Source organism: Ostrinia furnacalis, unplaced genomic scaffold, assembly GCF_004193835.3.
Source record: "Ostrinia furnacalis isolate ACB-3 unplaced genomic scaffold, ASM419383v2 OfSCF2810, whole genome shotgun sequence".
Taxonomy (NCBI): domain Eukaryota; kingdom Metazoa; phylum Arthropoda; class Insecta; order Lepidoptera; family Crambidae; genus Ostrinia; species Ostrinia furnacalis.
Genome location: NW_021133049.1, coordinates 207,092 through 268,039, shown reverse-complemented (window position 1 = coordinate 268,039; position 60,948 = coordinate 207,092). Strand labels below are relative to the sequence as shown.

At 36.3% G+C, this 60,948-nt stretch overlaps 1 protein-coding gene and 2 non-coding genes across 3 annotated transcripts; 2 read left to right on the top strand and 1 right to left on the bottom strand.

The window, feature by feature from the left end:
* Nucleotides 1–6,520: 6,520 nt before the first annotated feature.
* On the bottom strand, nucleotides 6,521–11,676 carry LOC114356479 (facilitated trehalose transporter Tret1-like). Its single transcript, XM_028309690.1, has 2 exons — nucleotides 11,484–11,676; nucleotides 6,521–6,694 (listed from the first exon to the last, which is right to left on the bottom strand). The coding sequence occupies exons 1-2, from the start codon at nucleotides 11,583–11,585 to the stop codon at nucleotides 6,521–6,523; spliced, it is 276 nt and encodes a 91-aa protein (XP_028165491.1). The 5' UTR covers nucleotides 11,586–11,676.
* A 17,853-nt stretch (nucleotides 11,677–29,529) lies between these two features.
* On the top strand, nucleotides 29,530–29,601 carry TRNAG-UCC (transfer RNA glycine (anticodon UCC)). The gene has a single exon. It is a non-coding gene; the product is annotated as a tRNA-Gly (tRNA).
* Nucleotides 29,602–36,920: 7,319 nt separating this feature from the next.
* TRNAG-UCC (transfer RNA glycine (anticodon UCC)) lies at nucleotides 36,921–36,992 on the top strand. The gene has a single exon. It is a non-coding gene; the product is annotated as a tRNA-Gly (tRNA).
* Nucleotides 36,993–60,948: the final 23,956 nt, after the last annotated feature.

The following is a 60,948-nucleotide window of genomic DNA, read 5'->3' as shown; positions in this document are numbered from 1 at the left end:
TAGGCCTATAGTTCGCCACATTTTCACGATCGCCATTTTTGAAAATCGGCACTATTCTAGTCTCCTTCCATGCCGACGGGAAGATGCCTTGAGATAAAGATGTATTAAATATCTTCATCAATGGGTATGATATGCGACCTGCAACTTTGTAGAGAAAAATGGGAGGCAAATCATCAGGGCCCGATCCCTTACACAGATCGAGTCTCTTTAAGGCGTCAGTAATCTTAGTCTGAGACAGTGTTATGTGACTTAGAATTGTGTTGCTTAGACAATCACTCGTATCGCGTGCCATGTCATATTTATCCGTATCTTTAGCATAGACGCTGGAGAAGAGAGAGGAAAAATATTCACAGATATCATTTAAGTTCTCCGAACTATTTACCCCGTCCGTCATTTCACCTGGATAATTACTGGCTCCTCCTCTCTTCATCTTTAAGTAATTCCAAAAGTATTTTGGGTTAGAAGAAATTTTAGCCTCAATGTCTGATATGTATGCATTGTAACACGAGACTGTCATACTATCGCATCTCTTCTTAGCCAAATTCAAGGCTATTGAATCCATTGGATTGTTGTATTTCTTTACCTTTAATCTCAAACGGTTTTTTTCATTCAGTCTCTTAATAAGGTCTTTGGAAAACCAGCATGGATATTTTGTCTTTTTAACTGTTACTTTAGGGACGTGCTGGTGTATCAATTCACGGAGAACGACATAGAACTTTGACAACATATCATCCACCGTGGCATCCGCTCTCAGTTTATCCTCCCAATCTACTGCTCTTAATGCCGCATTAATAGCATCATAATCTGCCTTGAAATAATTAAGCTTCGCTCTACTTTCCGACTTTTGTTTATTTATGGGCTGTGGAAAAGAAACCTCAACCAGCAAAGGTGGATGATGTGGGTCAACCTTAGAAATAATGTCCAATGGCGCGCTCACAGTGATGCTTTCCATAGTGGTCAAAACTAAGTCCAGGATTCTCTGATTATGATTAAGAATGAAATTGTGTTGCAGCATACCGTTAAGTAAGATAAAGTCCCAAAGAGTCTGTTCCAGTCTAGAATTAGTTCGTTGTGGAGTTCTGATAACCTCTCCCCCATCATCCAACCAATTTATAGTATTAAGATTAAAATCACCAATTATTACACAATTGTCGACCTGATCCATAANAATATTTTGATTAAGGTATAGAGTTAGGGCTTGTAGAGCTTAGAAGCTTGGCTTTATATGACACTTGATAACTTTTTCACATTGTAAGCAACTAAAGGTTGGCATTGGCAAAATTTTACATGAAAAAAAATTTTTTTTTCATAGTGACTGCTAACAATCTTTGCTCCTATGTTTTAGCTAGTAAAATAAATGTTAATTTCACATGAGTGACAACCCTGATCTTAGAAGTAGGTAAGCAAACCAGTCTCTCGTCACGGTGACAATACATCTCAAGGGTGACAAAAGTGAAATTGCACAATTCTTTGGAAATTAACAATAAAGCGGCCATATTCTTTGAATATCTGTGCCAATTGAAAGAGTTTTGTTTGAAGACTCTATGGCTATGCCAAAATTCATCAATAAAAAGCCTTGAAGAACGTTCGTTCGTTCGTTTCAGCCGAATAACGTCCACTGCTGGACAAAGGCCTCCCCCAAGGATTTCCACAACTACCGGTCCTGCGCCACCCGCATCCAGGTGCTTCCCGCGACCTTCACCAGATCTATACAGGGTGGAAAAGATAAGTGATCTCACTCAATCATTTCTAACTATACTTAAAAGATATCGATAAATTGGTTAGGTACTAATTATTGTGCTGACGAACTTTATCCGAAAATTCAATGTTTCCATCTTCCATACATTTAGTACAGCCACATATTATGGCTCTCATCTCTTGATGATAATACTCGTACCATAACATGTAATGCCTAAAACTTGTTTTCTATAAATAATTTTGGCGACGTCGCATAGCTTAGTTTTTTTAAAAATATTTTTTAAATTATAAGCCTTTTTGTATTGACCTGACTAGGTACCGAACCTCAGACAAAAGTCTTCGTTCTAACTTCAATACTTCCGACAGCCGTCAAAGCATGTGTTTATATTACCAAGTGTCGCGATATCCATTGTGCGATACTTTAACGCGCAGTGCGTTTGCAACTGCACAGAAAACAAATTAGTTTCTGCGGAAACCTCGTAAAACTGGGCTTATTGAAAACTGAATGGGTTTTGTTACATAACTCAATTGGAAAGTCAAGATCAAGAGTTATGATTGGATTAGTACACTGAGAATAAATAGAGAGTTTAAAAAATTATGTAGGTATCAGGTTAAACGATTAAATAGGCCTCCAAAACTGCATTAGTATACATAGGTGCCCCTTTTAAAACGGACTTTCTTACTTAAATTCTGATGTTCCCATTGTTTGAGCGCCCAAAAATGAGCTGATAGAGCCCATTTCTAATGCGGTCATCACGATAAACCTTTCTTAGGCCTGTTTAGTTATTTTCTGACGTCTGTTTCAAATATGCACCATATCACTTATGCAGATAAAACAAATCCATGGATCATTATGTTAAAACTCATCAAACATTAAGATTAGAGCGCCGAAAACGTACCAGCGTCGTTTTGCGTCTACGTTTAATAAAAAAATACACAAAGAGAAAAGCTTTATTCTTTCTCATATAGATACGTATGTAATAATCGTACACTGCGAGTATTACATAATCTAAATATATACAGCTCAAACCATTAGACGGATCGGGCTGTGGCATGCAGGTAGATGTTATGACGTAGGCATCCGCTAAGAAAGGAAACGAAACTCAGAAGGATAGTGGTAGAGATCACGAAACTCCACCCCTAAGGGGGTAAAACGGGATCCACGATTTATTAGAATTTTATGAATTTTTAATTTTATGTATTCGCGGGCGGCCGCTAGTTACATAATAAATCTATGAAACACAAAAATCGCTTCATCTGCAATCATAATAAAATCTAGACTCACCCAACAAACTGAGGCTAGCCACCCAGCTGGCTTGCTGGTCGCTGACCGGGAACCCGTCCGTCCGAGGCTCCTGCATGGAGGAGATGGCTGGCGACATGTACCCCTTGCTGAGTCCCGCTGAAAACGGCCCGAGGGACACCGCGAGAGCTGCCAGGATCTGAAAGAGATGAAGGTAGTAAGAAAGGACTCTTAGACTCAGTAGATTGCACTGAGAAGGGTATGAGGGACTGAGACCGCCAGACCTGCCAAAATTTATGTGAGAGATGAAGATAGTTTAGGGCGGACTCAGAAGAGACACTGCCTAGAACGTCCCGAGGGACACCACGAGAGCTGCGAATAGTTGAGAGAGATGGGAATAGTTAGGGGAGTGTATCGTCAATTAATTACTGAAAATAGAAGCCAGGATCTGTGCGAGAGACAGGAGAATAGTTAGATACTGCTGATAAGGACCCAAAGGAGACCGCGATCTGCCAGGAACTGTGAGAGAGATGAAGGAGTCTGTCGTTTACTATACAAAGCTCAGTTAGCTTCTTTTAGAACTTCTTCTACAGGTGTTAGGTAATTGGGTTTAAAAGCCAAAATAAAATTTATAAAATCAGATCTGTATGAAAATTAAAATGATTAGATAAATCAATTTTCTGACTTCACCATACCATTTATATTTATATGTTAATATGAGCTAGTGTCGGTTTATAAACCCATTTACCTAACACCCTGTATGATAAAAAAAACTTTAATTTTCAGTCACAACTTCACAACTCGCAAAACTCTTATTGAACAATTCCGGGCAGAAGTTAGAATTTCGGACTGTCTCAAAAAGGTTCATTTCAAATAAAAGAGGCCCACTGATGGACCTTTCTCCCCAAGGATTTCCACAGCGACAATATATACGCATCCCGGTAAAAAAAAAAAAACAATTTGTTTATTAATTAACTCTGTTTAAACAGAATTTAATAATGTGTATAATTTTTTGACTTATAATTTTATTGTAATCGATATTGTGGTGACTAAACATGTAAGCGCTTTAGGTTTTCTGTAAGCTTATTATGTTGCTCATTAAATAAATAAATAAATAAGTAACCGAAACAAATCGCGTTTAATGCAATGCAAAATTAAACTGAATGAAACAGGGAATGGAGTATGGAAAAACTTAGGTCGGCAAGGCAAAGCCTTTTTTCTGACCGACTGAATGGATGCGGGCGAAGCCATAAGCAAAGCTAGTCTATAAATAAGTGATGTTCAACGATGTATCTTGTATGCAGCCCACATACATGCGCTGCTACAAGATATATAGGGTGTTTCGAATCCACTACACGGAATGCACGAATCGATCAATGTTCCAAACACCATGTGCTAGTGTGAATGGACGCGTAGGGATGTGATAGAAGGGAAAACTGTCGATATCGATAAAAAAATACCACGTTTCCGGGTTCAAATCCCGCAGAACGATATGAAATGATAGTGTGATTAGAACGAGCATTTTACTATTTTACCTGCATTTTTTACTTATAATAGTTACATTGCCAAAATTAAAATTATTATATCCGATAAAATCTTATTTATCCAATAAATCTACTTCGTAATTTTTGTTGTTAATGGTTGCGACTTACGAAACAAACAAAATAACACTCTATTAAATTGTTACATCTTATTTAGAATAATGAAAATTAATATTAAAGCGTTAGTATACANTTTGCTATAACTCTTGTTTTATTTAAACATTTTATGTAGGTATGTTCCCGTTCCTGAGTGTATGTATTACGTTGCACTATACTTAAGTAAGTTGCGTACCTACTTAAACTCTAGGTAGACTGAATAGTAGGTAATGACTGTCCAAAGTCGGTCTTTATCTATTGACCAAGTTTTTGCGTCATTTGCGAATTTTAGCGAAGTGAAAGTAATACATTAGGGTTGCCAACTAAAAGCACAGGTCATTAAATTGTCTTTAAAAAATTTCCTGTTCTTCCAAAAATTAAAAAAAAACTTAATATGTACAGTGTAGTGTAGGTTAATTGCAATTATACCTTAAAAAAACAAACGCATTATTTTGACATCCATGATATACTTATTTTTAAAGATAAAGAAAATCTTTATAAATTATAAATAAAGACTGAAACTGAAACCAGTGGTTTCAGTTTTAGACGCTTATTCTTTTTTTTTAAGTTAAATGCGTTTTACTAATTCTGCCAGATTCTGATGCAAACAGATTTAAAGAGTAACTGCTCCTTAATTTGTTTTGGCTAGTAAAATATTGAAATGTTAATTACACATGAGTGACAACCCTGATCTTAGGAGTGGGTAAGCAAACCAGTCTCTCGTCACGGTGACAATACATCTCAAGGGTGACAAAAGTGAAATTGCACAATTCTTTGGAAATTAACAATAAAACGGCCATCTTCTTTGAATATGTGTGCCAAATTGCGAAATTAAAGAACTTTGTTTGTTTATGGTATAGAGTAGACTCTACAGCTATGCCAAAATTCAGCAACAAAAAAGCCTTGAAGAACTATACAGGGTGGTGGAAAAGATAAGTGATCTCACTCGATTATTTCTAAACTATACAAGATATCGATAAACTGGTTACTAATTCTGAAAGTGCTGACGAACTCTATCAGAAAATTCAATATTTCCAGCTTCCATACATATAATATAGTCACATTGCTCTCATCTCTTGATGATAATACTCGTACCATAATAATAACAAGTAAAGCCTAAAACTAATGTTTTCTATAATGTCGTTTCGTTTAGTATTTTCTGTTAAGATTTTTTTAAAATTACCTTTTTATTATTGACCTTACTAGGTACCAAACCTTAGACAAAAGTCTTCATTCTAACTTCAGTACTTCCGACAGCCTTCAAAGCATGTGTTTATATTACCAACTGTCGCGATATCCATTGTGCGATACTTTACCGCGCAGTGCGTTTGCAACTGCACAGAAAACAAATTAGTTTCTGCGGAAACCTCGTAAAATTCTTCCTCGGCTTATTGAAAACTGAATGGGTTTTGTTACATAACTCAATTGGAAAGTCAAGATCAAGTGCTATGACTGCTATGAGATTGAATGTTAGTACACTCGGTTCAGATTGAGAGGTAAAAATGAGTTTAAGAGATGAATATAGATCCCCAATTAATCGGTTTCCAGTCACTACTGATCCTGACTTTTTTGGATGGTTTTTTTATTAAGATAATTCAATAGGGCACCCTTGCAATCTGAGCTTCCTTGACTCTACGTTACACCTGTGGTTACATATTGTTTCCAAAGCGATAGTCAGACATTTTATTCTAATTTTAATGATAAAACGCGGACGCCTTTTTAAAATATGCATTAAAATATCACGCAGTAAAAACTAATATATGCATAATAATAATGTTAAAAAAAAGTACCCACGTACCAATATTTCTTCTGTGTCTACGTTAAAAAACAACAGAAACTTTTAGACATTCTTTATCACATACTATGTACAAAAATCCTACTCTACTTTGGTTCTACATTTAATAAATCTATGAAGCACAAACATCACCCGCACTGCAGTTATTCAAAATCTAGACTCACCCAACAAACTGAGGCTAGCCACCCAGCTGGCCTGCTGGTCGCTGACCGGGAACCCGTCCGTCCGAGGCTCCTGCATGGAGGAGATGGCTGGCGACATGTACCCCTTGCTGAGTCCCGCTGAAAACGGCCCGAGGGACACCGCGAGAGCTGCCAGGATCTGAAAGAGATGAAGGTAGTAAGAAAGGACTCTTAGACTCAGTAGATTGCACTGAGAAGGGTATGAGGGACTGAGACCGCCAGACCTGCCAAAATTTATGTGAGAGATGAAGATAGTTTAGGGCGGACTCAGAAGAGACACTGCCGAGAACGTCCCGAGGGACACCACGAGAGCTGCGAATAGTTGAGAGAGATGGGAATAGTTAGGGGAGTGTATCGTCAATTAATTACTGAAAATAGAAGCCAGGATCTGTGCGAGAGACAGGAGAATAGTTAGATACTGCTGATAAGGACCCAAGGGAGACCGCGATCTGCCAGGAACTGTGAGAGAGATGAAGGAGTCTGTCGTTTACTATACAAAGCTCAGTTAGCTTCTTTTAGAACTTCTTCTACAGGTGTTAGGTAATTGGGTTTAAAAGCCAAAATAAATAAAATCAGATCTGTATGAAAATTAAAATGATTAGATAAATCAATTTTCTGACTTCACCATACCATTTATATTTATATGTTAATATGAGCTAGTGTCGGTTTATAAACCCATTTACCTAACACCCTGTATAATAAAAAATGACTTTAATTTTCAGTCACAACTCGCAAAACTCTTATTGAACAATTCCGGGCAGAAGTTAGAATTTCGGACTGTCTCAAAAAGGTTCATTTCAAATAAAATGCCCACTGATGCCTTTTTCCCCTAGGATTTCCACAGCGACGATGTACGCATCCCGGTAAAAAAACATTATAAAACTCATTTATTTTCTCTAGGTAGAGTCTTACAGCGCGTGTTGCCAATGGTATGTGCGTGCTATGCTCGGAGTTTACTACGTCGTGATTGAATCATAACTGAGGAGATCTGTAGAACCAAAGAAACCGAAACAAATCGCGGTTAATGCAATGCAAAATTAAACTGAATGAAACAGGGAATGGAGTATGGAAAAACTTAGGTCGGCAAGGCAAAGCCTTTTTTCTGACCGACTGAAATGGATGCGGGCGAAGCCATAAGCAAATCAAATGCTACTTTCAAACGTAATTTAAAGAAATTTCTATTAGACGAACAAATGTCTATTGCCTGAGTAGTTGTTCTGCATCTCTTCCCTTTATTACACAAACATAACTTTTTGACACATCTAGCACTTTCTGTTGACACACACACAAGCCACATACACCCAACACACACACCTAACACATACACCTAACACACACACCTAACACATACAGCTAGCACACACACCTACAAATTTATGTAATTGTTGAAGCTTTGTATAAGCTTATATAATTTTAAAATAAAAATGCCAATGTTTATGGCGTCCAATGTGACGCTCTTTTAAAAAAGTGGCCTCCGCAGAACAACAGCGTCCTGTTCTGGGTCTACCTCAGAGCAGGACACAATGCTGAGCGGATGCCATTTTGGTCCACAAATGTGCAAGTACTGTAAACTGTTTACTGTAATAATTTAATATGTTGGGCCAAATAAAATATTTTTCTTTCTTCTTCTTCTTTCTTCAAAGCTAGTCTATAAATAAATGATGTTCAGAACGATGTATCTTGTATGCAACCCACATACATGCGCTGCTACAAGATATATAGGGTGTTTCGAATCCACAACACGGAATGCACGAATCGATCAATGTTCCAAACACCATGTGCTAGTGTGAATGGACGCATAGGGATGTGTTAGAAGGGAAAACTGTCGATATCGATAAAAAAAATCACGTTTCCGGGTTCAATTCTCTCAAAACGAAAAATGTTAGTGTGATTAGTACGAGAATAAGATTATTTTACCAGCATATGATTTTAATGTCGAATAGTTAGTGAAAACCTTCTTATCTATGTATATCTACATTGCCAAAATAATTTTATTCTCAATATTTTCATCTAATAAAATCTTAACTAATAAATCTACTCTGTAACTTTTCTTGTTAATGTTTACGACTTACGTAATATGTACAAATAAATGAACACTATTTTGTATTGTTCAGTCGTCTTGGAACAATGAAAATTAAGTTTAAAGTGTTTCTATANAGTATACATAACAGTCGGAAAGAATCAATCACTTTTACTAAGATAAGTTATCCCGCTTATACAAACAAGGCACCGAGTCACTTATTAATCGATATTTACACTTTCTCATATTAAATTAAACATCGATTAATCATTGGCCAGTTCCGATTCATAACAAGTTCTCGTAACGACTGGAACCCTTTAAGTTCTAATTTACAATGGATCGATTACAGTCCGGCCCTTACAAGACCGGTTACAATAAATCTAAATCGACTTTCACTATCTGGATGACTAAATCGATACTATCCAATTATGTTATGTAACTGTAACATACTTTTCGAATTAAAAACAATTGCAGCTGTCAAAAACACTGACATTTCCTCTGTTAAATGATTGGCTTGTCGCTACTACCGCTTAACGAAAATTGAGTGTTACCGCGACAATCAACCTTTAATTCGAAATAGTCGAGATTTATTCGTCTACATTCTCTTAACACGCCGCACTATGATTATTATCTGAGAGCTACGATTAAGGAAACTACTTATCGTAATCAGAATCTAATTATAATAATTCGATACAGACATTTCTTGGCAGTGCGCTTAGTTAGTAATGGACATTTAATAGAAATGAGCCTGGAGCAAAATCTGTCTCGAATCGATTTCATTTTAACATTTAGTTCCGATTATCGAATGTAAATCCTTGGAAAATGAATTAATCGATGGCAATCAAAAGAAATCTTGAACTTGCTGTTATGCATAGCATAGCAGATAATCATTTGGGGAAAATACGTCTAAGAGATTGCGTAGGTTGATCCTATGATACGTAATGTCAGATATAGTAAAATAACATCTAGCTGTGATGTATTCGTGCGATTAGAATAAGTCACTGTTACATTAACATAATAAATCAACTCAGAAGTCTACCTGCACTTTATAAATGGGATATTAAAGGGGGTTCTGTCTTCTATACATAACTAAGTTTAAAAAAAAATAGTGTGAAGTTTTTAGAGAAGTTTTACGGGCAGGGTAAAATTAAGTACGCTCTGCTTTTTGCTTCTCTATCCAAAAATATTTTCATCGATATCGATTAACAAACAAACGAATTACAAACAACACTATGCACTTTATCTGAAAGCGTTCGCTAGATTGTACAGCATTTCGTGGGGTCAACGACCGGCACACTGCCATACATTCTGTCCCTTTCCGCGCCCAATTAAATCGTTTATTGCACGATAATTTAGACCTTATGGCCTTAAAAATAGATGCTAGTGCGATAGTAAGGTGTTGGTTGGGAAAGAGATAGTGGTAGAGATTATTATGTCACTAGGAAAATGGACGGCTGGGTACGCCATAATTGTTTTAATAAGTGTTATTAAACAATGAAGCTATTTGAGCGGCCCGTTATTGGATCTCTATGGTATTTGTACAGTAAATAAACTAGGATGTATTTTATTGCAATGCCGAATAATATGCCACAGTGTAAAAATGAAAATAAAAAATTCTGGATTTTAAAGAGTGCTGCTGAAATTTTCTTTTTCCTGTTGAATTATGGTTCAACTTCTTTTAGTTAAAAATGTTGTGTATTAGTTTTATCATTGCTTATGTGTAATGCCCCAGACCTTACCTGCATGCAGGTGCCTACTTCTTACAGAACAAACGTAAATATATGAATTTTCATTAATTCATTTTCAGGAAACTAACAAGGATAGTTATGAATGTCTTAATCAAATGTTATTTTCTTTGTCATATTTATAAACTATGTAATGATGTGTATAGCGCTAAAACTGATTAGGTTCCTCTGATAGTGAGAGGTAAAATTATGATATGTGACAGAGCTGTCTGAAATCTTAGCAAAACTCACTCCATCCGCACTGTTCTACTTCCTCAGGAACCTATCAGCTATGCGTTATGCCATTATTACAGACATTAAAAGAAAACTATTTATAAAATGTTGATCAATATTTCGGCTGAAACGAACGAACGAACGATCAATATTTGGCACTTATAATGCTTCAACCACACCAACGCGTGCAGATCATAGGGAAATGACAGGCCACGTGATCTGTCATGGGTCGCGCGACCTGTCATTGGCCTTTGATCGCGCCGGCGATGGCGATCAGAGCCCCGATTACGGTAACTTTTAACGTTTCCAATCCAGACGCGCTTCATCGATTCTGCGATACGATTGGTCAAAACAGCTGACGTACGCTGTTGAACGACCAATCGTATCGCAGAATCGAGAAGCGTGTCTGGATTGGAGACGATAAAAAATTATAATAAAAATAAACTTTTTTAAAAACAAGCTTTTATTCTGAATTTCGAAAGCTTGTATCGCGCATGGAATTTATCCCTCTTTTTCTCTGTTTGCGCTACAAGCTTTCGATATTCAGAATAAAAGCTTGTTTTTAAAAAAGTTTATTTTTATTATAATTTTATTTTACACTTTTTAGTTATATCTTAATCTCAGGACCCTGGACATTATCTAACACTAAAGTGCTCGAAAACACAAATCCAACGAACCCAAACTCGATGAGTTTCCGCCGTTTTGTTTAGGAGTTCCTATGGCCACCTCCCGACTCCATCATCAGACCAGCTCAATGGTGCCATAATATTGCATTGTCATCGTACTTACATAAGTATACCAAATTTCAGCTCAATCGGTGGAGAAGAAGTGGTCTTAAATTCAGTTGCAAGATTTGTCCCACACATACTCAAGTGAAGTCAATATAAAGCTTGTAAAAATTACCGTAATCGGGGCTCTGCACGCGTTGGTGTGGTTGAAGCTTTACATACCTGTCTCCTATAGCTGCTCCTGCCATCCACAGACCGCATCATCATGATCCGGGTCTCCGGCGTGATGTTGGTCATCTTCTCCTTAACCCCCTTCTCACACATGTGTGAACTAATTTAATTTAACTTCTCACAAAAACTTTGAATTTACACTTGTCACTTATTTCGCGTTGTCACTCGCGGAAGTCATCGTGGGGTTATCTGTAACAAAAATACAAATTTTAGGACAAAGTTTTATGGTATTACTAGCGGCTGCCCGCGACTTTGTACGCGTGTCTCGTTTTACCCTCTTAGGGGTTGATTTTTGTAAAATCCCGTCTTAGAGAGCACCTACGTTCTAAAAGGAACCCCCATGCAAAATTTGAGACTCCTAGCACTTGTGGTTTCTGAGATTTCATGATGAGTGAGTGAGTTAATCAGTGAGTGAGTCATGCTGGCTGCAATGCTTAAGCCTTCTTAAAATACTCTATACAGGGTGTTAGGTAAATGGGTATATGAGCCGACACTAGCCCATGTTAACATGGGCATATAAATGGTATGGTGAAGTCAGAAAATTGATATCTTCATTTTAATTATTTTAATTTTCATACAAATCGGATTTAATAAAATTATTTTGTATGAAAATTTAAAAAAATAAAATGATGATATCAAATTTCTGACTTTACCATACCATTTATATGCCCATGCTAACATGGGCTAGTGTCGGCTCATATACCCATTTACCTAACACCCTGTATATTGATGAAAACCGCATTAAAATCCACAGTTTTAAAGATCTAAGCGTACAAACAGATAGATCGACTTTGTCTAAACCATGTAGAGTCAAAAACATATAAGCTTAAATTAGTAGGGTCACCACAATAGTCCAGCATCAGGTATCGAACCAGCGACGGTATTCGATGTGCATTTCGAGGTCATAACCCAAAGTCATAGGGCACGGACCCTATAATTTATCCTTGTAGAGCCGCCTACTATTATTATCTGCTTAGCATATTTGATGGTAGAGCATGGTTTATGAAGATCACGATAGTTATTTTGAAATATTTATAGAAACTTAGAAACTATCCTAGATTTTTCTCGAGGTATGAACCTCATCTAATAGTTCAGTAGTGCATGAAAGGTTACAGACGGACATTGATGGATCGTTCGTTCGTTCGTTCGTTTCAGCCGAAAGACGTCCACTGCTGGACAAAGGCCTCCCCCAAAGACTTCCACAAAGACCGGTCGTGCGCCGCTCGCATCCAGGCACCTCCCGCGACCTTCACCAGATCGTCGGTCCACCTAGTGGGAGGCCCGCCCACGCTGTCTTCCGGCTCGTGGTCGCCACTCAAGAACTTTCCTGCCCCATTGATAGATATGGATGGATAAATATGTAATTTATCGTTTTCTAACCTTGATTTTTCGAGTTTCGAGCTATTTCTGCCTGATATCATAAAAAGCTCTGTCTTCTAGCAGAGATTTGGTCACCAATGTAAATAGGCCCTGAACTTTTTTAAATTACTGGAATGCCATGTCACATGACACATGCATGACTTTATTTTAAAATCTGTAATTTAAATTCAGGAGTAACCAAAAAAATAGATTGACGATTTTATTTTAGAATTTTTAATATTAGTTTGTAAATAAACAAAGAAAAGGAGGCATGTGTAAAATTCTTGACACCAAAAACCCAAAACTCCACTTAATCTAACTCCAATGACGTCACTAATCTACTTCCAAATATTTTAAACGCCAACTTATCAACCGCCTTATAAGCTTACGATAAGCTAGATAAGTAATTAGTGCTTACAGCAGAACAAACTACACATTTTTGTTGAAAAATCGACCTTATTACTAGTACATTAAGATGTCAGTATTTAACTTGACGTGCCCTCGTCTGTACCGAATGCCAAGATTAACTGAAATCTATGGTTCTCAAACTAAAAAAAAATACACCCCAAGGGATATCAGAGGGCTTAGTGTGAGTTTACATAAGATAAGATAAGATAAGATAAGAAAAACTGTATTTGACACAAAAAGAAAAAATAAAAACTAGAACAAAGGAACTTAAAACTATACACGCATATTTTTGTGCCAAAAAGGCGCTCGCTCAGCATTAATCGAGCCACGCGTGCATGCACGCGTGCCCCGACGCTGGTTTTCAGCGGGTGCCTCTCCAACCAACATTTAAATTAAAAAAAATAACATTATACAAAACATTGACAAACATTAAGTCAAACATCGTCACTAGTGAGCGCGTAAAAATGACATTCAATGTATGACGGATTGTACAGCGCCCCTAGCGGAAACTTTAAAGAACTAAAATTTTCATATACTTTTTATTTTTTTTACGCACTCGCTAGTGAGGACGTTTGATGTAAACTCACACTAAGGCCCAGTTTTTTGATTCTTAGTTAAAATAACTAATTGTTAAATTTTGCTACTAATGGTTAAATATTAACAAAATGTAAACAAATAGTTAAAAAATGTACTAAAAGGCAAGCTAACCATTGTTCGAAAAACATTTTTTTCTGATATTTAACCACTTGTCATTTGACATCTGTCAAATTTGACCATTGGTTATTTTAACTACGAATCAAAAAACCGGGCCTAAGCCCTCTAATCTAAACAGGTTAGGGCTTTTTCCCAGGGTTTATCAGTAAGTAAAAATTCAGACGGATCGGTNAGTTTTTAGAGAAGTTTTTCTGGCAGGGTAAAAATAAGTAGGTACGCTCTGCTTTCTGCTTCTTTATCCAAAAATATTTTCATCGATATCGATTAACAAACAAACGAATTACAAACAACACTATGCACTTTATCTGAAAGCGTTCGCTAGATTGTACAGCATTTCGTGGGGTCAACGACCGGCACACTGCCATACATTCTGTCCCTTTCCGCGCCCAATTAAAACGTTTATTTCACTATAATTTAGACCTTATAGCCTTAGAAATAGATGCCAGTGCGATAGTAAGGTGTTGGTTGAGAAAGAGATAGTGGTAGAGATTATTATGTCACTAGGAAAATGGACGGCTGGGTACGCCATAATTGTTTTAATAAGTGTTATTAAACAATGAAGCTATTTGAGCGGCTCGTTATTGGATATTGTATGGTATTTGTACAATACCGTATTTGCCTTACTTTTAATTTCAGTGATAATATAGCTATCAAAGAATGCGTGATAAGGTTTTATTGCATTTTTTCATTTCATGTCTTGGGCATAAAGACACTAACTAGGGTAGTATCTCTACTTCTAAATATTTAAAATGGCTAAGCTTAAGTGCATCGTCAAAAAGAAAACAGCTTGGATTGAAATCCGGCAATCTGGGTCTTACCCAGGCCGATTATCTTCATTGGTCATGCTGAAGAAAAATTTAATGCGTTGTCAATTTTTGCATGCCAATTTTTCGTGGACAAATAAATATAGGCTGGTTCCTGCTGTGTGCGGTAGAAGTGACTTGTGACGTAACGAAGCTGTTGCAGTCTACAGCGGTACTAAGATGTGCGCCACGATAAAATCTTATCGACGATTTTAGACGACAATAATGTATTAATGGCTTATCGTGAAAAATCGATAAAATGCCACTATAAAAGTTTACCGTGGCGCGCATCTCGATCAACCCGGAAAGGGATCAACACCGTATTGAGACGAGGCGTTTACGTTACGATGCGGAATGCGTTGCAGTATGGAGTTTCATACAAAGAATACTGACCGCCTCGAGTTTACTGTAGTATACTCGAGTAATACGTTTCCGGATTGATAAGTGTACTTCGTCCTTTAACGTAATAACAACACGTGGTGTATTTTCCCGCACCACGCTCCATTACAGTAGGAACTTAGCTGTGCGCGATATTTGTAGGTAAAGCCTGGTCCGTGAGCACGTAGAATTTTGTCCAATGACCCCAAGCTACCCATCCTTATCACTCGCGCGTAATTATATTGCTGTCGCGACTGTGCGACGCGCGCCCGCAGTGAGTATGCGAGCGCGACAAAGATAAAGATGGGTAGTTTGGGGTCATTGGACAAAATTCTACGTGCTCACGGACCAGGCTTTAGTAGAGTACTAAAATTACCTGTCTCCTATAGCTGCTCCTGCCATCCACAGACCGCATCATCATGATCCGGGTCTCCGGCGTGATGTTGGTCATCTTCTCCTTTACCCCTTTCTCACACATGTGTACACTAATTTAATTTAACTTCTTACAAAAACTTTGAATTTACACTTGTCACTTATTTCGCGTTGTCACTCGCGGAAGTCATCGTGGGGTTATCTGTAACAAAAAAAGCGCATGTAAGTCAAAGTCAGAGTCAAAATTTATTTATTTGTCCAGGCTATCTATTTATTTATTTATTTTTATTGGGCTATCAACATGAGATACAGCATTAAACACAATAAAACAAAAAATTAAGCCAAAGGTCTCTAGCTAACTGCTCCCACGCAAACAATAACCACAGCATACATAATACATATTATAATGTAAGCAACCCGTGGACTTTACACAATACAATAACATAATACAGTAATCACAACTTTGAATTTAAACCAAAAACAGCAGAAGAAAGAAAAAACAGTAATAAAAAAATAATAATAATAAGAGGCTTCTTATATGCATGCCACCAGGGGCAGTCCAGCACTCGGGTATCGAACTAGCGAACCTCGAATCGGTATTCGATGTGCATTTCGAGGTCATAACCCAGTGTCGAGGGTCACGGACCTTATAATTTATCCTTGTACCTTGTATATTTGATGGTAGAGCATGGTTTATGAAGATCACGATAGTTATTTTGAAATATTTATAGAAACTTAGAAACTATCCTAGATTTTTCTCGAGGTATGAACCTCATCTAATAGTTCAGTAGTGCATGAAAGGTTACAGACGGACATTGATGGATCGTTCGTTCGTTTCAGCCGAAAGACGTCCACTGCTGGACAAAGGCCTCCCCCAAAGATTTCCACAAAGACCGGTCCTGCGCCGCTCGCATCCAGGCACCTCCCGCGACCTTCACCAGATCGTCGGTCCGCCTAGTGGGAGGCCCGCCCACGCTGTCTTCCGGCTCGTGGTCGCCACTCAAGAACTTTCCTGCCCCATCGATAGATATGAATGGATAAATAGGTAATTATCGTTTTTTAACCAGTTTTGATTTTTCGAGTTGCGGGAACTATTTCTGCCTGATGTCATAAAAAGCTCTGTCTTCTAGCAGAGATTTGGTCAGCAATGTAAATAGGCCCTGAACTTTTTTAAATTACTGGAATGCCATGTCACATGACACATGCATGACTTTATTTTCAAATCTATGAAATTATTTAATTCAGGAGTAACTAACAAATAGATTGACTATTCTATTTTTGAATTTTTAATATTAGTTGGTGGATAAACAAAGAAAAAGAGGCATTAGAAAAATTCCCACACAAAAACCAAAACTCTTAATCTAACTCCAATGACGTCACTAATCTACTTCCAAATATTTTAAACGCCAACTTATCAACCGCCTTATAAGCTTACCATAAGCTAGATAAGTAATTAGTGCTTACAACAGAATAAACTACACATTTTTGTTGGAATATCGCCCTCATCACAAGCACATAAGGTGGTCAGTATTTAGCTTGACGTGCCCTCTGTACCGATGCCAAGATTAACTTAAATCTGTGGTTCTCAAACTAAAAAAAAATACACCCCAAGGGATATCAGAGGGCTTAGTGTGAGTTTACATCAAATATCGTCACTAGTGAGCGCGTAAAAATGACATTCAATGTATGACGGTTTGTACAGCGCCCCTAGCGGAAACTTTCAAGAACTAAAATTTTGTCATACATTTAATGATTTTTACGCGCTCACTAGTGAAGACGTTTGATGTAAACTCACACTAAGGCCCAGTTTTTTGATTCGTAGTTAAAATAACTAATTGTTAAATTTTGCTACTAATGGTTAAATATTAACAAAATGTAAACAAATAGTTAAAAAATGTACTAAAAGGCAAGCTAACCATTGTTCGAAAAACATTTTTTCTGATATTTAACCACTTGTCATTTGACATCTGTCAAATTTGACCATTGGTTATTTTAACTACGAATCAAAAAACCGGGCCTAAGCCCTCTAATCTAAACAGGTTAGGGCTTTTTCCCAGAGTTTTGCAGTAATTAAAAATTCAGACGGATTGGGTTTTTTCGAGACACTGTGTACAAACAGAATCCTGCAAAAACAGTACCTGAAAAAAAAAGGATGTCTTCATGGGAACAAGCCCTTACCAAAAACATTTAATGACATTACCGTATGGTATAGTTTAAGTATTAAACCAGTGTTTAACGCGCGTTTAACTTTTGGTGGTATCCCGGGGTTAGGTTCTAAACCATATGGCTGCTAGATTGTGGTCCTGAATAGGCTAGAACTAGGACAACTGCTTCATAATAGCCATATGGCCTAGCTATCTTTATATTAATGGTTTGTGGAGTTCAGGATATCTTAATGTTAGACAGCAATTGGGAATAATCCTGAAGCAGGGCACGTGCTACTTTAAATGGACCAATTAAATTATGGAAATAGTTACCAACAAACATACANAACATACATTATTTAATTTTGTTTAGTGTAATTAAATAGCTCTTACAAATGGTTAAATGCTCTTATGGAGCCTTTACATGTCTCATTATTTTTGCCTAACCAGTGCTTTGAAACAAACCTTTGACAAGTGCTGAGAAGAAACGCCGCAACAAACTTAGTCACCAGTCACTACTGTTTGTGTCTTATTAAATTAATAAATGCAAAATAATTTCAAATTTAATTAATAAATACAAAACCTATTGCGAAAATGTTACTTTCAATTTAGAAGGTCTGTTTTAATAATCCGTAAAACAGGATATTTATTGCAAGAATTATTTTAGTTAATTAATGGCTTAACATAACTGGCCTAGTTGTCAAAATGTAATCTAATTATCGCTTTATTTCAATTTAGAGGCAATCTAGCCTTTTTAACCGACTTCAAAAAAAGAAGTTTTATGTTGGAAATTGACTATATGTCAGTGGTTCCCAAAGTTGTCTGGGCTACTACGACTCATCTAATACAAGTTCCCAAACTCGGGACCCACCTATAGGAAATTTCGGCCGCTGCCCAGCAGTTGGGATCGGTAGGGGTGGTGTGTCGTTCTACAGGCAGGGCCCACTCAATGTTCGCTCGCGACCCACCACTGGGTGCCCTGCCTGCTGTATGTATTTTTTTGTAATTTAGTCTCTAGTTTTCTTTTTTTTAGTCGACAAAATGTCGCACTAGCTAGTACTTAATTTGTTTAAAAAGAAGAAAGAAAGAAAAGTGGCTAAGTATTTGTTTGAAATATTTATAGTGGGGGCGGGCCAACTTTGAGAAATTATGCCTGAAATGATACTGAATGTTTCATTAATAGGGTTTAGAGAATTTATTTCTTAGCTTCAACCGACAAGGTTACAAGTTTTGTGCTAATTTACTTATTTATCAGTAAAAAACTTTACTGTAAAAAATATATTTGTAGGTACATAAAAAGGTTACAAAAGGCGAACTTAATGCCATATGGAATTCTCCCTCAGTCAACCTGTAGGCGGTGCGGAATTATTTAATTAGCCTATAATCATGATTCCTACATACATAAAATATATGTCTAGTAAACTGTACCGAAGTAATGAACGTATCTACTTCGGCACATGAGTCGTTGCTCCAATTTTTGTCACTTTTTATAAGAAACAATAATTATAACGGGTTCGTGGCCGGCTTCTGATGATTGGCCATACTGTGGCCATTGGCCATACAGAATGTCAGAGTTGAGAATTAAAAGCTTTACTTTATTTCCGAGAAAAAACTTGGTTATTTTAGCATTTTACAAGTTTTTAAACTTTCGCGTTCCATTTCAACTAAAATAGACGTTAAGACCCGTTTCTTTCTATTTTATTTTACAAGTGTTCCATTATTTATTTTAATAAAAAATAACTGACTCCAAAAACTACCGAATCCATTTTGATAAAAAATGGAGACTATTTTTTTAAAACAATCAGTCAGTTCACACCTTTGACCATTGATGGATTTCTACAAAAAAACATTCAGACGAATTGGTAACCTCCTCCTTTTTGAAGTCGGTTAAAGTACTTCCAATACAATCATTGTTTAACGGATTTAAGATGATTGATTATAATGATGTAATGACGATTGATTTCTTTCAAAATAAACAAAAATGAACAACACATTGTACTGCGTATTTCGGTCACTGGCATAGTAGTTGGCGATACAATGCCCGCTGCGGTTGCAGGTTTGACTCCTGCAGGGAGCAAATTTTGGTTGAGCTTTGTATATTTTATACGGCACCATTTAGCCCTGAAGTTTCAGGTAAGTAGTCCTATTTTCATGAATAAAACACTGTATGTTTTAACTTAAATTGCCTCATCTTAATTACAAATATCCAACAATAACATCTTAAAAGTCCCTCTAATCTGACTTTTGTAACAAACCAAAGAAAAAACACAGTCAATATTCAACTATACTTNAACATACATTATTTGTTTAGTGTAATTAAATAGCTCTTACAAATGGTTAAATGCTCTTATGGAGCCTTTACATGTCTCATTATTTTTGCTTAACCAGTGCTTTGAGACAAACCTTTAACAAGTGCTGAGAAGAAGCGCCACAACAAACTTAGGTACTAGTCACTACTCTTTGTGTCTTATTAAATTAATAAATACAAAACCTATTGCGAAAATGTTACTTTCAATTTAGAAGGTCTGTTTTAATAATCCGTAAAACAGAATATTTATTGCAGGAATTATTTTAGTTAATTAATGGCTTAACATACCTGGCCTAGTTGTCAAAATATAAAATTTAATTATCGCTTTATTTCAATTTAGAGCAATCTAGCCTTTTTAACCGACTTCAAAAAAGAGGTTCTATGTTGGAAATTGACTGTAGGTATGTATTTTTTTTTCATTTCATTCATTTCTTTAGTCTCCAGTGTCGTTTTTTAGTCAACAAAATGTCGTATTAGAGCTTAATTTGTTTAAAAAGAAGAAAGAAAGAAAAAAAAAGAAGAAAAGTTCCTATTTGTTTGAAATATTTATAGTGGGGGCGGGCAACCTTGAGAAATTATGCCTGAAATGATACTTAATGTTTCATTAATAGCGTTTATAGAGAATTTATTTCTCAGCTTCAACCGGCAAGGTTATTTTTTGTGCTAACTAATATCAGTTCAGAAGTGGAAGAAGAAACTTACCTAAAAAAATAGTTGTAAAAAAATATATTTNCTATATTTCTCTCAATAACGAATTCGATATATTTAACGCATTCAATAATCGCCATCGACAAAAAATATTATAAGTCTTACCTCATTTCCATAACCACTAGCAAACATCACTCAACCAACATCAGAGAATCACTTATCCTAACCACACAAAACGATACAAAAATCCATCAATTTACTACCAACTTAGATAAAATTATGTACTGGCCGGAAAAAAATAAAAACCGCCACTTTCAAAAACGAAAAAATAAGAAAATATCTGTCACTTCTTATCACAGATAAAAACAAAAAACTACACAATTAAATTAAAAAACAAAATACTGGCTAAAAACAAAATCGAAAAGAAAACTAAAATACAACGCTCATCTTCGACGACTCAATGACAACTGACCAGAGATACGAAAACGAATGCGAAGATTCTTTCAAAACAATCATTGTTTGACATGACGTAGACAAAAGATGGGAGGACAATGGACAGCTAATTGTCGAAATAGTTCTGCTATTTTATTGACATGCGTCATCGTAGACAGGTAGAAAAAGTAAAGTTGGACCAAAATGGTACTTTACTGATGCAAGAGTTTTTTCGTTGGGAATTCAAGTATTTTCGGTATAAAACCCTTAAAATCAAAAGGTAAATCTTGATATTATGACTTAATATGGTAAAAAGTGGGTATAAGGTAATTAAACAAATTAAAGTTCATAAATAAACACATATAAACAAACAAATTAAGTAATCTATCGTTAAATGAAGTAAATAAAACGTTTTTACACGGCATACATAGATCACTTAATTAATTAATCACTTGACGTGAAAACTAAGTAACCAATTAAATAAATTAAGGTTGTGTTAATGAAAATAAACACATTAGGTTTTTACAAACAAACAAATCAGACTAATCGTATACCTTTTAATTAATTAACAATATTAAGACTCTAAACACGGCATTAAAGTCAAAATCTTAATCTATGATAACATTATAAAGATTATTTTGATTGTCTGTTTGTATTGAATAGGCTCCGAAACTAATGGACCGATTTGAAAAAATATTTCACCATTAGAATCCTACATTATTTCTGACAAACATAGGCGGTACGAAGTTCGCCTGGTCAGCTAGTTCATCATCATCATCATTTCAGCCACAGGACGTCCACTGCTGAACATAGGCCCCAGTGATTTCCACAAGGCCGGTTGGTAGCGGCCTGCATCCAGCGCCTTCCTGCTACCTTTATGAGGTCGTCGGTCCACCTTCTGAGTGGATAGTTATAGTTTTTCATTTCACATTTGACCCTTATCGCTGCATTAGACGTTTCCTTTCCTTACTTAATATCGATAACGTGTTTTTATATCGCTCAGTCATGTGACTTTTTGACACGGGACTATTCTAACCTCTCGTTCCCACCGCTGCGACTCCTGTGTAGCCAGGATCTACAGCTTGACCGCCAATGTGTATCATCTAGTACCAAATAAATATTTTTTCTTTCTTTCTTTCTTTCAATAAAAAACCAACAAGTGAAGTTTTAAGTCAACGCAATGAAATGTGACTTTTCGATAGGCGTTTGTTTTTGTAGCAAATAACCACGTGACTTCTCTACAACGTCGTTCGTGCGTCGGCTTTGGTCAAGCGGATTAATAAACTAAAGTGGTACGCCACAATTTCAGGTAGAAAATTTTTTTGATGGTTTGAAATATGCAATGCAAAGTTTGTAATCCTTTTGAATACTCAAAACTGGTGTTTCAAACTTTATTTGTTACACTGATAATGGGGAAGCAGATGTTTTCGAAATTGGTAAAAAAAAATAGTTTTATTTAAGAGGTAAGAGTCTGTTGACTATACTTTTTTTTTGTGCATAACAAGGCAGGTATTTGACCACAATCGCACCTGATGTTAAGTGGGATGCAGTCTAGGATGGTCTTAAAAGAGAACCTATTACAACAAAATTAGATACTACAGTGTTAAGTATGATATGCCTTCATCCAGGTTTGATTGCTTTAAAAACTATCTTTGGACACAGGCCACTACCAACCGGGTAACATGGACAGCATTGGGGGAGGCCTATGTTTAGCAGTGGACTTCCTATGGCTGAGATGATGATGATGATGAAACTATCTTATAAAATTCACTCTTATTGACTTAAAAAATGACTTTTTCCCATAAAAAATAGAGTGTCTTTAAAGTCAAAAGATAAAACTCGAACTACTTGCGACTTTAAGAGACAATTACATTCTAATTCTACTTTTTCTGCCAATACTTTTTGCTCTAGGTTTGTTTTTTGTTACGTTCACTTCTTATTGTTCGAAGTGATATCAATTACATCTTGATGGCTTCATTTGATTAAAGTATTGGACAGCTATAGCTTCTTTAGTAAATAATGATTGTTATAGCCAATCTGTACTGCTATATGCGAAAATGACTATGTCTGTTTGTCTATCTTGCACTAGCTGACCCGGCGAACTTTGTTCCGCCTTAATGGCAATAAATAAGCAGACTTTTTTTAAAATTTCGAACGGGATAAAAAGTATCCTATGTCCTTCTCCTGGCTCTAAACTACCTCCCTGACAATTTTCAGCTAAATCGGTTCAGCCGTTCTTGAGTTATAAGCGAAGTAACTAACACGACTTTCTTTTATATATATAGATTATCTCACATAATCTCTATGTACGTAATCTAGACTCAGACAAAGTCTACTAGCAAAAAGTCTATATAAAACCCCAGGTATAAACTAGTCAAAAACATTAGTTAGAATGCATAAATATTGTTATTTTATTGCAAGATCTTACAATGACAGAATAGCTCTTGATTTATATGTTTTTAAATGCGTCATAGAGAGAGGCAATGAGATGACGCCATCTTGCAAAAACGGGGAAATCCTAAACGACAAAAGTTTAGCAACAGAAATCTTTGATTTTGTGTGAATGACCCGGAATGAAAAAAAAATATTGGCCAGTTAGTAAATACGAATTTCAACGCAAATTTTCCCTCTCTTTCTCACAATCCTCCCGATGATGTCATAAAAGGTCTAAGGAACGAATATGCGAGCATCAGGCCTCCCCAACCCGTCTAGCCAGCGTGGGGAGTGTAGGACAAATCCTCCATTTGCCTTTGGTAAATTAGAGAGTCGTGTTCCTGCAGTAGAGACTATATGACCTGATGATATAATTATACAGGGTGTTAGGTAAATGGGTATATGAGCCGACACTAGCCTATGTTAACATGGTCATGGTATGGTGAAGTCAGAAAATTGATGTCTTTATTTTAATTATTTTAATTTTGATACAAATCGGATTTTATAAAAAAAAATTGTATGAAAATTAAAAAAATTAAAATGATGAAATCAAACTGACTTCACCATACCATTTATATGACCATGTTAACATGGGCTAGTGTCGGCTCATATACCCATTTACCTAACACCCTGTATACCTATATGACTTGATGATATAACATAGCAGAACTATAATGAGATACATTTGTATCTAAACTGATAGATCTGTTACCTAATAAATACCTAATGGTTGGTGGTAGGACTTGTTCTAAGTCCGCCTGACTAGCTAACACCATCATCGACATTACAACAATGTTAACAGCATTGTTGTGTTCCGGCAGTTAAGAGATAAGATAGCCAGTTCCTCCGTGGTTGAGGATTCCGGGTGAAGCTCGCTTCCACCTTCGGCCAGATCGTCACTTACCATCAGGTGAGATACAATTACAGGCCAAGAGCTTCCTCGTTGTGGAAAAAAAAGAAATGACAGTACCTTAATACCGTAAATCAGAAAGAGTCATGCTCCTGCAATGGAGAGTAAATGACCTGATAATGAACTGTTATGGTATGTTCAATTGGATATGAAATCATTCGATATAACCGGATCTGTTCTAATAACTAAATTAATACATTGCTAAAACAAAGTCTAGATTATTATAAACAGCTATTTCGGTTCATAGACTACACGTTGACGCACTAGGCTAGACTTGTGTTCCACAGAAAGCGATTTAATAAGCATTTAATAGTATTTAAAGGGTACGTAGCTTAATATGGAAACTCACGTAGACACTTTTGAATAAAATATAATATATTGTAAAATCTCCTATTTTACTACCTGACGTTCTCCTGACATCAACAACCTGGTTACCATCGCAACCGCCGTAGCCTATACCCGGCGCAAAGAGTTTTGCTTACCGCTACACTACCCCCCCACGAAGAAAGATAGCCCACGGCAAAAAAAAACAAAAAAAAAAAAACTTGGATCCACCATAAGAAAGAAAAAGAAAAAAAACATATGAAACTGCGGGGACTTTAAACCTCACCCTACGGGGGCCTACGGCCTGACCGAGTGGTATAAGCCTTCGTGATTGGTAGAGGAGGCACAATTTCACATAGCTGGTATTACTCAGGACATCACCAAATACAGTCATGTCATTTCCATGTTAGACACCCGGGTGGCTGATGAAATCGAAGATATAATGGGGATGTTGCCTGGGTCAAAAAGCAAGAGTTTTAATTAGTCCGTCAGTTAACTTATCAAAAAATACTCTACACGTATTTTTCACTTTTTCAAACTAATGAAAATTTAAAGAGATAAAGCGCCCCAAAGTTCATAAGAAGAGGCCCGTGACGTCAACGCTTGCTTAAAAATGCCGCACGTTGTGACNTTTTTTTTATTTAATAGAAAAAATAATGGCAGGTTGAACCAACAAGAAGGTTTTAGTTTATCGGTCATAATAATCTTCTTGACAAGATAAATCGTCAAAAAACTTTGATCTGAATAATTTTGAACTTTACTGACGAACAGTTAAAGATTATTTTCTCTAACTCGAGATTATTCTGTAACATAGTTTCAAAAGGTAATATGTGCTCGCGATTCGTTGAAGGAATGAATTTGAAAACTGACGAACCTTTTCATTCCGTGACTGTACATAAAAAGGTTACAAAAGGCGAAATTAATGCCATATGGAATTCTCCCACAGTCAACCTGTAGGCGGTGCGGAATTATTTTAATTAACCTATTATAGTCTAATGATTCCTACATACATAAAATATATGTCTAGTTAACTGTACCGAAGTAATGAACGTATCTATCGGCACTTGAGTCGTGCTCCAATTTTTGGCACTTTTTATAAGAAACAACAATTATAACGGGTTCGTGGCCGGCTTCTGATGATTGGCCATACTGTGGCCAGAATGTCAGAGTTGAGAATTAAAAGCTTTACTTTATTTCCAAGAAAAAATGTCCAAGAATTACCTACACTTGGTTATTTTAGCATTTTACAAGTTTTTAAACTTTCGCGTTCCATTTCAACTAAAATAGACATTTATTACGTCCTCATACAAGTGTTCCATTATAAATTAATTTTAATAAAAAAATAACTGACTCCAAAAAGTTTGCCAAAAAGTTTGTTTCAGTTAGGTATTTTGATTTTAAAACTAAAGTACTGAATCAATTTTGATAACAAAAATGGGGACCGATTTTTTTAAAACAATAAATAGGCCAACCAACATCTTTGACCATTGATGGATTTCTACAAAAAAACATTCAGACGAATTGGTAACCTCCTCCTTTTTGAAGTCGGTTAAAGTACTTCCAATACAATCATTGTTTAATATACGGATTCAAGATGATTATAATGATGTAATGACGATTGATTTCTTTCAAAATAAACAAAAATGAACAACACATTGTACTGCGTATTTCGGTCACTGGCATAGTAGTTGGCGATACAATGCCCACTGCGGTTGCATGTTTGACTCCTGCAGGGAGCAAATTTTGGTTAAGCTTTGTATATTTTATACGGCACCATTTAGCCCTAAAGTTTCAGGTAAGTAGTCCTATTTTCATGAATAAAACACTGTATGTTTTAACTTAAATTGCCTCATCTTAATTACAAATAACCAACAATCACATCTTAAAAGTCCCTCTAATCTGACGTTTGTAACAAACCAAAGAAAAAACACAGTCAATATTTAACTATATTTNAATGGAGCGGTTCATACCAGCGCACATTGAATTAAACCTGAAAAAGAAATGACAGGATTTTGAATTACAGGTAAAGGCAAAATTTTATATTGAAGGCAGAAATCAAAAGATGTACCAACGTTGTTTGTAAATCAGCCCAAGCCGCAACCTTCCGTTTATTCGTGTTAGTGTCTGTATTTTTATTTTCGATTGCATTTACTCTTTCTTTCACCAACTCTTTCAGCAAATACTGAAAAGCAAACACTAGGCGTCAAACATAAATAAAACCATGCTACAAAAATTAGTAGGCACTTTATCAGGCTAAAAATAAGTACTACCTTATCTTCCTCCAACCAGTTTTCTGATCGTTGCCTTTTAGGCGGTCTGTTCTCCTTCGTCATGGACATAATTAGTATCCGATGTAACTAGCCGGGTCGTCGTAAGAGCTTATTGCAGAGTACAGGGTAAGAGGTACAGAATCCAGAACATACAATCCCAAGTTTTATAAAAGTTTGATAAAACTTGGGAGTTGATCGAAAAAACCGAAAACTTTATTAAATTTTCGTGCCAAATGTCAATGTCAGTAAGTAAAACGTCACAGCTGCCAATTTTTTGTTTTTTTTTTCTGCGATTTGTCTATGATTTTACATGGTCCATCAAGTTAAATCACCAAAAAAGCTGTTTTCGTTCATTCTTTTTGTATAGTCTGTGGAAAGAAAATATTAAACTCTGTTTTAGCTATCAAAGGTTTATAAACGATTATGAATAACGTTTTTTATCAGAGGTTTATAAGAGTGTTTTAAGCCTATCAAACGTTTTAGCTAATGTAGGTTTTAAACCTATATTAGCATTTTATTATGAATAAGACCGATAATAGAGTCGTAAAAATTAAAGAATCATCGGTAAACACTGTTGTACCATAAATATAGGATAATAACTGAGCGTTTTAGCACCAAAAACATTTAATTTTTAAACTTGAAAAAATGTGAGAATGGTGATTAATTGTAACATACGACATTTCGCTTCTGAAATTATCAAGTGTTCCAAATTATGATATGAGCTAGCATTTAAGTTTTTTAAGGTACGTTTTTAAAGTTAGTTTAACGTGAGTTTTGTCTTAGCGACTATAAAAATATTTAGTACAATGCAATGTGATGTCGACTTCTAACTAACACAGATACTACTAAAGCGATGCAAGTATAGCTTGAAGTGTAGCACCAGGTTTACTATACAAAGATCACAGTAAGCAGGTCAATGGTAAGTGTGAAACAATTTTAACGTGGCCACGACCAAGGCCTTTCTTTAGATAAAAAGAAAACCGTGAAGATTGACATTATTCTATTGATAGATAGAGGAAAAAAGTTGCTTAGTTTTTAGGGAACAGGTATATTCTTTATATTATGCTGTTTAATACTACTTCACTGGCCTGCAAAAGAAACTATCAAACTTTTAAAATTTCAATAATTTTGAAGGTACAAAAGATATTATGCTTCCGAAATAATAAGGACTTTACTTATTTATTAGAAAGCTGATAAGATTTGCTATAAAACTTTTTTTGTTTTTTAATCTCTACCATTTATAGTTTAGGAAAAAATGAAATTTAAAAAGTGTACCTACTTAGTTTTGGAAGCCAGTGTAGTTGTTAGTTGCTGGATTTTTTTCTTCAGAAATAATGCCAGTTAATAGGTACTTATTTTGTTGTAGTAGTTAGTTAGTTCATCACACTCTTAGTTAGGTAGTTCATCACAATAGTTCTGCAAATGACAGGGTCTCAGTCTCTGACACTCTGCTATTATCGCCTTTAATTAAACAAGATCTTCGCTAGGGCACTACCACTTTCACATTATTCACACATTTAACTAAAATGTTGTATAGGTAATATTTGTGTAAGTTATCATCATAAAGCCTAATGGCTGTCAACTGTTGGATAGCCTTAGAAAGCACGATCTTCCGTTTGTTTCATCTAGTCGCTACCTTTCTGAGGTCGTCTGTCCATCGAGCAGGTGCACGTCCTACGCTACATTTGAGTGACCTCCATGGCCAGGTTAGGCCTATTTTTAAAAGATAAACAAATCAGTGAATCACGGACAAAACCCGGAGAGTGCGTAAATACCACGTGCGTCCCATCACGTTCGCTTCGCCCCAAATAATGCCGTATTTTTACCAATACTCAATACATTTTCTTTTTTTTTCCAACTCTTTTTAAAGATGTCATTGACATCCAAATCACACGATGTCAATACCTACGCAAGTTTTAAGAATACGTCACCAATGGCATTTCTTGACTCTTTGTATGTAGTATCTACGCATACACAGCAACTGTGAGTGTGCTAGATTCACGCGTGCTCACACCAAAACACGCATATACAAACTAATTCACAAAAGCTTAATAATCATCATCAGCAGGTCATTTACTCTCCACTGCAGGAGCAGGCTATTTCGAATTTACCAAAAGCGATTGGAGAATCTGGCCTGCACTCCTTGCGCTGGCCTGACAGGTTTCGGATTCCTGATGTCCGCACTTATTTATTTAGTAGAGTAATTTTGCTCGTTGAATAGTGTTTTAAAGTGACGTACGACGACGTACCTTACTTTAATTAAAACAATGATCAACAAGTGTGTAACTTTTTATTAGTAAGGGGTTAGTGATTTAGAAAATACTTTTTAACCTAAGTAAGGTTTTATTTATTACATTCATAGATATAGTAACAGTTTTGGCTTTGACCTTGAATTTGGTAAAAAATGTGGTCTACTTATAAAACCCATACAGTTTTATGTACACAGTTGTATGGCTAAAACGTAGGAACATCTGTGTATACTTTGTTAAAGACTTTTGAAATAAAGATTTTACATTTAACAATCTAGAGAAGATGCGTTGGTGGTGTAATGGTCAGCATAGTTGCCTTCCAAGCAGTTGATCCGGGTTCGATTCCCGGCCGACGCACACTTTTGCAGTTTTTTTTTAAACTGGGGAATTATTTCTTAAGTTACTTATAAAAAGACAATTTTATGTATAGAACTGGCTCACTTTCGTCTCATTTATTTTTAAATCTAATTCAGTGCATTAAACTTTGAAATACAGAACCTACTAATGACTTCAAACATGGTCATTTCCACACAAGCTATCTCAATTGACTAGTGTTGTAACTTCCCCAAACCTCGATGCACTAACTGTCATTTTCGCAACAGCTTCCTGTCAAAATGTAATGTCAACAATCTGTAAATAGTTCAAACAATGTTGTCGACCTTACTATCACTGAAATAGAACATTATCTATACGACGTTCGGGAATGTATTTTTAAATTGCCAGAACGCTAGGAAAGAATATTTGAGTACGCAGGAATGTTTGTGTGTCAACTGTTAATATAAAAAAAATGCTGTGTGGTCCAATAGCAGGTACTTATCCCTATTTTCAATTGGAAACATATTCCAAATTCTAAAAGAGGATTAAGCCTAACCTAACAGTTCGGCTAGTTGAAGTTTAGAAAGAAGAAAAAAGATAGGAACAAATACATATTAGGAGCATAGGTCGCAAAATGAAAATGTATCACAAAATGTTATTGCTATGTAAGAACCTTTTAAAAAAAGAGCAGAATTTCAATAGCGCACATAGCCAAAAGCTCAATATAAAAGCACTGAAAAAGCAGATAACCGTAGCATAAGAAAACACACTCTACTAATTAAAATTTAAAAACACGTCCCGACGCACATTATTATAAAACTAGCGGCCGCCCGCGAGTTCGTACGCGTGGATCCCGTTTTACCCCTTAGGGGTGGAGTTTCGTAAAATCCTTTCTTAGCGGATGCCTACGTCATAACATCTACTTGCATGCCAAATTTCAGCCCGATCCATGCAGTGGTTTGGGCTGTGCGTTGATAGATCACTATGTCAGTCAGTCAGTCACCTTTGAGTTACTCGTATATATGTATATTTAGATTTTATATTGACAACGCTAGACGGTCAATACTCGTAAATGCCTGGACACTTTAGTCGCCAATTGAGCTTCAGGGGGTAAACCAACGATTACTCCTTGTTAGCTTTTACGACGGAGGAATTGAATATCGTAGAAATATCGTAAATGTGATCATGGTTCATATTAGATACCAGTTAATACAGTGATGGTAAACAAGCTTAAACTTACATATCAATAAAGTTTTAGTTTAGTTATTGGTGTTATGTTAGCCGCTGAGAAGCATTTTATGTAATAGGCACTAACTTTACTTACATAACAATACAGTTTTTTATTTCAGTCAATGAGCTAGTGAACGCCAGACCTACGTCATTTTATAAAAGCTGAAAGTTTGTCAGCGTATGCTCCCAATATAGGATATAATATTGGTGAATTATGAAGTTTGGGTCATCGTGGCTTTGGGAGCTACCATAAAAAAACTATCCGGTAAGGAGTTGGAACTGTCAAAACTGTCGTCATTTGTTTTTTACTTTTTCTGTAATATGCATCAGTATGGGTAGATGAGCCCTAGACCTAAAGCATATTTTTTGTCATTTTTTATTTAATTTTTCTGTAACAAGCTCAATCAATATGGATCAAATTGAGCTAATACATTTTTGATGAAAACATCCCAAAAAATCCCCAATATTCCCGCCATCTCCCGGAAGTTTAAGACCATAAATCTGTTTAACGTCGCGCTCACTTGTGTAAACGTGCCTTTACGATTGTTAGAGTTTTAATCACCATCCGACGCAATAAAACTAATTAAATCTTTAGCGATAAGTTGCTGGTATGCGGACATTCCTTGTGTTGCAAGAGTTTGTTATTTTAACAGTAAATATGTAGGAGTATGTAGTCAATGCGAAGAATTGCTATGATACGAGCTTTTGCCTGAGGATTCACTTGCGTTTTATCGGTCTGTCACAGAAAGTCTCTTAAATAGGTTTTTAAAAAGCACTTTTACACGTCCTAGTATTAACCGTACCACTGTTTTAGGACAATAAATGGGCCAGTGCTTAGAAGCAGCGCAAGAAACTCAGTCACTATCGTCAGACTCTTTTTCAAAAGTTTAGTCTTAAATATACAGGGTGTTAGGTAAATGGGTATATGAGCCGACACCATACCATTTATATGCCCATGTTAACATGGGCATATAAATGGTATGGTGAAGTCAGAAAATTGATATCTCCATTTTAATTATTTTAATTTTCATACAAATCGGACTTTATAAAATTTATTTTGTATGAAAATAAAAAAAATCAAAATGATGATATCAAATTNACTTTACTCATGCAAGAGTTTTTTCGTTGGGAATTCAAGTATTTTCAGTATGAAACCCTTATAATCAAAAGGTAAATCTTGATATTAAGAATTAATATGAAAAAAGTGGGTATTAGGTAGGACTAAACAAATTAAAGTTCATAAATAAACACATTAAAATAAACCAACAAATTAAGTAATCTATCGTTAAATGAAGAAAATAAAACGTTTTTACACGGCATACATAGATCACTTAATTAATTAATCACTTGACGTGAAAACTAAGTAACCAATTAAATAAATTAAGGTTGTGTTAATGAAAATAAACACATTAGGTTTTTACAAACAAACAAATCAGACTAATCGTATACCTTTTAATTAATTAACAATATTAAGACTCTAAACACGGCATTAAAGTCAAAATCTTAATCTATGCTAACATTATAAAGATTATTTTGATTGTCTGTTTGTATTGAATAGGCTCCGAAACTAATGGACCGATTTGAAAAAATATTTCACCATTAGAATCCTACATTATTTCTGATAAACATAGGCGGTACGAAGTTCGCCTGGTCAGCTAGTTCATCATCATCATCATTTCAGCCACAGGACGTCCACTGCTGAACATAGGCCCCAGTGATTTCCACAAGGCCGGTTAGTAGCGGCCAGCCTCCAGCGCCTTCCTGCTACCTTTATGAGGTCGTCGGTCCACCTTCTGAGTGGATAATTATAGTTTTTCATTTCACATCTGACCCTTGATAACGTGTTTTTATGTCGCTCATTCGTGTGACTTTTCGACACGGGACTATTCCCACCTCTCGTTCCTACCACTGCAACTCCTATGTAGCCAGGATCTACAGCTTGACCGCCATAAAAACCCAACCCGTGAAGGTTAAGTTTGTCCCGGGGGAAAGTTAAACTGTCATTGGACCCGCAACGAAATGTAGCTTTTCGACAGGCGTTTGTTTTTGTTGCCAACAACCACGTGACTTTTCTACAACGTCGTTCGTGCGTCGGCTTTGGTCAAGCGGATTAATAAACTAAAGTGGTACGTCACAACTTCAGGTAGTATACTTTTTAGATGGTTTGAAATATGCAATGCAAAGTTTGTAATCCTTTTGAATCCTCAAAACTGGTGTTCCAAACTCTATTTGTTACACTGATAATGGGGAAGCAGATGTTTTCGAAATTAGTAACAAAAACAGTTTTATGTGAGAGGTAAAAAAAAGCCTATTGACTATACATTTTGGTCTTAAAAGAGCCCCCATTACAACAAAACTAGATAGGTACCACAGTGTTAAGTATGATGTGCCTTCGTCCACACTTGCCTTTAATAAAGTTTGATTGCTATAAAACTATCTTTTAAAATTCACTCATAATGACTTAAAAAATGACTTTTCCTCATAAAAAACAGAGTGTCTTTAAAGTCAAAAGATAAAACTCGAACTACTTGAGACTTTAAGAGACAATTACATTCTAATTCTACTTTTTATACCTACCAACACTTTTTGCTATACGTTTGTTTTTTGTTACGTTCACTTCTTATTCGTTCGAAGTGATATCAATTACATCTTGATGGCTTCATTTGATTAAAGTATTGGACAGCTATAGCTTCTTTAGTAAATAATGATTGTTATAGCCAATCTGTACTGCTATATGCGAAAATGACTATGTCTGTTTGTCTATCTTGCATTATCTCGCTTAATCTTTAAGTACGTAATCTAGAATCAGACAAAGTCTACTAGCAAAAAGTCTATACAAAACCCCAGGTATAAACTAGTCAAAAACATTAGTTAGAATGCATAAATATTGTTATTTTATTGCAAGATCTTACAATGACAGAATAGCTCTTGATTTATATGTTTTTAAATGCATCATAGAGAGAGGCAATGAGATGACGCCATCTTGCAAAAACGGGGAAATCCTAAACGACAAAAGTTTAGCAACAGAAATCTTTGATTTTGTGTGAATGACCCGGAATGAAAAAAAAATATTGGCCAGTTAGTAAATACCAATTTCAACGCAAATTTTCCCTCTATTTCTCACAATTCTCCCGTGAATGTCATTTAAGGTCTAATGAACGAAGATGCGAGCGTCAGGCCTCCCCAACCCGTCTGGCCAGCGTGGGGAGTGTAGGACAAATCCTCCATTTGCCTCTGATAAATTAGAGTCGTGTTCCTGCAGTGGAGACATAAATGACCTGATCTGTTACCTAATAAATACCTACCTTATGGTTGGTGGTAAGACTTGTTCTAAGTCCGCCTGACTAGCTACCACCATCTTACCTAAGTCTGTCGCCATAGCAACAATGTTAACAGCATTGTTGTGTTCCGGCAGTTAAGAGATAAGATAGCCAGTTCCTCCGTGGTTGAGGATTCCGGGTGAAGCTCGCTTCCACCTTCGGCCAGATCGTCACTTACCATCAGGTGAGATACAATTACAGGCCAAGAGCTTCCTCGTTGTGGAAAAAAAAGAAATGACAGTACCTTAATACCGTAAATCAGAAAGAGTCGTGCTCCTGCAATGGAGAGTAAATGACCTGTGTGCCTACCATGAGTTTACGTTAGGTGAGCTCGCTAGCGAATACGTCAAAAAATTCTATGAAGATTTTATTTCTTGAAAGTAGCCGCTAGGGGCGCTGCACAATATGTCATACATTTAAATGTCATTTTTTTACGTAGTCGCTAGCGAGCACACCTAACGTAAACTCATGGTAGGTACACTGATAATGAACTGTTATGGTATGTACAATCGGATATGAAATCATTCGATATAACCGGATCTGTTCTAATAACTAAATTAATACATTGCTAAAACAAAGTCTAGATTATTATAAACAGCTATTTCGGTTCATAGACTACACGTGACGCACTAGGCTAGACTTGTGTTCCACAGAAAGCGATTTAATAAGCATTTAAATGTGTTATGGTCAAACTCAAACTTATCAAACAATTCAATAAATGTCGGCTATCTACGAGTATTGCTTTGAAGTAAAGCAGACCTTACTTTTTGTCAATAGAATTTTAAGAACAAAATAAAAACAAGCTTTTATTTATTGTTTGAACTTGACACAACATGTTTTAATACCACAGAAGAGAATCAAGGGTCAAGTGTAAAAAAGACGCCTTTATACAAGGAAACAATACTCATAGAGTAGTAAAAAGTAAAGAATCATCGGTAAACACTGTTGTATCATAAATAAAAGATAATTATCTGAGCGATTAAGTAACAAAAACATTTAATTTTTAAACTTGAAAAAAAATGTGAGAATGGTGATTAATTGTAACACACGCCATTTCGCTTCTATTATCATGAACATTATCAAGTGTTCCGAATTACGCTATGAGCTAGTATTAAAAAATTTTAAGGTACGTTTTTAAAGTTAGTTTGACATGAGTTTTGTCTTAGCGACTATAAAAATATTTAGTACAATGTGATGTCGACTTGTAACTAACACAGATACTACTAAAGCGATGAAAGTATAGCTTGCAGTGTAGCAGCAGGTTAACTATACAAAGATCACAGTAAGCAGGTCAATGGTAAGTGTGAAACAATTTTAACGTAGTGGCCACGACCAAGGCCTTTCTTCAGATAAAAAGAAAACCGTGAAGATTGACATTATATTTTGTTCTATTGATAGAGGAAAAAAGTTGTTTTGTTTTTTAGGGGACAGACTAACTAAGGGGACGGGTAAATAATTTATGGAGCTAAGTACTAGGCCGGTTTAATAGGTGACAAATGACAATATGTTGCATCAGCGTCGGTCTACCAATTCGATTTTTTTTTATCCACAACGAGGAAGCTCATAGCCTGTATCTCCAGTGTAATCCAGCACTATTGTCGTGAAAGCCTAACAAAAGTTTATGTTTAGTTTAGTTGGAGATTTTAACGTGATTATTGTAATTTGGTTACTTCTTGGATTTTTTAAGGAAGGAGCTGTCACTTTCACATTAGTAACGTTGTATATTAATGACACATAGTTAAGTGTATCATCATCATTCAGCAATGGTAATCTACTACTGAACATAGATGCCACTCTTCCCTCATGGAACTCCAAAGCACGATATCCCGTATGCTTTCATGCAGCCGCCACCTTCGTAAGGTCGTCTGTCCATCGAGCAGGTGGACTACGCTATATTTAAGTCGTGATCTCCATGGCCAGGTTAGGCCTATTTTTAAAAGGTAAACAAATCAGTGAATCACGAACAAAACCCGGAGAGTGCGTAAATACCACGTGCGTCCCATCACGTTCGCTTCGCCCCAAATAATGCTGTATTTTTACCAATACTCGATAAATTTCTTTTTTGTTCCAACTCTTTGATGTGTCGTTGACATCCAAATCACACGATGTCAATACCTACGCAAGTTTTAAGAATACGTCACCAATGGCATTCCTTTTCTCTCTATATCACTAATGTATCTACGCACGCACAACTATGAGTGTGCTAGATTCACGCGTGCTCACACTAAAACACTCATATACAAACTAATACACGAAAGCTACGTAATCATCATCAGCAGGTCATTTACTCTTCACTGCAGGAGCAGGCTATTTCTAATTTACCAAAAGCGATTGGAGAATCTGGCCTGCACTCCTTGCTCTGGCCTGACAGGTTTCGGATTCCTGATGTCCGCACTTATTTATTTAGTAGAGTACTTTTGTCCCTTAGAAAAGTATTTTCAAAATCACTAACCTCTTTACTTAATAAAAATTACACACTCGTTGAATAGTGTTTTAAAGTGACGTACGACGACGTAACTTACTTTAAAACAATGATCAACAAGAGTGTAACTTTTTATTAGTAAGGGATTGGTGATTTAGAAAATACTTTTTAACCTAAGTAAGGTTTTATTTATTACATTCATATATATAGTAACATTTTGATGTCACAGTTTTGGCTTTGACCTTGAATTTGGTAAGAAATGTGGTCTACTTATAAAACCCATACAGTTTTATGTACACAGTTGTAAGGCTAAAACGTAGGAACATCTGTGTATACTTTGTTAAAGACTTTTGAAATACAGATTTTACATTTAACAATCTAGACAAGATGCGTTGGTGGTGTAATGGTCAGCATAGTTGCCTTCCAAGCAGTTGATCCGGGTTCGATTCCCGGCCGACGCACACTTTTGCATTTTTTTAAAAACGGGGGAATTACTTATTCATAAATTATTTCTTAAAGTTACTTACTTATAACAAGACGATTTTATGTAAAATGACGATTTTAAATAATGTAAGAGAGCTGGCTCACTTTCTTTTATGTAAAATCAAATTCAGTGCACTAAACTTTGAAATACAGAACCTAATAGTGACTTCAAACGGGGTTACTTCCTCACAAACTATCTCAATTGACTAGTGTTGCAACTTCCCCAAACCTCGATGCACCAACTGTCATTTTCGCAACAGCTTCCTGTCAAAAAGTCAACAATCTGTAAATAGTCCAAACAATGTTGTCGACCTTACTATCACTGAAATAGAACGTTTATCTATACGACGTTCGGGAATGTATTTTTAAATTGCCAGAACGCTAGGAAAGAATATTTGAATACGCAAGAATGTTTAGTGTGTCAACTTTTAATAGTAAAAATTGACATGCGATTGCAGCAGAGTAGAATAGAAGTTAAAACCCCTCGGCTCTTCCCGTGGATCTCCTGTCTAGAGGAAAGAAGTTAGCAGATCTCCCCATTTTATATTGGGAAAAAAATCCAAATTCTAATTATGGATTTGGCTAGTTGACGTTTAAAAAGGAAGATAGAAACCTAGGACTTTACACAAATATTAGGAGCATACGATCGTAAAGCGAAAATGTATCACAAATTATTAAAAGAGCGGAGTCAAAAGTCAATCTAGTCAAAAGCTCGAAGTAAAATCACTGAAAACCCATGTATGTTTTGTCAGTATCAGACTTAGTATAGCACAAGAAAACACCCTTTAGAAATAAAGGAACATTTGAATTGAAAAGAAAACACATCCCTACGCACATTATTGAATAATTTTATATTGACAACGCTAGACGGTCAATACTCGTAAATGCCTGGACACTTTAGTCGCCAACTGAGCTTCAGGGGGTAAACCAGCGATTACTCCTTGTTAGCTTTTACGACGCAGCAATTGAATATCGTAGAAATATCGTAAATGTTATCATGAGTCCGTATTAGATACCCAGTTAATATAGTGACAGTAAACAAGCACTAACTTTAACTACTTGTAATTCTATTTTATAGCTATGACAACGCCGTCGCGAATTTTAAGAATTAATATTAAAATCCGTCTAGGTCTACTTACTTGTAATCAACGTAATTATTAAAATCATAAAAGCTGTGTCAGTGTCGCTATTAATTAAACTAACTTCATTTTAGTTCCATTGAAACAATTAAGGTTTTCATGAAACGGTTCGTTCGTTCATTCGTTCGTTTCAGCCGAAAGACGTCCACTGCTGGACAAAGGCCTCCCCCAAGGATTTCCACGAAGACCGATCCTGCGCCGCTCGCATCCAGGCACCTCCCACATGAAATGGTACATAAAAATATTGAATGAACCTAATAGTCATTTGAATAATATTTTATAGATCTAGCATGAGGCACGGGAGCGACACGAGAGAGTTTTTTGTGACGTCAATAACGTAAGCGAGACTTCAGATCTCCTTCAAATTTGTATGATCTGTCACGTCATAACATGTCAAAATCACCCCAACCCATACCACTCCCATTTCCTCAGGTATTGACTTAGGTAAGCGCTAGCTAACGTTCTTTGATTTTTCTGTAACAGTTCCATGAATATGGTTGGTATGGTTATAACACATTTTTGATGAAAACATCCCGAAAAATCCCAATATTCTCGTCTATCCCGGAAGTTTAAGGCCATAAATCTGTTTAACGTCGCGCACACTTGTGTAAACGTGCCTTTACGATTGTTAGAGTTTTAATCACCATCCGACGCAATAAAACTAATTAAATCTTTAGCGATAAGTTGCTGGTATGCGGACATTCCTTGTGTTGTAATAGTATGTTATTTCAACAGTAAGATTGTAGGAGTATGTATTCAATGCATAGAATGGCTATGTTACGAGCTTTTGCCTGAGGTTTCACCTGCGTTTTATCGGTCTGTCACAGAAAGTCTTTTAAAACTCATAAAACTCATTTCTTTTTGCAAATAGGCTTTTAAAAAGCACTATTACACGTCCTAGTATTAACCCTACCACTGCTTGAAGACATTTAATCCAGGGCCAGTGCTGAGCAAGCAGCACAAGAAAGTCAGTCACTATTGTCAGACTCTTTTTCAAAAGTTTACACTTTACAGTCTTAAATATACATAGTCATATTGATAATTTTCAGCTACAACCTTTTATCGCTGAAAATAATTTTATATCTTTTAAGCGTGACGCGTGGCGTTATGTGTGACACACATGATGACGATGCTATAATATTAATTCTTCATCAACAACGTGAAAGCTCTTGGTACTCTTGTTCTGCGACTCACCCGATGGAAAATGAAAATCAGGCATAAGGTGAAAATGAGCTTCACCCAGTCATCATCATGCCAATGGGGCAGAAAGCGCAGATTAGGGTGTCCATCCACAAGTCGGTCCGACGACCTCATAAAGGTAGCAGGAAGGCGCTGGATGCAGGCCGCGCTACCAACCGGCTATTGTAAAAATCATTGGGGGAGGCCTATGTTCAGCAGTGGACGTCCTATGGCTGAAATGATGATGATGAATTTTAATGAAATTCTGTGTAGAGGTAGATGAACCTTCCTTATGTAAGTGTAAAATAGGTCGCTCATGTCATGTAAACTGACTTATAATATGCCAGGTGTTTTATAATATCAAAAAGTGAACCCTTGTCCATAATGTATGTATCGAGCCAGTTTGATATATTCATAGCCGCATCCATCACTTGGCTCATTACGGAGCGTTGTCAGAACGGTAATGATGGCACGATTAAAAAATACGGGTCTTACACAATACGGTACTAATAAACCGATGAAATGGAGAATATTAGTCAATGAAAATAATATGGCCGTTGGGGAAGAAAAGTTCTCGAGTGGCGACCATAGACCAGAAAAAGTAACATAGACAGGCCTCCCATTCGATGGACCGATGTTCTGGTAGAGGTCGCATGAAGCGCCTGGATACGGGGGAGGCCTTTGTCCAGCAGTGGATGTCCTTTGGTTGAAATGTAGATGATCATTATGAACACAAAAGTAGTAACTTTCAATCTTTTCAAGCCAAAAATGGGTACAATAATATTTTCGGTTTTGATCTCCACCATGTATATCTAAAGCATTTAATCAATATCATGTGTATCATGTGTCACCGTTGATCCTCGAGGTATTTTCAAAGATATAAGTTATCCACAACTCTTATAATATATTTACAAAATTAATGAATGAGCTATCGATCAAAGATTTAAAATAAATTAATTATAAACAGAACTAATAAAAAGTTATTATTTCAGTCCCAGGATATCAGTGAACATAGGACTCCCCCAATGATTTCCAAATTGGCCGGCTGGTTGTGGCCTGCAATCCTGCATCCAGCGACTTTCTGCTACCTTTTTAAGGTCGTCTCGCGTTGCATTTTAGTGGCACGGTGGTGCGTGGCATGGCCTTTACTCCAGAACCTTGCTGCCCCATCGGCCGTCAGTTTCTGTGTCCCGATCATTGCCACTTCAGTTGAGTTCAGCTTGCTAATCCTTCGGGCTATGTCAGCGACTCTAGTTCGTTCATAATTTTAGTTCATTCATCATAATCATTATAGGGGCAAATTCACCCAAAAGTCTTGCTGTGTAAAGGCCACTAATATAAAGATGTAAGTTGTCGATACGGGGGTAATTTTCCCCACATCGCCGCTAATAACCCCTACCAAGCCGCGTTTAAACATGTTCATGGGAAAAACACGACAAGTTCCAATCTAATTAGGTTATGGTGTTCCGTATAAATTAAAAAAAATGTCCCTACAGATGACGGCACGTCAAGTCATTATTTGAATTGTTATGAAATATTAATTTGAATTCTTATGTAATTGTAATCTATATATATAAAAATGAAACCCGTTTCGCGTTGTCACGGCATCACGTGTGAACGGCTGAACCGATTTCGATAATTCTTTTTTTTAAATGTTTGTGGAAGTCCAAGGATGGTTCTTACGGAAAAAAATATTAAGAAAATCTCTACGCTAAGGCGGTACGAAGTTCGCCGGGTCAGCTAGTAGGTAATAATTTTGCTACAAACAAGTATAGTCTGATGTACTGTTGATTGTACATTAGATGCTCAACAAAACAATGTTCAAAATTCTTTCAATCTTCTTTATACTAGGCTTATTTATATATGTCATGTAGTGACATGTAGTTCAGACCAGTTGGTCTAAATATGAATTGCAATTCGACCAATCAATGGTCTTTATGCTTGAATTTGAAGCTATTTTTAAGTTTTCTCTGTAAGCACCTTAAAGCTTAAAAGCTGTGCAAAATATGTAATAGCCATTGGAAATGTAGTTTTAATAATAATAATAATNATAGAATGTCAGATTTTGCCACTTGTCTAGGAGGCAGATCAACGGGCGATTTCGGTTGCTATCGTGCGTGATTGAATAGCGAAAATTAAATTAGTTTACTTGTTGCGTAATCTGACTGAACTGCATGCATCATGTCATCAAACCATCAGTGAAAAAAAGATCACCTTTTTTATTTGGCAATATTTCGACACTAACAGATATTTACTATTTATGTAGGTATTCGTCATTAGAGTGAATAGCCCAGAAAGAGAAAATTTTTTGAAAGACCTTAATATGGCTTTTGTAACTTTTTGGACTTTAAACAAAAACCGTCATTATTATAAGCCATTTTATTGATATTTACCTCAAAGATTAATGTATTTCATTTTATTAATAGAAAATTGTCGTAGTTTTTTAATATCCGGTATCCGGCCGGATAGTGAGTTACTATCCGGTATCCGGCCGGATAAAAAATTTAGGCCGGATATCCGGCCTACCGGATAGTTACCGGATATCCGTTTCATCTCTACTATGTATACTGCATGAGCACGAGCCTCTAATTCACAAAGTCAAATAGACGATTTGGCTCAACATTTAATAAAATCAATACAGAACTCTAAAACGCGGGTCGTTTTGCAAAATTAAGGCTTAAAAGCTCTTTTATGACGCCATTTTATAAGCAGATCTGATGCGTCGAGAATTTAAATTGAAGAGCACGCCTTTTTCTCGGTCGATTCCAAGATATTCCTCTTTAAATTGATTTTACGCGAGCATTTTTTATTGGGAGTTGATGAACTTTAAAACATGCAAACGTTATATTGAAGTGGTAAGTGTAGAATGAGGGAGACTTAAGCTGATTATAAAAATGCATAGGACTTGTAAACTTAATTTAGATTAGCAGAACAAATTGAAAAATATAAAACTGTGCCTCTTTTATAGTTAAAGTAATAAGATTAAGTTGTTACAGTATAGATTAAACATATAGGTACCTAGTTATCATTTTATTTTGAAAATAAAGTTTTTAATAGCTACTTATAAATAATAATCTTCTTCTTTAGTCATTTAATTAAGCAGAAAAGTTATCTGACACTACTATAAATAAGTACCTAAATGACAACAAATTGATCAACTGTAACACGACATTAAAATCATCTTCATTCAGTTCTATTACAATAAAGTTACGTACGTATACAACTGTACATAGAGCTAAATTATACAAGCATCTAACACAATAGTTTTAGGGTCTATTTTACAAAATCAAACAGTTTGCATGCTGCCAATTGTACATGCGCGAGAGCATGTGTCACGAATTGAGCCAACGAGCACAATCCAATTACACTGTCACAATATGGTCTAGGGGCCCGGCTACAGGATGATTTATTTAGGGCGGCAAGTGTAACTGAGTTACCCAGTTTTGTTCTGGGACAACTCACTCACAATTATTATTATGATACCTGCATCGTATTTTTAACACAACGGAGAAGTTCTTGGCTTTTTTGGACTGATCGTTACTTTCAAGAAAGTGATGATCAGTTGGAATGCGAGCTTCATCGTGAATCCTCAATTACAGAGGAACTGGCTATCTTATTTCCGGAATACTTCCAGAAATGTTATCGTAACTAAGAGTCCCAGGGGGGGTAAAATTTTCTTCTGGGTTTGCTTGGTAGTTGGTGGTAGGGCTCGTTATAAGTTCGTCTTGCTAGCTACCACTATCTTACCTAATTCTGTCGACAGAACATCAAAGATAACATAATTATTGTGTTCCGGCAGTTAGAGGTAAGATAGCCAGTTCTTTGGTTGAAAAATCCGGATGAAGCTCGGTTCCACTTCTTAAGCTGAGTTGCACCAATTTAACCGTAACTATAACCATAATGAGCGTTTTTTATGAAGTTAGTGAGACGTTGCAACCCAGCCTTAATAATTATGTAGTTATCAACGGGAATAAAGCACCCCCTGTATTATGATGATTAGTTGTTGTAAATTAGTGCCATAAAAATTTATCTTCAAATCAAAACGCTTTTTAATTGAAGATTGCGATAGATTCATATCTCATTGTCAACTGTCAATTGGATGCTATGCAGTCAAGGTTACTTTATGAAGATAGATCATGTCTCAAGGATGATATTTTAAATGATAATACGCTAGACATTCCATTGGACGGATAACGTAGTGTGGGGACGCCTCCCGCTAGGTGGACTGACTATCTGGTGAAAGCACCTGGTATCTGGATGCAAGCAGCGCAAGACCAATCGTTATGGAAAAAAATCCTTGGTGGACGCCTTTGTCTAGCAAAGGAGTCATTTGGCTGAAAGGACGAACGAGACATTCCAGGAAAGTTCCTTGAAATTACACTCCGTTTGAAATTACTTCCATTATTGGATATTTTTCTCACTTGATGGTAAGTGGCGATCAGGCCGAAGGTGGAAGCGAGCTTCACCCGGAATCCTCAACCACGGAGGAACTGGCTATCTTACCTCTAACTGCCGGAAAACAATAATGCTGTTAACATTGTTGTTATGGCGACAGACTTAGGTAAGATGGTTGTAGCTTCTAGCCAGTTAATGGACGAAAATTACGCATCTTCCTATAAGTCTAACTGAGTATTAGCCTGATGCCATCCTGTACAAATCACAGTCCCCCTCCAAAGAACGATTGCATAACTTACGCACGCCAGCACGTGAAGTATCAGCACGTGTTTGCCAGTTGTTTACGTGTATATAAGTACCCTGTTATTACGAAGCTTCTAGAAGGAACGTAGGTCCAGGGTCCACAATCGCTAATGATGGCGACTCTTTAGACAAAGTATCATTTGTCTCAAATTTAATTTCGCGATCGCTTTACATGGCGAAACTACGTAAAAAAAGAAAGTGTGAGGAAAAAAAACAAATTAATATTTTGTGGAACCGCAGGACCGTTAATTGCGGAAAACCTTGGGGGAGGCCTTTGTCCAGCAGTGGACGTCATTTGACTGAAACGAACGAATGAACGAACGAATATTGGGTGACGTCAATGATTCCTACGAGTACTCTTAAAAATAACTGAACTAGGCATATTGATTAGTAGTTAGAGTCATGATCATTAATTATAAGTGTTCTCGTGCTAAATGTTCTTATACTAGCCTTCTTGAGAGGTACTCACTTTTACCACTACTATCTAGAAGATTATTCTTAGATCAAACTGTTCTGTACAAAGTCCTCGGCGGTCTGTTTGATTGTATACAGTTAACTGACCACATATTCTACCAGTTGCCCGGTCGCTCCCTACGTCTCCGCAACACTCGTACACATGGTGTCTTTGCACCCGGAGTTTGTAAGACTATAGCGGGCCAACGCGCACCGCTACGGCGGCGTATCATGCATTTNTCCAGGGTCCACAATCGCTAATGATGGCGACTCTTTAGACAAAGTATCATTTGTCTCAAATTTAATTTCGCGATCGCTTTACATGGCGAAACTACGTAAAAAAAGAAAGTGTGAGGAAAAAAAACAAATTAATATTTTGTGGAACCGCAGGACCGTTAATTGCGGAAAACCTTGGGGGAGGCCTTTGTCCAGCAGTGGACGTCATTTGACTGAAACGAACGAATGAACGAACGAATATTGGGTGACGTCAATGATTCCTACGAGTACTCTTAAAAATAACTGAACTAGGCATATTGATTAGTAGTTAGAGTCATGATCATTAATTATAAGTGTTCTCGTACTAAATGTTCTTATACTAGCCTTCTTGAGAGGTACTCACTTTTACCACTACTATCTAGAAGATTATTCTTAGATCAAACTGTTCTGTACAAAGTCCTCGGCGGTCTGTTTGATTGTATACAGTTAACTGACCACATATTCTACCAGTTGCCCGGTCGCTCCCTACGTCTCCGCAACACTCGTACACATGGTGTTTTTGCACCCGGAATTTGTAAGACTATAGCGGGCCAACGCGCACCGCTACGGCGTATCATGCATTTGTATAATAAAAACTTTGCTCATATAGATTTATTCACGCTATCTCTTGGGCAGTTCAAAAATGCAATCCATTCAAAATTAAAACTTATTAGTACGAGCATTCGGGATTAATTTAGTTTTTGTCTTTATATTCATAAATTATGTAATATTGGACTTTGCCCACGGCTTTTCCTGCGTGAGGTTGAGCGTGTCACGAATCGTTGTGAATTGTAGCCCATATGTTATTCTGATGTATAAATAATAACACTGTAAAGTTTCATCAAAATCTGTTTAGAACTTCTTGCACTCTTAATTTATTAAGTGAAAATTTAATTAATTTTAATTAGTTAACTTTTGTGTATGTATCATAACAGTTTCGGCACTATTGTCTTATATTTGTTATATTAATACGTAGCACTAGTAGATTTGGTTTTTGTTTTCCTCTTTTGAAAATTACTTTGCGAACAATGTTATTGGTTACATAATTAGTAAAATTAATAATATTCATTAATACTGGTATAAGATATTTATGTAATTGTTTGTTGTTCTGAATAAAATAAAATAAAAAATAAAAATAAAATCATCCATGATATTGTGTAAAGTCAGCGTCAAATAGTAGTTCGTGACATCCAAAGAAGTAAAAAAGATGGCAGCACGTCTTTGTTACAATACTCGTATCTATGTATAATTGAAATAAGGTTATGCATTAACTTTGTGGTCACTTTGAGTGTCACGAACCTTAAACCTTACTTTAATTCATGAATTGAAAAAAAAAATTCTTTATTCATTCAAACATCGGTGCATGTGGTTAATGTTTAATCTTATTCTGTATCACTTAATTAAATTGCAAGCATAATCTCCACAGACCCGTGCCTGCAACTGCCACTTTAATTTATATGAGAACAACAATATAGGAACGCTCGACCGCAGATTCCGCTCCCCTAGCAGGGTAATGAGAAAATGTGGTCGCATCGGCAGGGGACTGACATGTGTATGAGGCTTATTCGCAAATGCAGTGTTTGTTGTGGAAATAGGTCATTTAAAAGACAATTGTTTTTATTGTTTAGGTTATGTGGTTATTTTAAATAGAATAAAAAGATAATTTGTACGAGATTTTAAGAAGAACGTCTATTATTTAGATTTATAGTTATTAATTAGATTTTTCACCGACACAACCCCTTACTTAGGAACAAGATTATGGTGTATACCAAACATGTTTCTTTTTAATTAAGTGGACGAATGTAAGATAATAATCAGTATAATTACAATTAATTACAACATTGGAGTATGCAGAGCAGGCTCTACTTATATAAAAGTTAGATATTCTGTCTTTATCAAGCAAATTACTCATCTCAAGAACCGAAAAAGTTACTTTGACTGATCATTCTTACTAAACTAATTTATTATCTTTTAATTTTGGATAATATGATATGCTACTTAAATAAGTATAATAACTAAGCCGACTCTTGATATAAATTATTGATATTAGTTACAGAATATTCTACAAAGTAAAACTTAGAATTATTGTAGCAAGAAAGCCACCTTAATTCGCAATCATTCGCGCCGTCGCTCCGTTGACACCAAGTAATGAGAAAGCCCCGCGACAGGGGACTGACAATGTATCAAGTTGCTCAGGCCACTGCACGCGAATTTGCATTGATAAGAAAGTGCCTAGCTCTTGTGGTAATTTGATATTTAACTGGATAGTTATAAAATAAACATAGATAGACACTTCGTTACACAACATGTACTCGTAATAACGTGATAAAAATACAAAAGAATCAGCGCATTTTTGCATGTCTTAAAACTTAAAATACACTGTGTACTTTAATTTATAAATGTAATTGATCCACTATTTTTCCGGAATACATATTTGTAATAAATAATGTAGAGCAAAATGAAAGATTAAATTCTTGAGATAGTTTCTTGAAATACCGTGAAATACTTGAATTTGCTTACAAAAACAAGACAGATTTTTTTGTTATTGATTAACTGGGACATGTAAAAGCGCTTTTTAAAGCACATTAGCAGAAAAAAGAACTTTTATTACATTTGCTTTAAACTTTTTAGAGATGAAGTTTTTCATGGTTATTAAGTTGAGCCATTGTGGAAATCATTGTAGGAGGCGCATGTTCAGCAGTGGACATCGCTGAAATGATGACGATGATGATGATTAAGTTGAGCAAAAAGCTCAAAAGCTCGAGAGTGCGTTGACATGCGCCGTGTCCTGACCGCAACCGACCGCAGTAAGGAAAGACGTGCGCAGAAGTTATGCGCAGACCGCACGTATCGTTGCAATTCTGTTGCTATGGCTTCCTCGTCTTGTTCGTTAGTATCGGTATTTTTACCGACTTCAAAAAAGGAGTAGATTCTCACACCCATATTCACAAACGATGCATAAGTGAAGCAGCAAATCGAACGCAAATCATTCAATAGAGCTCTGTGATTGGTGCGTGTGTAACCCTGTGCGTCCACGCGCGTTGTGAGACCTCATAGTAATGTTTGTGAATACGGGCGTCTATTACACTGATTTTGGAAGTTTGCAAAATACGATAGTTGCACTTATAGACTAAGAGCTAGTGAACGCCAGACCTACGTCATTTTATAAAAGCTGAAAGTTTGTCAGCGTATGCTCCCAATATAGGATATAATGTTGATGAATTATGAAGTTTGGGTCGTGGTGGCTTTGGGAGCTACCCTAAAAAAACTGTCTTTCAAGGAGTTGGAACTGTCAAAACTGTCTGGCTGTTGGGGAAAATACTTCTGTCCAAATATTATACATAAAAAAAATCAGATTTAATGGTATAACGTTAGTAGAATTACAGTCTTTTGAATATACAGAAAAAGCCACCGTAAAAGTTAGACTTACGTTATAATAAAACTTCGGTGGAGGCTTGAGCCTCCACCGACTAAACTACAATATTTCCAAGTATGTTGTGTGTATTTAGCGATACTAATACGCTTCCTGTATTTGCTCAAATAACGTGCTCACATAAGAAACTGATATCGGACGATACACTCCGCTAGAGATAAGATTAGGACCCATATGACATAATAAACTTGTACAGTCAGCTTTAAATACATAGAGATATAGAGAGATGCCAACTAATGCGCTGAGTTCGAAACTCAGTGTCGCATTAGAAATTCACACACAAAGTAATCAAAATATGTGCTCATTATCCACTGCGGTATCAGTACTCAACGTTCGAATAATCTTTAGTAACTCTGTCTGTCTGTCTGTCTTGCTTTCACGCCTAAACCACTGAACCGATTTTGGCGAAGCCGCGGGCGGAAAGCTAGTAATAAATAAACTATGTATTTGTATTGTATTTAGCAAAGGATCTCTACATTTAGATATCAACCTTATGCAACTTATTAAAATTTAACTTTAACTTGTAAAAAAATTAAATAGCAAAGTTAAAACTTAAGAAATTCTTCATAAACCATCTAAAAATAACAAAAACATATCAATAAATCAAAAATAGTTACACCAGCTGTAAAATTTTGATATTAAGTTATCAAATTTTACAACTGCACACATTTTATTAGCGATAAAATGCCAGTAAAGTATACTGCCATAAAATATTCTAATATTTCCCATTACTATGAATTTTGTTTTCTAGATAAGTCTCGAATTTTACGATATTTTTGCCGTAACAGTTTTGGTTTGTTTTTGTTTTATTTCTAACAATAAAATCAAAGATAAGGTTTTATTCGAAAATTGAGTTAAAGGTTATGTAAAACATCTGTTGCGAAATCAAAATGTGTTTCAATTGGTGCCAAGCCTGGTGGTCCGTGATTCGAATCCCAGTGGGGGCGAATTTTAATGTGTTGAGGTAGTATTTGGGCTATAGACATTAAATCTAATTTGATGTATATGTAGGTAGGTATATCGAAAAGCCTGGCTTCAGCACATAAACCTAAGTAGGTAACCTAATTATCAAAATTATTAAATTAAATCTTGCATTAACGTCATACAGTTCGAAAATAATTGAGGATAACATCAAAGCTACACAAATTCAAATTCGTTAGTTCGTTCGTTCGTTTCAGCCGAATGACGTCCACTGCTGGACAAAGGCCTCCCCAAAGTTTTTCTCAATGACCGGTCCTGCGCCGCCCGCATCCAGGCACCTCCTGCGACCTTCACCAGATCGTCGGTCCACCTAGTGGGGCCTGCCCACACTGCGTCTTCTGTTAAAATTATTTATTGCTATTCCTCACGTCACATTGTGGCAGACGAGGCGAAGAAGATCGGCAAGACTTGGAGCGAGATCAAACACATAGCTCAAGACTGAACGCGATGGAGGACTGTTGTGGACGCCCTCTGCCCCATCTAGGGGACATAGGACCATAAGTCAAGTAAGTCAAGTCTCACGTCACATACCTAGGATCTAATACATGATATTTTGCAATAAAATTCTTTGTCTATAGTACTTTCGACTGAACCATCCAAATAACATGGGACGTTCTTTGAAAAAGCACTATATCGAATCGTTCACAGAAGCGAACACTCGTTAACTCATTCTGAGAATTCTCCAATTTGCCATTCGACTTTCGCCCTTATTTTTATAAAAAAAACATTCACAAACACAGTAGTAACACACTAATTGCTTTTTTGAAGTAATTAGTGCTACCTTTGTTTGTGGCAGGATTTTAGTTAGTCATTATTATTAAATTCTTTTCCTTATCAAGATCTGGATTTGCTCCTTTATGTGAAAAATATTCGGATTTTAGATACAAAAAGTCGTTTGTATTGTTTGATAAAATTTTGTGTCTGGAATATGATGGGAACTAAAATGCCTTATGGTATTAAGTTTGCCTTACGTATTGTGGCATTATGGATTAAATAAGTAAATAAATGAGCTTAATTACATCTTTCGATTACGTCAAATCTTAAGAAGTTGCAATAAGTGCGTTTATTTTTCAATAACAATGTGTACCATTTGTGCGATACCTCAAATAATAAATAATAGTAATAAATTAAGCAAGATCTCTGAAATTTTATTAAGAATGAATTTTTAAGCCAGTTTTGTCCTGAGATTTTTTGATTAATATCCGCTCGGTCCCCCAGGCCACCAATGTTGGTAACCAATATTTGCCTCAGTAAAAGCATGACACACAAACAAACAAACATTTGCCGAGCTTGCGCAGCGGGCGGCGTAATTGCTATAGCTATTTCAATTAGGTATTGGCATCCGTTCAAGTCGTAGGTTTTGGCTTACCGCATCTTGAAGAAATGAAGTGTGCTTACCTGTAACAGAAAATAAATCTAAACTAAAAACATGTCACAATCAGTCTGTAACCTTATAATATTAAACACACAATTAAGTCCTGTTTAACTCATTAATAAACGTTATAACCTGTATTCTGGCAAATAAGTAAACGCTTCTTATCTTATCTTAAAGCCTCGATAAGCTTTAGGAACTTAATTAAACTACAACTTTTAGTTTCACAGAGTAATAAGGCTTGGTAATATTGGCTTGGATACTTTTATTTATTTAGATATCGTCATAAAAATGTAAAATAACTATCTGTAAGTTTGTCAGGATTCTGAAACTAATATTTATACTCTAAATAATAAATAATTTACTCAGGCTGTTTTGCGTCACCCTTTTAACGTAACTATAAATTAACCGGTGTTTTTGACACTTATGTCGTTTGTTATACTTAAAACATGATGCAAGCCGGGGTAAGTGGTAATTTTTTGTCGAAAATGTTTTTTAACAATTCCACTACCCTTTAGCTTCTAGTAAATCTTTTTACAAAGAGCTTTCTCTTCCTTATTGACCATTGTTCTGGCTTTCTTGGAAATGTTATTTGAACTGAAGTGTTCAAAAACAGGGTTATTTATGAGAAAGCCCTTTCACAGTCGATTTTGAACTTATTTTTTACACTCTGACTAAAATATAAGTTCCTGAAATTATCCCTAAGTATCTGAAATTATCCTACTATGTATTTTGTAGCCAAATACTTCAAAAGTAGAATCGCTAAAATCAAGAGGCAGTGGGCGAGGCACATAGCTCGCAGAGCTGATGGCCGCTGGGGCAGAAAAGTTCTCGAGTGGCGACCACGAGCCGGAAGACTTAGTGTGGGCAGGCCTCGCACTAGGTGAACTGACGATCTGGTGAAGGTCGCGGGAGGTGCCTGGATGCGGGCGGCGCAGGACCGGTCGTTATGAAAATCCTTGGGGGAGGCCTTTGTCCAGCAGTGGACGTCATTTGGCTGAAACGAACGAATGATTTGCTTCAAATAAAGTAAATACATAAATAAATGGACGGATGGATGCTCTGGAAATCATTGGGGCATGATGTCCAATGGCGAAAATGATGATGATGTAATGAAAATAAATCGCCAGCCTACTACCGTTTTGACCATTGATCTAGGGAGATATTGGTAAACCTAAGCACTTGTCATCATCATCATCATCTCAGCCATAGGACGTCCACTGCTGAACATAGGCCTCAACCAATGCTTTCCATGTTGCCCGGTTGACAGCGGCCTGCGTCCAGCGCCTTCCTGCTACCTTTATGATGTCATCAGTCCACCTTGTGGGTGGACGTCCCGCGCTGCATTTTCCGGTACGCGGCCTCCACTCCAGAACCTTGCTGCCCCATCTGCCGTCAGTTCTGCGTACTATGTGTAACTAAAGCACAACATGCTTAAAGCTGAAATGTGCTTTCATTTAGTTTTATCTAGATCTGCTGATCACTATTTCCTCATACCATCTGTTCTGTGCATTGAAAGAAAACTAATAAACGTTGTTTAGAAACATATTTGTCTTACTTTTTGTATGGTGTGCAATAAATATCGAAATCCTACTATCCTAATATTATAAATGCGAAAGTTTGTGTGGATGTCGGGATGTCTGGATGTCTGGATGTTTGTTACTCTTTCACGCAAAAACTACTGAACGGATTTTGTTGAAACTTTACAGTATTATTGTTTATAACCCAGATTAACATATAGGCTATAATTTATGACGATCTGTGACAAACTAAATTTTACGCCGTCGAAGCCGCGGGCGGAAAGCTAGTATCTAATAATAATAACTTAATACTCTTTGACGTAGTAGAGTCATAAAGTAAAGAACCAACAATCGCCAATAAATCATCACAGTTTAACCGTTATAAATAACTCTTTTTAGGATTGATTATAAAATTTTACAACCATTGCACAATTAGAACAAAGTTATTTCAGTAGACTCACTACAACATAACTGTGGGTATTATTTTCAACTGAAAGATTTCGACAACTGGACAAAAGACTCTACCAAAGATTAAAACGTAGAAAGTGTATAAGTACGTTGACCATAAATAATAAATATGTTTCTTGTTTGGGGCTGCTTATGTTTTTTGAGATGAATAGGCTATATGGCCTTTTATGGGCCTTGAATAGTCACTTATTTTTTGTATCGACTGTAAATAAATATTACACAAAAACTTGAAAACGAACCACAAAAAAATAAAACCGACTCCAAAAAACCTTAACCTTAATAATTCGTCCTAATAAATAAGTAGGTAATTAGTAATTATTTTTCTACGTTTTAGTGTAGGTTTTTTGGAGTCGGTTTTATTTTTTTTTATAAAATTTTACTTATTTCTTGCTTTTTAGTTAACTAATTATTACCTTGATGTTACCACTGAAGGTAGGCAGTACATTGAGACCAAAAAAAATTGGTTCATAATCGGCGGAGATATTGCGTATAAAAAAGTTCATCCCCAATTTTCCACCCTTGGGGGTGAAATATTTTCTTCAAATTCGCATGTAACCACCCTTTTGATAATACCTATTCAACAAAAAAATAATCGTTCAAATTGGTTTATAATCGGCGGAGATATTGCGTATAAAAAAGTTCATCCCCAATTTTCCACCCCTGGACACCACGTAACAAACATAGAAAAAAAAAAAACATACGGGTCGAATTGAGAACCTCCTCCTTTTTTGAAGTCGGTTGAAAACACAACAAATAATAAAGTTATCGTTATTGTACAAAGGTTAACCAATTTCCCACTTCCCACCACTGGGACTGAACTTAGTAATCAGCTGTAAATAACAGCTAATAGATTGACTTAAATCACATCATTATCATAGAAGTTCAACCTTTATTCTATAATTATTGAATCCAAGCCAAAATTTCCACAAAACAAAATTTGTACATTAATTTCTTTTGAAACTATTAAGATCGTCGTTCTGTCTCCTTCCTAAAGTTGCTGTGCCCTAACTGGGTCCACATTGTATAACTGCCTAAATTGTAAGACCTAATGTGAATGTGCTTATGTAGTTATGCAATAAACGTTGAGCATTGAGTATCATTAAAAACAAGTTAGTAAAAAGTCACCTTCGAGAAAAAAATATAGCAAAAATGTGATCTTACTAAATCCATTTTCATTGCACTACCACATACGTGAACTAGTTTATACCATAAATATAGATATTTGATGTTACCGCTGCATTATGACATCAATGTGATTCTTTAAATCGGTCAGTATGTTTTGTATGACGTAATACGCCTCCAGAGATGATTTTAATGTAATCGTTTGGAATGTATTTCAATTTGTTCCAACATTACCTAAGAAAATTAGCCTAGAAATAAAAGTTACGGTGACTAACTTAACATTTATTTTATTTCTCTTTATTAAAGAAACATACAGCCTTGTTTGACACATGCAGCCAATGATATTATATAAAAACTTATTATAAAATAAAAACGTTTTATAATATAATTACATGCAGCTTGAAATTAAGTGGGTTATACATTGGCCTTTAAAGTTTCTAAAGCTAGGTTGTATAGTCAAAGTTGAAAAGGAGACAGATGTGAAGCATAATTTATGCATGCAAAAGAAAATATTAATATTAAAACATTATAAAAAATTACACATTCCTACACAATATACTTAGCCTAGGCGCAGACCATCGACTTTAAGTTGGCCGATAGTTGGTCCCGATTCTAATTTGTATGAAGAATCGGCCGATACCAAATCGGTGTAATATGCGCACTTTCATACATCTCCATACTGATCAGGGAAAGGGGAGGTAATTTCGAACTCCTCCTATGTTCCTCTGATTAATTTCGTTGCGGGTCCAATGACAGTTTAACTTTCCCCCGGGACAAACTTGACCTTCATTGGTTGGGTTTTTATAGCGGTCAAGCTGTAGATCCTGGCTACACAGGAGTTGCAGTGGTGGGAACGAGAGGTGGGAATAGTCCTTTTTTGATCAACAGCCCGACCCAACTATCGGCCAACTAAAAATCGGCGGTCTGTACGTAGGCTTAGGGCTTTTTCCCACTAAGACATCCCGTTTTTTGCAGGACCCCGTTTAATATTTATTAAACGTGTTTTAAATATAAACATTCACACCATCACATCGAAAGTCCCGCAAAAAACGATTCGAATTTGCAATTCGAACTTCAAACACACACTGGTATGTTCACAAGACATTTCAGTTATGTGGGATCCAGCAAAACTGGATACCGGGAAACTCATCACACTAAAAATAGCACCTTACGGGACTCGAATCCGTAACCATCTTTGTAGTCTCAAGTAGCCGTCATAAAACGGACACTATGAAACCGAATACCTTTATCAATTCAATACGTAGCTTCCTTTCAAAGCAGTTTCCGACAAGTCTTCGATAGTATTTTATCCTGCAGATAACTTATAGATAAGATGGTACACGTGGGCGGATTGCTGGGATAGGCCCGTGCCGTTATTCGATAGGTTCGAACTAGGGATGTTATGGATATGTAGTTTCGGTTACGGATACGGTTACGGATATACAAATAATATTATTCCGGTTTTGGTTACGGTTACGGACATATTTTTTATTTCGGATATCCGAAAGTTTCGGTTACGGATACGGATATCTGTGCAGAATGCAAATTGCAAGTTGTCCAACACGGTTCATTCCATACGAATAGAATGGGTACAGAAGAGATTTCATTGGCATCTGTCACGCTCCTATGGTTGGTCACAAAAAAAAGCTTTCATCTTATGGAAAAAGTAGAGATGGGTTATACTAGGTAAATTTGATACTAGGTGCACCTATTCCTAGTATTTATTAATACTCGATCCAAATACCTATTCCACCTAGTACGTAGTAATTTAGCATACTTGACGCGACTAGTGCGGACTAATCCACGTAATATGACTTTAAAATACAATTTTCTTTGAAAAGATACAACCGTAGTATGAATAATGCAATTTGAAATTGAATAATAATGTTTTTGCTGGCTGTTGATTGATTGATATCCTCCCTTAATACTTCGTGTGGCGTATTTAAAAGATATCAATTTCATAAAAATATTTACATATTTTTTTCTTTTTTACATGAATATGGTTTGACTACGTTTGTGTGCGTTTGCTTCGTCGCGCTCAAATTTGTTTGGTCAGACAGAGACGGAGTGAATCTCTACGTTCGCACATAAGCTTAGCGAGAAATACTCGGTGCGCGTAATACACGACTACGGATTACCCAATAATAACCTCTATTACTTTGATGGTAGGGTCGGAAATCGTGTAATTTATTTATTTATTTATTTATTTATTTTATAGAAACCAACAGCGATACATTGAAAATATTAGTTATAAGATTTAGACTGATAGTATAGCCAATGAAAGGTTTCCCTTTTTATAAAAGTACATTGTTGTTGGGAAAAAATATGAATAAAAGATGTTATAAAATACTAGGTGGATCAAGTATTTAAAAAATTGGAATAGGTGCCGCTTAGTACTGTAAAATACCTAGTGTGTGGATCTGTTCTAGTAAATACGTCTCATCTCTAGGAAAAAGGCTCATGCACATCAATCACTACAATATATGTATTATATCAGTATAGGTACTTGCTTGACTCTGCCTACATCCGAAACTTTTGAATCGGTTACGGTTTCGGTTACGGATATTTTTTTATTTCGGATATCCGAAAGTTTCGCTTACGGTTACGGATATCCATAACATCCCTGGTTTGAACTTCCAAGTGACCAGTAAAATGTACTAGCACATCAAAGTAAATTGTAGAGTTTTATACCGTCGTAATAAGAACTATTTTGGAAGGAAAAGGTATAGAATGATGAGATGTTGACTGTACTTCAATTGCATCTTGGGGTACGTTCCCATTGTCTACCATCCGGGTTTTATATTTGATTCTAAATGCAACTGCAAAACTTTTTCTACAATTTTCGGCATATCAACTTCCTATGACACTATAAACTCACACATTCCGTCTTTTTAGGTAGGTATGATATGATAACGAAAAACGTTTTTATAAGGCAATATTCTTGAATATTCGATAATCTTTTGTCTAGACATTATAAAATCACTTATAAAGAATAAATAAATAAACATTTTATTATGAAAGGATGACGTCTGGCATGTAGGTGCTTACTAAATTACAGGATTATAAAAACGGTGATAACTAAGTATAATCCATTATTGTGAAGTTAGGTATAGTTCTTGCAACTCACGAAGGCGAGTGAGCTTTACGTGTACATGCACATAACGATAGTGTAAAGTCTGTCTAAACTTTTGAAAAACGAACAGTAGCGAGCCAGCACACATGTAAAGCTTATCACTCTCCTTCGTGAATTGCAACAACTATAAGAGTAGGCGCACACCGTTGATTTTTCGTCGGCCGATAGTTTAGTCGGGCAGTTGATCAGTATGGGCATGTAAGGGAGTGCGCACACTACGCCGATTCGATTTGGCCGATTCTTCATACAATTTAAAATCGGGCACAACTATCGGCCAACTAAAAATCAACGGTGTGCGCCTACTCTAACTCTTTTCATTGATAACTGAAAGAAACCTTTTTAAAACTGTTACCATTAAACTATGGAATCAATTAGAACAAAGAGCATAACTTTAGTTGTATTATTTATGACATCAGTTAGACCCTTTGAAGAGCTTAGAAATGAACAACGTTATAATTTCAAACTACCCACTTTAAAATCTCAAAATTCAGAATAAATCGTATCGTCTCCATCAACGGAAACAAACCCCGTCTCAAGTATCAAGAACAACGCATCCACTCTTCTTAACAGTGCATTATTCTCTCCCATTATCACAAACTAAAATGCACTTTAAACCTTTAACTTTAGGTTCATATTAGGTTACACTGATTTAGGAGTTTGGAAATCAAATTGATCCTTGAGTCCAGGTAATAAGGGCGAGGAATTCCTTTGAAAAGTACTTGAATATTGAAGTAATAGATATAAAGTCGTATTTAGGGAGCGCTGCGCCGGCGCCGCGTTTTGGGCACTTGAGAGATCAATGTGCATTGTTTCACGTAATTTATGGTTTAATGTTCGTTATTTTAGGATCAAAGTGATTTATTGAGAAGGTTTAGGTGTCTGCTTATGGGATTATATTGCGTCAGAACAAAAGATATTAATAAATGCTGAGTCTTTATTATTTAAAGAAATCCGTCTGGCCAACGTGGGGAGTGTAGGCCAAATTCTCCATTTGTAAAAAAATATTTAAAATTAAGAACCAAAGTTAATAAAGAGAATAATAATAATAATGAATCTTTGGACAATTTCACACAGCGCCAGCTAGCCCCAAAGTAAGCAACTTAATGCTTGTGTTATGACTTTATTTATGTATTTAACTTTATGTATTTAACTATGTAGATCCCGTTTTACCCCCTTAGGGGTGGAGTTTCGTAAAATCCTTTCTTAGCAGATGCTTACGTCATAACATCTACCTCATGCCAAACTTCAGCCCGATCCGTCCAGTGGTTTGGGCTGTGCGTTGATAGATCACTATGCCAGTCAGTCACCTTTGTACTCGTATATTTAGATTGAGGTGATAAGTAAATAGAGAGGGTCGTGGTCCTGCAGTGGAGAATATGTACGTCATGACCTGATAATAATAATAAAGTCTTTAAATGTAAATTAAAGCTTAATCATAGGTAGAGCTGTCAGGTAAATCTGTGAACTATGAAGTTCAGCAGTTATAAAAGGTACAAGTCCCAGTCAGCAGTGATGTTTTTTTTAATAAAAAATAATTACATCTACTGCATGCATGCATGCATACCTAATTATTTATTAGTTGGTTATTAATCCAATTTTTAACAGACTCTTTTATTTCATATGAAATGTCCCAATGTGTATTTTTTTATTAATTTATGTCGATTCATATTTGACAATTAGTAAAAAATGAATTATTTACAATTCGTAACTCAATTAATTGTTTAATTACACCTCAATCATAGGTAATTATAACCAACAAATCAATCAATTAAATTAACCAAACAGTAACAGTAGGAATTTAAACAAAAGTGAAAAGCAATGTGCCAGCAAGTTAGAGCCGAAGCACACGATGCGTTGCGGCGCCGCACGGCAACGATTTCGCTATATCGCGCGACGCGGTGCCGTACCGTAAAGATTTCGTTCGATGTAGGTAAGTATCGCGCGGCGCAGTGCAAAGATTTCGCCGTATCACGCGACGCGGTACCAAACTGCTCATGTGCCCGCCACAGAATTTCTATGTAGGGTTTTCTCAAGCGGAGCGGAGCAGAGAAGTTTTTTGAATAACCAATCAGATTTCATTATTTCCACATCTCTCCGCTTCGGTGGACATGGATCGAGCGGAGAAGAGAGGAAAAGTGTTGCGTGGACCCATTTTTCTATCGAATTTGACAGCGGCGCGTAGCAGAGCCGTGCGAAGGAGCCGTACGGAGAGTTTTTTCCTTTCATATTCAGCAAACAATAGACTGACAGCTGACTGTTACGCACAGCAGATGGATAGTGATTCAGTAGGTATTTCTATTATTAAAACAATATAAGAAAAAGTATATTTTAATTTTGTAACTGTTATTAAATAAATAATGTAATTTAAAACCTACTCCGAATAAAGCATAGTGAACAGAAAAATTAAATTTTGTTAGAATATGACAATAGTAAATAGGTATAAAATTTTCGCAGTCCGAATTGAATTTACGAAAAATAACAACCACTATACTACAAGATGTACACTACGGGACTATTCCCACCTCTCGTTCCCACCGCTGCAACTCCTGTGTAGCCAGGATCTACAGCTTGACCGCCAATAAAAACCCAACCAGTGAAGGTCAAGTTTGTCCCGGGGGAAAGTTAACTGTCACTGGACCCGCAACGAAATTAATCAGGAGTTTGAAGTTCTACACTAGAAACAATTCTTAGTAGTAGTAAAACTACTGTAGATTTGTATTACGAGTATAAACATTGCTCAATGACCTGGTACACCTCAAACAACCTAAAAATACACCTAGGAAAGTTCAACACCATAAATACAAATTATAGAGGCGCAGAGAAACGAGGGAATATCTGGCTGGCCCGTGATCGAGCTGATATAGTTTATATCCAGCCTAGGGTTGCCAGCTGTGTAAAACAATATTTATATCACAAGGTGGACAGATGACCTCATAAAGATAGCAGGAAGGCGCTGGATGCAAGCGCTACCAACCGAGCGATGTGGAAATCATTGTGGAAGGCCTATGTTCAGCAGTGGCCGTCCTGTGGCTGAAATGATGATGACAAGCCTTGAGAGCTTTCAGGCATGATCTCACGTTTATATCATCCAATTTTTTTTTCCTTTTTTTATGTGACAGGAGGCAAACGAGCAGACGGATCACCTGATGGTAAGTGATTACCGTCGCCCATAGACACCCGCAGACCCAGGGGCGTTACAGGTGCGTTGCCGGCCTTTAAGGTGAAGATACGCTCTCTTCTAGAAAGCTTGCAGGTCGTATCTGTCCGGAAACACCGCAGACGACAGTCCATTCCACAACTACAAGCTACTACTAAACTACTGCAAGCTACATTAAGCTGATGGGCGTCTAAACTGCATTTGCCGAGACGCGGTATTGTATTACGCTAAACTCTACTTTTCGTAAGATTACCTATTACCGGCCTATGGACAACAAAAATATGTGACCAAAAATATCTTTGGTCATTTTTTATTTAGCTCAGTTTTTATTTAGTCATTTAGCTCAAAAACTATTCCTTTCCTGTATAGAAATTAATCATTATAGCCACTAGGAGTTAGCTCATCCACCTAGAAATTAAACCGAACAAATTAATGCCACAGCTAGCCAGCCCTGACCACAGCACGTGCCGTAAACTATAAATTACAAGGAATTACAATCCGCTAGATATGGCCGATAATTTGGCTTAGTACCCTGAGAACGTGCGCTAAAGAGTTTCTCTTATTAGTTACCTTATATTTTATTACCTAATTTAATAGTCATTGATCGTATTTCAAAGACTAAGGCCCAAAACAGACGGTGAAACGCAACTGCAACGAAACTGCAACTGCTAGTTACTTTTGAGTTGCATCTAAGTTTCTGCCATAGCGTCCGTTGAGAGATCACACATGACGCGACCAGTTTGAAACTTTCAGTTACAGTTTCATTCATCAGAATCATCAGAAAGTTGCAGTTTCGTTGCAGTTGCGTTTCACCGTCTGTTCTGGGCCTTAGATAATGATTACTATTGTTACGTGCGCAGTACATAAAATAGCTTGTTCTATTAATAAGAAAAGATAATAATAAGTAATAACTGAAGTATGCTCTATAAATTAAAATAAGTACATGACGTCAGTATCTTGAATGAATCAAAGTACTATGAACCATGATAACCCCACGTGATTCGCGTAAAATACTACATCGCTT

Coding starts and splice junctions, on each gene's coding strand:
- LOC114356479 (XM_028309690.1), bottom strand. CDS start 11,585: ATGTGTGAGAAGGGGGTTAAGGAGAAGATGACCAACATCACGCCGGAG. Junction 6,695..11,483: donor GGAGCAGCTATAGGAGACAG/GTATGTAAAGCT, acceptor CATCTCTTTCAG/ATCCTGGCAGCTCTCGCGGT.